This window comes from Sceloporus occidentalis, unplaced genomic scaffold (assembly GCF_023333645.1).
Source record: "Sceloporus occidentalis isolate IW3139 unplaced genomic scaffold, rSceOcc1.0.p SCAF_4, whole genome shotgun sequence".
NCBI lineage: Eukaryota > Metazoa > Chordata > Lepidosauria > Squamata > Phrynosomatidae > Sceloporus > Sceloporus occidentalis.
In genome coordinates, this window is record NW_028316984.1 from 58942457 (window position 1) to 59014545 (window position 72089).

The 72089-nt window shown below is 42.0% G+C and overlaps 1 protein-coding gene across 2 annotated transcripts; it reads right to left on the reverse strand.

The window, feature by feature from the left end:
• Positions 1-967: 967 nt before the first annotated feature.
• On the reverse strand, positions 968-44892 carry LOC149313896 (speckle-type POZ protein-like). Of its 2 annotated transcripts, none has more exons than XM_089520101.1 (11): positions 44577-44892; positions 19265-19402; positions 18727-18848; positions 16973-17124; positions 14443-14570; positions 9995-10172; positions 9858-9913; positions 7475-7597; positions 6485-6627; positions 6337-6390; positions 968-5050 (listed from the first exon to the last, which is right to left on the reverse strand). In XM_089520101.1, the coding sequence occupies exons 2-11, from the start codon at positions 19340-19342 to the stop codon at positions 4906-4908; spliced, it is 1179 nt and encodes a 392-aa protein (XP_089376227.1). In that variant the 5' UTR covers positions 19343-19402; positions 44577-44892; the 3' UTR covers positions 968-4905. The 2 variants fall into 2 exon arrangements, with proteins under 2 accessions (XP_089376227.1, XP_089376226.1); XM_089520100.1 differs by having other exon boundaries at positions 19247-19402.
• Between the last annotated feature and the right edge of the window lie 27197 nt (positions 44893-72089).

Sequence of the window (72089 nt, forward strand, 5' to 3'; positions counted from 1 at the left end):
ATCTGTACAGGGTGACGCCATTTTGATGTACAGAATATGTGCTAGGTTTGCAGGGTGTCTATTAGTGACACCCCGAGGCAACCCTAGCACGTCATCAAGACATGCCATGAGGCCCGTCTGTACCGGGCCACAGTTCCCTTTATCTAGGAAGGCCCTGTTGTGGCCCAGAGTTTTCAAGCATTTTGTTTGTGTCTTCGGCTGAAATTAATTAAACCTCATCCAAACAATCAGCAGAGCTCAATTTGGCTTCGTTTACCATGGCATTTTGTTGCTTCTTATGAACTTTTGATGCAATTTATCACAAACAACTAAATAATAGTTGAATATAATATATTAATACAATACAATAATTGCTGAAGAGCAGGGTATAGTCTAAATAAACAGAGAAATTAATAATAGTTTTAAATGGGATATCCGATGTATTTATCTGAACTCATTATGAATGGAAAAAAGGATATTTTGGGAAACAGATCTATTTTAAGCAGTTATTTCAGCTATAAGCACTTTTCTATTATGAAGCACTTTTCTATTATGAAGTCAAAGGCTTTCATGGCCGGCATCCATAGTTTTTTTGTGGGGTTTTTGGGCTATGAGACCATGTCCTAGAAGTGTCTATTACTAACATTTCGCCAGAAGCTGTGGCTGGCATCTTCAGAGAATGCTGGCATGGAAGAGAGAGGGGTATATATACTGTTGGATGGGAGGAGGAGATTTCCATGTTGATCTGTGCATTGTTCTGTTGTTGAATGGCAAGACCTACAGGGTGTCCATTTACTTAATGATCCATTGTCTGCTGGGAATCCCCCTCACCAAGAGCTTTCTATTAGCTCTTGGCAGAAATAAAATGGCAACACATATGCTGAAAAAAATGTTATGCATGTGTCAAGTTGTTATATCTCAAATGTAATGGAGCCTGCAGTAACAGTAATAAAGTTAATGTACAAAAGACAACAAGATACACAGAGAATTTCTGTATAAGTAACAACTTTATTGTAACTTGATGTCCTGAAATGCAAAAATATTTTCAGCAACAAGGTACAAAAAGTATTTCACCGTTAACATCAGGCAGATATAAAAGGCTGGATGGTTTTTGATGCAAGTGTTCTATCATGATAGGTAATGCAAGTAACTTTCAACTAAGACCAGGTTTAAGTTTTCCAATGTTTTGATTCTAAAACAGGACTCAAAAAAATAAAATAAACCTTCATTCTCACATATCAAAATCCAGATTTTAATTAAAGAATATGATTAACGCAAACCACAGCAAACACTGACACAAATAATGAGAATCCATTTCAAGGAAAGTCCATTTGCTGCAAGCAGAAAGCAAGTAAATCAATGCAGTTGTGTTGTACAACAGAACAACTGGTAGTTCATAGGAGGTCTTAAGAAAATTCAATCAACCCAGCCAATAAAAATTTAAACTGGGGGGGGGGGGGGGGGGAATGGCTTTAGGTAGTCACCTAACCTAATACCGAACATCTCCAACTGATAATCCTAATATTTTCTAAGGGAACTTCACAAGCATATTTTAAGCTTGAAAGGTCATCCTACTATAAAGGAGGGCAATGTTCAAACTATGCTTTGTATTTTTCTATCTGATGTAGTCGAGAGCACATTGCCATTCCACATTTAAAGAATTGAAACGGGGGAAATCCTACTAAAATAATCCTTATCCCTTAATAATCTAAATCCTTTAATCTGTCTCATCTTGAGTCCACAGGAATGCCTTCAATCATTCTGGAAAGAAATTCAAAAATATTTTGAAGTTTTAGCTTTTGAAGGTGGTCAGGCTGATGAACATATACTTATTGTCATCCATATTCACAACTTCCTTATGAATCAGTCCAGGGAATTTTCAGAATTAGCCATCTTTTTAGCTTGCATTTCAAAAAGGCACTATGCTTTCATACTTCAGCATGCAGTAAATGGACTGTCAAAATCGGGGTGGGTGACTGAAGTTTCCTTCACTGAAAAAACACTGTCACATAAGTCATTTAAGTGGAACCTCTGCCACTTTTAACAGCAAACTGAGTCCTATTTTTCAGAAAATAAATCTTTGTTAAAAACCACACATCATTACACAACACATGCAGGGCGCTCCCTTCAGGGGAAAAGTTTGATAGTGATGGCTGATGGGTGTTTAAGGGGCAGAATTGGCAAGCCAAACATGGCACTTTGATAATTGTGCTGAAAAATCCTGTTAAGTGAGCTGTCGCCTGCCCTCACAAAATGTCTAGCTTTCAGCTAGAAAATATTTATAAATAAACTTTTTCTTCTGAATTACTTTGAAATTCACCATCTATTTTTATGAAAACAGGGAAAATACACACAGTCTGCCATTACTAAGAGAAAGTTGTTGCCTGCTCTTTCTGGAAGAGTAAGACAATGCAAGTGGCTCACTGCAGAAAAGAAAAGGAATTATAGTGCACCCAATGCACAAAGCATTTATTTTATTCTGTTTATGTCCTTTTTAAATAGCCAATGGATAATATAGTAAATAAACTGTCATAATTGGCTATTAATGTCATGTATGGTATGCATTTGCTAATTTTGATAACTGGATTTTTATAAAGAAGTAGATATTCTTACAGCAATGTTTTGGCCATGTTTTTGGTATAATGTGTGCTATTAAGGTTCTTTAAAACTTTAAATAAAATGCTTAAGATGTTCCATTTGTTTTCTGTATCTAAAAACAAGCTGAAATTGACAATTACAGTATTAAATATTCAAGTCACTTTGCATGTTATAGCTGCAAGTTTCAAGATGCAAGGTTTCTCATAATGATTATGTGTTACACTGCAGCACAAGTTTCTCTGACACAAAGTGGCACACATTCTTACATTTCATCTCCGCTAAGAACAGTATAAGAATGTAATTTAGATAAAGGGAAACTTCCAATAAATGTTAAAGCCTAGGATGCCTCCCTGGATAAAACATCTCTGTACCCCTTCGGTTCACTGAACAATGATTAAGCACACTGAAACCACAAGGAGTGGACCTAAAATGGCCTTTCTAACAGTGCCTTAAGATGGCACTTTACAATTTACATTGATTTCACTTGGAAGAACAAGTTCAGCCAAAATATGGATATTCTGGATTGGGAGCACTCCTCTTATCCCCAATTACTCTTTAAGAATGGTTTACACAAAACAACAGTGCAGAATAAACATGCTCCAGAGCTTTCAGGCTATCAGTACTTCTGTACTGAAAACAGAAAAGTGACACCTTTTGATAAGATAAAGAAATTTATGGACTAAGTATATGAAACAGATGGGGCAAACAAAATTGTTCATTGTAAAATTCAGAGGAATTCCCTTTTCTGACAGATAAATGCAACTCATCCCACACAACAGATATAGCACATCACCATTTTAAAAGTAAAATTCAATGTAATAGGTCAAGAGACATTTACATGTGCACTGCTGCAGACAAATCCTCCCAATTGTAAACAATGCTAGTAAATATACTGGAAGTGGTGGCATTAAAGCTAAGGTTTGTATAATATGAAACTGGCCCATTACAAGCAGTTTACAGGTTGTTATATCCTTTTCACATTATGCAGAATTTCAATACCATCCACAATGCTAGTACAATAACAAATGCTAAAAACAGCAAGTCAGTGCTTACAAATACTGACATTTCAGACTTCTATTCTTCCTCCTAAGTGTGTGTCTGTGCAACTTCCACTAGTGTGAACAGGCTTGTGCGTACACACACTAAAGGAACATAGGTAAGCCTGTCCTATGTGTGAAAATAGAATGGATTCTAACATGAACACTTGAGATATTCACTTTGAATCAACATCTCTAAAGTCATGCTTTCCTTGTTTGCAGTAACAAAACTAAATCCCATGTGGCTGTGGGCATCTTAATGTATTTCAAAAGTTAGGCCACAATTACTGTACCATATTTATCAAAACCAAAATATATATGTACCACACAACATACAAAAGTTACACGTTAAAAGTGCATACTAAGAATCCATAATTTGGCCCATTTCTGAAATTTACATTTGGTCATTCTTATGCATCCTTGACCTTCCACCTATTCCACTTGAGAAACAACTATTTATTCTCAGCACATTTCACTTATCCTCTGCCCATACTAGCTTTCACTCTGGTTCAGTCCAACATAAAACACCAATGCATCATAAAATAACACAGGCCAAAAAGGGTTACTGTGTGTTCCTTTTAATACTTGATGGACACACTCACACAGTAAGCATTTGCAAATGCTCCCAAAAATACATTTTTGGGCCAAGACATTGCATATATCCCTCACTCACCTGAACCAATGAAAAATAAATTATATTCAAAGTAGTATATTGCCACAGCATGCCTGGCAGCACCCTTTGAAGGTAGACAGAGGCACTCTAAACACAATACTTGGACTGGAGTGCTTGCTGGCCTTCTGTTCAAGTGCTTTAATGAGAGGCTAGTTGAAACCTTCCAGTTACCACAAGACCAAATGATAATCTTCGTTTTGGGATGGGGGGGGGAATGATGAAAAAGGAAGGAAGGAAGGAAGGAAGGAAGGAAGGAAGGAAGGAAGGAAGGAAAAGGAGGAAAATCCCTTTCAAGAGCAGTCTTCATTTATCAGCATTACTGCATTATGGAGCTAGTGCAATCCTACACAGCCGAGTCAAAAAGACAAGGCACAATTTACAAAACAAAACAAGGAAATCACAAATGAACTAGAGCAGTTGACGTTAAGGCCTTTCAGTGAACTGGAGAGTTATCAGTCTAATTTAAAGCTGATTATTAAACCATATATTATCCATTCTCAAAAGCTTTCAGGTTCTGTTCAGTGGACAGGGGTAGCAAATTCTGACAGATGTTTTGTTTAAAAAACCCCTCTGGACATGGACGAGGAGTCATTAATTTTCTATAGTTCATGGAAGATTTCATGACTGTTTTAGTCGTTTGCGTGGAATGCCAAACTGTGGACACTGTGCAGATGCTAGTGCACGGAAGGCCTCAGCTACTAAGTGGGGATGGGAGTGAATCATCGATTTCCAGCCTGCTGTTTCCATTATGTCTGTTGCTTGGCTGTAAAACAGAACAGTTTTATAAAAATCAGTTTATTATTTAGGTATGAATGCAACCATTTCTATGTCCATGCTGATCCTATTGATGACAGATATTCCCAGGGTATAAACCATGTATAATGAAAGGTGTCTGAAACTACCTGAGGCCGTAATCCAATCAACACTTATCTGTGAGTAAGACCCATGGAACTCAATGAAGCTTCTGAGTAAATATGCTTAGAACTGTATTGTTTAGGTCAATTTTCCATCTGTTTCACAAGCAAGATGAGTCACTATAAAGAAGGACAATCTAATTGCTACAGTTCTCTGGATACAGTTTATAATCTTCCTCTCCCTGCCCCATTGAAACTAATGGTGACTTAAAAGGATTTTAAGAACAGAATTAGATGTTTAAATACAGCTGCTCTAATGCAAGCTGCTTCTGATGTCACATAAATTAAGTCTGATCATGACTACAAAAGCTATCTTTCAGACCTTGGTTTAAGGTTTCAGCAAGTGCTCTACTGTTTTGGGTGGATATTATATGACTATCCCATGAGACCTGACTTAATATATAACATTTGTTCATAGGAAAATGGAACACATTTCCTGTCAATGTAAGTGATCTATGTATTAGGAAATAACTGTCTCAGTTTATGCACAGTTTCCTTTATTTATGTTAAAATCTACAAAAAATGAATAAAAGGAGAGAAACCAATAACAGAAAGTTTTTTCAACTTCTTAGCAGGAGAAACATGAGAGACAAATATATGACTACCATGGGGGTAGATTGTTCTAATCACTGGAATAATTTCTTCCGCCCCAATACAACTTAATTGCCAGGTTCACATAACATGATCAGCAATGGGTTGGTTAACCATGCTTTATTAATTAAACTATGAATTGCACAACAGATGACAAAACTAACTGGGTTGAAGTCAAAGGCTTTCATGGCCGGCATCCATCGTTTTTTGTGGGTTTTTCTAGAACATGGCCACATAGCCTGAAAGACCTCAAAAAACTATAACTGGGTTGAGTTATTTCCTTTCCACCTCTTCTGTCAGCCCCTCCTTCAGTTCATTTAGAGAAGCCACAGTTTGGAACAAAACAACACAGCATATAATCAGATGGTGGTTTGTTGCTGGTTAACAAGTCATGGCTTGTTAGCAGAGATGGTTAAAAATAACAACAGGCCAATTTTCAGCAAACCATACCAACACTTGTTGAGTCATATGAATGTGTACAATGTCAAGACAATGAACACCTGGTTGATTGCAGACAATACTGAAGTGAGAATTGTGTACGTACTTGCTGTTCCAGTTTTTCCCATCTTTACAACCAAGTTGCCGAAGAACACTGCACCTGCAGCATGAGAGAGTATTAAGATATTAATTAATATGTTTCAGACTTTCCTTTAAAGGACAAGGAATTTGTTTAAAACAAGTTAATTGCATGCCTGTTAATAAAGTCTATTGCTTGTGCTTTCAACTGTTCTGCACTGTGCAAATCTGCGAGAATCAGGATCTCTGCAACATTTTCTACTGAGAGGTTACTACACAGAGCTTCTTCACACATGATCTTCAGCCGCTCCAGTGCATACTAACAAGAGAGAGGGGAAAAAAATGCTCAGTTTTTATATTTATTCTTTCCTATTATGCTCTGAAAAACAGACATTTCTAATGCTTAACAGGAATTCTGAAATGCCTGGCCTCTCACAAAGACACGTCATCTGTTTTAAACAGAAAGCACTCTCTCGCCCACACATTCAGTGAATGGTCAAACAGGGGTTGTTTTGTAGTGGCCACATATTAGGTATGTATTTAATGGTACTTTCCCCATTTTTAGAGACAAAAATAAGCAGTTCCTGACCCAAGCTTCAAACAACAAGTATTAAGGATTCAATCTAAATGCCTCTGTATGTTTCCTATAGTGCTGAAGACTGACCAGAACTTCTTGGAATTATTCCTTCTTTGTTAATATTCTAAGAAATTCATAGTGCAGAACATAAGGTGGCTGTTCATCATGTTCCCTGTACATACACCCAGAACTTTTGCAGCTATATAGCCAATTGCCTAAACCATAGATGGAAGATATTGGGCAGGTGGGTAGGTCAGGGCCCCCCATTTCCCCAGCCCACTCCATCTGCCAAGGGCACAGATCTGCACTGTGTCTCCAACATTTCATAGAAATTTGCTTCCAAGAATGCAAGTTGGTTTCTAAATAAGCAGAGCATCCCAATACACCTTATTTTAATACAGTTGGAGCTATGTATGGCCCATGGGCTCCAAGCACCTGCATTAAGCAATTTCAGTACAATTCCTAGCTCTGATATTTTCTTATACATTTCTAGGCTCTTTTCAAACTACTGAACTATTTTTGAAATTTTGTTCAAACAATGTATAAAGTCCTTGTATGGTATTACATAAATAATAAATAAATTACTTACTTTGTCTGCTGCAGCCAACAAACTGTCAGCCATTTTATCAAGGTTAGGAGCTTTCCCCGTATAAATGAATCTCATCATCTCTTTAAAAACTTCAGGGTCTACATCATTTATTTCTACACGATTCTGTTACACAGAACAGAACAGGGGGAAAAGGTCTTGTTATGATCCACTTATGTTACATAATTTCTATGATACCTTAACTATAACATTGGCCGGTTACAGACCGGCACTTTAGTGCGTGACGAGCACGCACTAGGGTTACAAAAGGGCGGTGCTTCCGCACCGCCCTAACCCTAGTGCGTGCTCGTCACGCACTAAATGGCGGCGGCCCTTCCATACAGCCACCGCTGTGAGGACGTCATGGCCGCGCCGCCTCTAGACGGGGCAGCACAGACATCATGTCCTTGCTCCATGCCAGGGCGCTTAGTGCGCCCTGAACACGGAGCAGGAAGGAGCTCCGTTTCGGAGCTCCTTCCTGGTTTAGTCCGCTGGGTGCAGCCTTCAGACGGTTGCGCCCAGCGGACTAAAAGAGAAAGGGGCCAAGTGGCCCCTTTCTCTTCTCCCCGCCGCCGCGTTTTGCTGCTTCCCCGCAGCCTGAAAAGCGGCGGATCGGGGCCTCAGCGGCTGCCGTTCTGGCCACTGAGGCCCCGATACTCTGGGGAAAGGGGCGGGTCCAGACCGCCCCAAATGGGCGGTCTATAACCCGCCATTATAATTACTAACTATCCATAAACAAAAACCAAGGTTGGTGTATTAAAAATCTATTTGAATGTTATGCAACTGAGGACCCAGTTTTGACTCTTTAATATGTAGTGGTTTAGATCCATAAATCTGCATGAACATTACATACAAGCTTCTAGTAGAGAACAGAGAATAATATCACCTATGGCTGTGGTCCCCAAACTATGCTATGTCTGTTTGTGATCTTAATTTAAAGCAGATATACATGAGAGCCATGACCTTTTATACAGTAGTGTCAAGACGCTAAAATGTCCTATCATGAGATAGTCAACAGGTTAGATCACTTGGGAAGCAATTAGATTTTATTTTCAAGAAAGAGGGCTTTCTTTTGATCAAGCATATTGTTTTATATGTGTTTATTTTGATTATTGCTAATTTTCTGTGCTGCTAAGTTTCCTTTTAGTTATATTATTTTGTCAGCCATCTTGAGTCTTTTAAGAAAGGTATCACAGAAATTCTGAGAGGTGTTATACAGTGGAAGATCGGAACATGTATGCTTAAATAGGCCTGTTACAGACTGCCAAAATAAAGCTGCTTCGGGTCTCTTTGGAGGTATGCTGTTTAAATGATGCATGGGTCCTAAGAGTCCAGAGGTCGCGCCAAAGCCACACTCCATTCCTAAGCACTGGAGTGCAGCTTTGGTGCAGCTTCCGGATTCTTAGGATGCATGCATCATTTAAACAGCATACCTCCAAAGAGACCCGAAGCAGCTTTATTTTGGCAATCTGTAACAGCTCTCCATCTACTTTTATGCATATGGCTTCTCAATCAATTTCCTGTTTAACACACTGTGACATTTGCCATGACATGTAACTCAAAAGACTCCAACAAATTCTGATACTGAGTTTGCCATTTTGCTGACAAGAGGGAAGATAGTGAGCCTCCACTTCATTTCCAATTCACTTCTATTAAAAGGTTAAAAGATCATCTTAATAAATCCACTAAGCACTCTATTATCAAAAAAATATCTTGAACTATGGCTGTCACTGAATTACAACATGATTGTCATACAACAGTAGGTTAGACAGGCATATTTACTTACTTATATTACTAATACTTTAAAGTTATCCTTCACAAACGGTTCTTGTGCAATTTTAGCAATAAAACATACAAAACAATTTGAAGAAAGGATGCCTCTGCTGAAAACTCTCTAGATTTTACATAGATTAATAATTTAAATTTGCATGCCTTAGCATATCAATAAAAACAATTCTGAATAGCGCTCCCTAATTTATGCATGCACAGAGCATGCAGCAGGTGCCATTTTAGAACAGGGGTTCCCTCCTGTGCAGGAGAGAGTAGAAATACTGAAATTTATGGCACAGAAACAGGTAGGCCAGATTGTGCCACATATCAATCTTGTTGTAAATGCAGGCATTCCTGTAAGTGCAGGAAGACAAACTGCTTCTCCTAATCTGGCACCCTATATAGCTCCAGTTGTTGTATTATAAATAACATTTTTGAAAACTGCCTGCTGTGCAGCAAAAATTGGGGAGATTTTATTAGTCCTGTGGTTTTTCATCATTTAACCTAGACGATTAATTGACTAGGTGCTGCAACAGTCTTAATCTATGCAAAACCATAAGGTTTTATATGAACAACTCAGGAATTGATTATAAGTCAGATAACAACAGGCACTTACCTTTTTGCTTTCCTCCATTTCATGTTCAAACATTGCATTAAAAACAGGAGAACGAGCTGTAGTAAGGGATATAAGCATTAATATTGTACCAATACTGCAGTAACTGGATTTAAAACATTATATAATACAGAAGGTACCTGCAAGAATAGATTTATGAGCTTTGAATTCTTGTCCTCCTACATAAAAACTGCAATCTGTAAATCTTGTTGTTTCCCAGAGATTTCCTAAATCTTCAGCTAGTCGACATTCAGGTACTTTTAATGTATTTGTACTGGACTGTCCTGATATGTTCACTGAATCTTGGACCACACTCACCTAGAAAAAGAGAACAAGGTCATATGCTAATAATCATAACATTATAGCTCCTACAGTTACCGATCTGCACTGATCAGTCCACAAGCAAATGAAAAATTAGGTATTTCAGACACAATATACAAGACTATCCTGGAAGAAAGTAATTAATTATACAAAGTGACATTCATCCATTTGAACAACACATGTTAAGCAGTCTCTAGTATACTGAACATAGTGCAAAAAAGTCAGGGACAGACCTTTCTTTGAAATTTACCTCCAATGAAACACAACAGCAACATGCAATATTGCTATTGTCTTTCACATCAGTTTTTTGCCCTCAGTGGTCCTTATCCTTGTTAGTATATTCAAAACCCAGTAAATGTGAAAAGATATAGTTATAAACCTAAACTATGTTAAAAAATGTATAGAAGGCGTGTTTTTATTGGTAATCCAGGAAAGGTTCTGATAGCTAATTTATTGTACTTCTGTGTGCGGGTAAAGTAAACTTTTTTAAATAAAATAAAATAAACCAAGAAAAAAAAATTAAGTAGCTTAACCAAGTTCAAAAAGAAATGGCTTTGGTAATGACAAAGTATAAGACAAGAATGAGTCCCACAGTTATCAGAGGTATTCAACAAGGTAACTTGGCTCTCTCTTCTGAAGCCCACATTGTATAACTATTGCATCTTAAATAGTAGAGAACTTTGCTTTTTACCCAGATATCCCTTGTATCCCTTGAGATCTATGGTTGAGAACTACAGAGCTACAGGTTGATTCCCCCTTATCCAAAATGCTTGGAACAAGATGTGTTTTGGATTTCTGTTTTTTTTTCAGATTTTGGAATATTTGCATATACATAATAGAATTATCTTAGAGATGGGATGCAAGTCTAAACATTAAATTCATTTATGCTTTGTATACAGCTTGTACACATAGCCTAAAGGAAATTTTATATGTAATATTTTTAATAATTTTGCGTGTGAAACAAAATTTGTCTAGACTGAATCATCAGAAAGCAACGGTATCACGTATCACTGGATTTCTGGGTATTCAGAATAAGAGATACTCAGCCTGTACTACCAGTGTGTGTGTTTTGCTTTGTTTCTTCTGGGTGTCAACATTATGTTCCCATGGTAACTGTCTTGGCCACCATGTTTCCCAAATGTATGCAGTAGTATTGTCAAAAGCTAAGATGTCCAAAGCTAATCTCTTAGATATATTATATATTTATATCAAAGTATTTTTGGATACTGATAAATTCTGAAGGGGGCTAGGCTAATTTTCCTAAGTCAAATAATCTAACCACTGCAATGCAAAACATTTCACATGCACTCCTAACTTCCATCCTCATTAAGTATTCCCTCATAAAATTAGTCTGAATTATAACACAAACTATTTGAATCAGGAATATTTTACAGAATAGGAATTCTTCCAGTTCTAGACATGTGATGCATCCACTTACCAACTGAATAACTGCATTCATAACAAATTCATCACACAGTTAATTTAGCCTGTCTATCTAACTAAAATAAGATGCAGTATATTTGCACCATTTAGTCTCAGGGGCCACATTTCAATTATTCTCCCTACACAGCATAATGACACATAATTAAGTTGTAATCTTGCCAAGAAAATTTTGTACACATTTCTTGTAAATACAAAGATCAAAGTAAACTTATTAGCACTTAGAGCATATATCATCCCCCTAAGCCACTAATCAGTCTGTGGCAGCAGTGATAACCTGCCAATGTATATTTAACACTCACAGCACTGGGATCGTAACCTTCTTGACTGGATTCCATTTTTAAGCATTATAAGCAGTCTTACTGGATTTGACTAAGATCGTTTAGGTTACTGCCATAATTTATAGCAATTTACATATATTTTTCTCAAAGGCTAAAGAACTACTCCACCAAAGAATCTACATTCATTGGATTTTCCAGTTAATTTAAGTAACTCACACTCATTCAATCTCTTGTGAATAGTAAGGGTTACCACTATTTTGTGACGTATGTTTAAAAGTTGAATTGTGCCATAATGATTAATTTGTAAATATTAAATGTTATCAAGGGAGAGTTGCTACAGAGACCTTACTAATATATGGAAAGTTGTTGTGGCCTTGTAATTATGTCCACACCACTGCAATTTTGCTAACACTAGTTTTCAGCACTATATGCACTAACCAAGGACATAATAATTTAGTTCTCCAGTTGCTACTGGGGAGTTTAGAAACCAAGCTGGGTAAAGAAAGCTCAGTTTCTGTCACAGCAGGAGTTATTTTCTCATATGTACACTGCACTGTATGGCCAAGATCCAACATTGTTGTTCTGCTCACAAAAGCAATTGTGTCAGCAGATGTAGGAGGGAGTTTTGGATGGTTCAGGAGGTGAAGAAAGGAGAAAGAATGCTCTTCAAGCAGAAGCATGTTATACAATGTTAAATTTAATCTTTTATTTCCTTTGCTACCTAGCATCCCTACAGTCCAGTTCTCTAATATGATCACCACAGAGTAAGAACCTAAGAACTAACTAGTAGTCTAGGGTCAGTTCTGGTTAGTACTCAGCTGGGAAACTGCTAATGAATACCAGGTGCTGTAGGCTATATTTCAGAGAAAGGAACTGGCAGAACCACCTCTGAGTATTCCTTGTCTATGAAAACCCTATAAAATTCATGGGGTTGCCCTGAGTCAACAGGAGATTTGAAGGCATACATGCACACCTGTCTTAAAAATACTTTACATCCATTTTTCTTATCAATCACACCAAGTGAACTCTCTTCAGAGCACTGACTCTATGAAAAGCCTCAAAACCTAAAAGTCAACAGTTGTGCATAATGCAATTATGTCCTCTAAAGGAGCAATTCTGTTTAGGTGAGCTCCAGATAGGATTCAGGGTAACTAGTGCCAACAGAAGATAGCAATAATTGAACATATTAAGAAAGGTAGGTCTTCACATGCTCCTTTTCTGCTAGCCAAAAATTGGCCTGAATCTAATGGGTTAGTCCCAACTAGAGTAGATCCACTGAATCAACTGGTAAATGGTCAGTCAATTCAACTGATTCAACAGGTCTATTTTAGTTAGGTCTACTAAAAGGATTCCACCCATTATGAGCAGAATCCTATCCGGTGTAGTATGCTAGAATAAACATTATTACTTATTGGCTATGCTCTTTCAGATGTTACAGTGTAGTTCCTAGTGCAGCCAATCCTTCTGCAAGCACACATACATTCCTCTCTCAGACTTGGGATTTGATGGGTGGGGAGTTAATTGACCATTCTGCAATAAGTGAACTCAAGACCACTGTGCCCATTACACAATTGACTCCACAACTCTAGGATTTGGCATAACTATACTGGCATATAATTACACTGAGATAAAACTGCATATGATCTTGGCAAAGGTTTAAGGGATCTTGCAACTATGAACACTATTGCCAATCATGAGGGGCAGGAATTGTTGCAGCCCTCCTGATGCTGTCAGGCTTCAAGTCCCAGAATCCCTAGCCATGATAACTGATGGAGAAGTGCATGACTCCTATCATGACACACACAATACTGGTATAGGTGAACTGATGGTCTCAATCAACCTATAATACTCTAAAATAGGTTTTTGTATCTTTATATATTTATTTCTAAGCTATGTCTGATAGAAGTCTATATATGACAAAAAATTAAAATTCCAAAATACGGATTCCTGAGGGTACAGTTTGGCACATCCTGTGCTCCAATACTCCAAACTGTTTTGAAATAGCCAAACTAGCATAATTATTAAATCCAAAGTAGCTTTAAAGCCATCTGAGTGGAACTCTTTTTGACAGGGAGTGGAGAAACCCTCTCTTCTACACTCTGCTAAAGATAACAAGGTTCACACCAAAGGAGGTGGACAGCAAGAATCATTCAAGCACTCTAGAAACCTTTGGGCAACAAACACATGCCCAAGAAGTAACAAGCAAATGGAAATTCATTTTCCAGACATAAAAAAAAAAAAAAGTTACTTCCTTTCAATCAGCAGCTTCACTACATTCCCACAAGATGAATACCATTTTTAGCCCAGGACCGTTCCTTAAACTCTCCTTTCACTTCACACTAGGTAGCTATACTCCTGGATCAGTGACTTATTTATAGAAAATTGATCTTATATCATATACATAACAAAACCATTAAGCTCAAAGCTTTGATCACAACATTTTGTTAACAGAAAGGATAAACAAAACATTTAAAACATTCCTCATTTCTCATTCATAGCCATGGAAACCAATATTCTCTTTTAAAAAGCACTGGTTGATTACCTACCTCACAAAATAATGTAAGCTTATCATCTGGTAAAAGACCATTAGCTTCATCAAGTAAAAAGTCTCTTCGAATGAATTTTTTAAAACCCCAGTCTTTGCCTTGAACAAATCGATATGCTCTTTGGCTTTCTATAAATAAATAAATATAAATAAAATAGCAAAGGTTCAATTAAAACAGTCTTAGAGTTTTTAAATAATTACACATATGCACTGAAATACAAGAGGCAAATATAACCAAATCAATCAATTGCTATCACTGATGTAGGTTTGCAAGTATTGTTTGTTTTAAAGTACAGTGGGCCTTCCCTTACGCAGGGGATCCATTCCAGATCCCCCCACATAAGGGGAAATCTGCGTATGCTCGCATATGGGGAAATCCGCGTATGCTTGCACTGCATAGGAAACAATTAGGGCATGTATTTGTGGCGGCAGCGCACATGTCACGGGCACACGCGACATTGATTTTACTATCGCATGGCTTCCGTGTAAGCTGGAAGCCGCGTATAACGTGCCCACGTATGGCATGGGCGCACTGTAATATCCCAAACAATATTTATCCAAATGAACTAAATTTAGGAATTGCATAGGTGAAAAAAATTGTAATTACTTTGTTTACAGTTTTGTAGGAAGACACAAAATATGTCATGTTTCACTGCTTTTAGGCATTAATACAAATTTTAAAAATTCACTTTTTATTCTGCAGGTTTTTTTGGGGGGGCTTTTTTTTTTACATGTGTCATGATCAGAGTGGGTGGGTGGGCTAACTGGAAGGTGGGACTAGTATGGCAAGACGGATGTGTGTCACCATTTTATTTTTAAATATTCAAGGCATAGTAACCAAAGGCTAGCAGGACTTCTGAAATGGAAGTTAGTATTTTATAAACTTTATTTACATGCAGTCATTCCTCTGTATTTGTTGCAGTTGGGGCGCCTGGCCACATGTGCGCTCCCTCACTCATTGGCTTGTTCACTCACTTAAGTGAGGGGAGGAGGGAGGGGTAGCCCAATCTACTGTTAGCTCTGATACACCATGGGGACTAAAGCTGCCCAATTTCTTTGCTGCAATGGAACACTTTACCCTGGTTGCTGTTGCCCTAGCCCAGCTGAGCCATGAAATCAATGGTGAGGGGGTAGATCAGAGTAACCCCTCACCATTGCTTGATTTTGGAGCAGCTTTGTTACTGAGAAGTTACTGGGAAGAGGACAGCAGTGACCGGACTGAAGCACTCCAATGCCTGTAATCGCAGCAAGGGAGATGGGCAGATTCCATTCTCTTTCTGTGTGTATATGTGTTGTGCACCTGGAGGGATTAAAAGCAATTTTTTTAAAAAATAAATCAACAGGTAATGGTGGGGAGAGTAGACAATTAGACGTCCCACCCTTACTCATCTTCATTCACTGGGACACAAAGTGGGAAGAGGACTGGAAGGGGAGGCAACCCATTAGACTATAAGCTGTCAAGACTGAAAGGTGAAAAATACGCTACATATGCAGGCGCACCATACACGGCTTCCACTTTATGCGGAAGCCGCGTTGCAATCCCATTTAATCTGTGAGTAAGGTTAGGAACATGCACCAGTTAGTGGCATCAGGATTTCGGAGTTATTTTCCTGGTTTGGCTCAAATGATTTTGCTTTGTAACTTGCAACTTTGTATCTTTGCCTGTAGGACAAATTGGTCCTGCATGTTGTGATATCCTTTTGCTCTAGAACTCCCTTTAGTCAGAATAAAGCTTTTCTTTAAAGTACTCTGTCTCTTTACATTCTTTTTCACAAGCCTTAGCCTGGCTAGTTCTTCGCTGGGTTTGCAAATACCAGGGGAATCCCCCAGCAACATCCCAATGTGTTGCTAAGGTTATAAATGTTATACGTTAATCATTTGGTGGTGGTAGCAAGTTTGTTTTTAGATACAAGGTGGTCTCAGGGGTCCCATCCAGCTCAGCATGAGTGTAAGGGGACACTGCCACATATATACACAGTAAAAGAATTGAGGCCAAAGCCAGGTCTGATTCACAGTCTTGTATTGTATATTTCTACTCACTAACATCTTTAGGCTTACACAAACACATTTTATGCTTGGAGAAAAATTCAAACTGCACTTTAAGATAGAGCAGAAAAAGATGGAAAGGATACTCAGAAATGTAAACTTTCTTGAAATTTTAAAGCCATGGGAGATCCCATGGGGGAAACACCAGGAATTGTAGTGATCTGATACTGTATATTGTCTTACATAGAAATCTTTTTCTTATATAGTTTTGAAAATGATTATTCTATTCTTATTCTATCAAATCAAATTGTGAAAGAAAAATGCATATGGCATACACTATGCATAAAAATGAAATCATAAAAGTCACAATTCAAAACTTTTAACTAAAGGTCTGATTTAAATTATATGGGATTCTTCTAAAACAGTAGAAATGTGGAAACAAGTTCATATTATGAGTTATCCCTTGGCCAAGCTGAAGTGGACAAAGCCAATTTATCATTTAAATTCAAAACTATTTACTTTGAACTATTTCCAGATGTACTTACCCATTGCTTTTGTTTCTTCTCTTTTTGCATTCAAGAGAGAAAATTTAAATTTAGCTCTCACTTCACTTTTTGGACAACTAACTAGTAGTAAATACAATGAAAGGTAATCCTTGCTTTCATCATCTAACCCCTTAGGGTTTACTCTCAGGCACCTATAATGAAAATGTAAGAAGCAAGTCTTAGAAAAATTGATTATGCATCCATGATATATGAATTCCTATCTTGCTAAAAGACAATTATAAGCAGGCTTAATGGTCTCATGTGTTTGTACACATGTAGGGTATGATTAACCAAGCAAATCCAGTAAGGATAACACTGGCTTAGATCCAGACCATTTGAGAAACCATATCTCCCCATATGAACCTATAAGAGTCCTAAGATCTTCAGGGGAAGGCTCTCTCAGTCCAGCCACCATCACAGGCTTGATGAGGACATGAGAGAGAGGCTTCTCAGTGGCTTCTCCCTCTGGAATGCACTTCCATGGGAGGCTAGGTTGGCCCCCTCCCTCTTTGCCTTTCACTGGCAAGTAAAAACATTTTTATTCAGGCAATCTTTTTAAAAATCATGGCAAGCTGGCTTATTTTTTGGGGGGTGGTGGTGTTATGTTTTTAACTTTTGTATGTTTTATGTTAATTTACACTGTTTTAAATAGATGATTTTAATTGTGTGTTTTTTTAAAACTTACTGTGAAGTTTTTGAGATGTTTTTATCTCATAAGCCACCTTGGAAGAAAGGCAGCATAGAAATGAAACAATAAATAAATAAATAAAGGTTTGAATGAGTTGAATTAACAGTGTCTCCCATGTTTCTCTGGGTCTCCTGATGACAGAAAGCAAGCACATATTTTTCTCTTTAAACCAGTAGTTCCCAAATTTGAGCTACCAGATGTTGAGCTACCAGTCCACTCTCGGTATGCTGCCACACCACCATTAGAGACATCCCCCACTGTCCCCTGTGGCGGTACATGCATGTGGCCATGCCACCATTAGGGACAAAGGGATTTAATGGCAGCATGGCTGCACTCACGTGCTGCCATAGGACAATGGGTGCTGCCCCTAATAACAGTGTGGTCACATGCATGTTTTGCCACTGGGGACAGCGCAGGCTTGCCATCTGCAGATGCTTGAATACACGGATGGCAAGTTCACAGATACTGAGGGCCGACTGTAAGTTCCAGAATGCCTGACTTCTGTCCATGCTTGTTGAATTTCAAAGATCTGGATTCCAAGAGTATATGTGGTCTGAAGTTTGGAAACCACTAGACAATAACCACTAATATTGTTAAGAATGTTAAGAAATTCAAGATGAATGTGTATGTCATTCTATTTTAGGGTGACTATGGCCCGAAACAGATGAGCCAAAAGAAGAAAATCTGTCTGCAGTTCACCAAATCTTCTGAAATAAAAGCCAAGGACAAGGGTTGGGTGGGATAAAGACAAATCCCATGAGACAGGCCACTCCATACATTTAAGGGCCAAATCATGATTTGTACCTAGGTATCTTGGGCTGAAGTCCAACAATCCTATGCGTCACACAATACTGTTCTATTATATCACAAAACTATATTTCTGATACGCAGCATACAGTGGGCGATAATCCCTGGCAATTTTTGCTGGCTCCAATAGCAAAAACTGTTTCAGTACTGAAGAAAATGTACAATATCATAAATGTGATTTGATCCATGAGGTATTCATATAACTTCAAGAACTTATGCTTAAAGGGAGGAGGGAATGGAATGACTAATACCATCTTACCATTTCATTTTGTCATTTGGCCCTGATGAAAAAGTAGAACTCTTTAAAACTTCACCCATTTCTTCTCGGCAGAAACTGAAGTTATTAATGGTCCACATATAAGAAAATTTTACAACTTTAACCTGAATAAGAGATGCAGACAATCACATAAATTCACCAGGTTCACTTTTCTTCAGCTTAATTTTTTTTTAAAAAAAGTTACTGAAGAAGTAGGCTCAACTGTACAATTTAAGCTGCTTAAATAAAAACCCTGTCTTATAGAATTAAGAAGTCACTAAAAACTATACTGGAAAAAATTGTATGACAATTAATGTTTCAGAATGAGGTTCTATTAGTTCAGCCTTCTCCTCAGCTATATGCTGAGGGGAATGGGATTGGTTCCTCCTTTCTTTGGATGACTTTTCATGCTAAGAGCTACATTTCCTGCATAGAGGTGTCTCTAGAAGATTCCTATTCTACAAGACTAATATGAAGAAATAAATTAAGCAACAGTAACAGTAACAAGAACTCCAACACTTACGCAAGATATGTAGTTTACCTGCGTATAACACCAGCTTTCAGCTATAGGACCACTGGACATCTCTCCAGGTGGTGGTGGAGTGGCAGCTCTTGACATCCCCACTTTATTGCAGATTTTTACAGTGTAAAGGCAGAAATTCCCCCATCAGTATTCTTCCTATACATAAAAAGGTGAAAGCAAGCAAAATATCAGCATTATTTCAAGATATTTAACCATTAATATGTTTTTATTGCATATAAAAAGATCCTTAAATTACATTGAGTATGCAGTTCTTGAGTTACATTATATGGGGAACAACAGTATACATATATTTCTAATAAATTTCAAACAATTTAAAGTAAAATTTAGATTAAATATTGAAGAACAACAAAACTAATCCCAAAACATTTAAACACTTTATGTGGGGAGTAAAGGATAATAAAGGGCTTATCTGACACTTCTAGTGATGACATGCCTTGTACTTAGCACCAGCAACTGGTAGTGAATTAGTTGCCTCATCGTCAGATTCCCTTCCTCCCATGCTCAGGACCTAAGCTCCAATTAACTGTAGGCTTCTATTTAGGGGAGGGGGGAATTAAGCAAATTCGCAGCAGTACATGGAGATACTACCAATTTGCATAATTTGTCCTGGAAACATACATTTGAAAAACAAAAGCCTTGTGTGGGTGTAAGGCCTTCTTATGTCCACAAGAGAAGGCTTCTGAGATCCAAAAAAGTATTTAAATGTTAAGGCAAACATATGCAACAAGACGTGGCATATATATGACCGCACTGAATGACAAAAGGGGCTTTTGCCACAAAGAAAATCCTTTACAACAGGCTGCATTTGCCTTAACAATCTGATATTTATAATAAAAACTTTTCAGTCATACAAGGTAACTGCAACAGTTGGATACTGGAGAGCGGAGTGTCCGCATGCTCCTGAGCCCTACTGCGTTGTCCAGGCACCATCATGGCTCGCCCCCATCCACACGGGTCCCGCCATGATGATGTACGTACAGTGCAGCGTCTAAATGGCATTGCGTGTACGTCATCAGTGTGCACAAGGGCAGTAATGGCACCCCGCATGCAGCACAAAAAGAACCTCAGACATCAGAAGGGCTGCCAGCCCAGAAAAACCCAGAGGAGTGAAGACAAACAGCCACCAACATGGAAGGTATTTTTACGATACATCAAAGGAGTCACAGACAGAATAGGCAAAGTAGTGAGGAAGCACAGCCTGCAAATGGTTTACAAACCGATGAAGAAAATCCAGCAAATGCTTCGCTCAGCCAAGGACCACAGAGAACCTCTCACAGCCGCAGGAGTTTACCGCATACCATGCAGCTGCGGACAAGTCTACATAGGGACCACCAAACTCAGTGTGCAAACAAGAATCCAGGAACACGAGAGGCACTGCAGACTGGGCCAGCCAGAAAAATCAGCAGTAGCAGAACATGCCACAAACCATCCTGGGCATAAAATACTGTTTGAAAACACTGAAGTTCTGGACCATGCCAACCACTACCATGTCAGGATGCACAGGGAAGCCATTGAAATCCTGGACAATTTCAACAGGAAGGAGGAAACCCTTAAAAAAAACAAGGTTTGGCTACCAGTCCTGAAAAATACCAAGATCAAGACTCAACAAATGCGAATGAGAAATCTCCCAGGGTCAGGGGTTTCCCAGCAGACAATGAGCACCAATCATGCAGACACTAATCCTCCTTTGCAGACCCTCCCATCCTGAGGCCTGCCATTAGCAATACAATCACTCCAGCCTTTCCAGATCTACAAGCTGTCAGGACAATCATTCCAGATGGAGCCACAGCAGACCTCTCCACTAAAGTATGCCACTTTGTTCCCACACACAACTACTTTCCTTTTAGTAAAGTATACCTTCAAGTCAACTGTACTGCCATGGGTGCACACATGGCACCACAACATGCCAACATTTTCTTGGCTGACCTAGGACAATGCTTCTTTGACTTCTGCACCCAGAAAACCCTCCTCTATCTGAGGTACATTTGATGACAGCTTCATAATTTGAACTCATGGAAAGAACTCTCTCAAGACATTCCACCAGAATTTCCACAACTTCCACTCTTCCATCAATCCCAGGCTTGATATAGAGAACAAGCCCACTTTTGGACACCACCGCACAGCTGCACAATGAGCATCTGAGCACCACCCAATATTACAAACCTACTAACTGCTACAATACAACCGCATCTTCTGAGACCCACAGTTCATGGATGCCAAAGTCATGGAATTACAACAAAAATTCCTCAACCTATAGTGCCCACCACATGAAGTAAAGAAACAAATAAACAAGGCAAGACTTGTCTCCAGGACCAATCTAATACAAAACAGACTGAAAACAGGAAATTACAGTACCCTACTCGTGGTCACATACAGCTCCCAACTGAGACACTCAGACACAACACCACTGAACTACAACCTATCTGAACAACAACACTGCCCTCTCAAAGGCTCTTGGTGGCAGGCCTTTACTTGCCTACAGACAGTCTTCCAATCTCAAACAGTTACAGTACTTACAAGAGGATGCACATTACAGATGGGGAGATGGGTACAAAACTTTACCACAAACCCAGGTGTCAACTCTGCCCACACATTTGCCTCAGGAAATAACATCACAGGACCTAGTCACAATGTTAGCGGCACTTTCACTTGCCAATCCTCTAATGTGATACTGTATATGCCATCCTCTCTCAACAATACCCTTCAGCACACTACACTGGGCAAACAAGCCAGTCTCTCCAACAGAGGATAAATGGTCATAAATCAGATATTAGGCATAGGAATACACAAGAATGAGTTACAGAACACTTCAATCTTCCTCTGGCCTTAGATCAGCAGTCCTTGAACAAAAGAAAGGACCTGAACAGACAGGCCAATGGGAAACTCATCTTAAAAGGTCAGAAGCTGGACCAAAGCTGTGGTCTAGTCCTTAGGAGTGGTGCATGGCTTTGGCGCGGCTTCCAGCCTCTTAGGACACATGCAGCATTTCCAAAGTGACCTGAAGCAGCTTTATTTTGGCCTATCTGTTCAGGCCCAAAACCAACAAACAAAAAAACTACAAAGGAAGTCTGGAAAAAGAAACAGCTGAATTATAATATACCCTTAAACTCCAATCCATCAACAGCAGGTTAACAGAGACAAAGGCTTTCTAGCACACTATTATAACGCTGGTTAACATCCCAGCCTCATAAGGACACTCTTAGCCAGTTTATCGTATCTCCTTTCTGGTTCCCAGTTTGCACTCACCATATTCCAAAACTCCCTGCACCACTCATATGGTCTTCCACACACCTTGTGCTTCGGCAGTATATTTCCTCCTGCCTTTTCCCCTCAGTGACCACAGTTAAAACTAAATGTGTCACTTCCTCACTATACCCTCAAATGTTGCATTTATATGGCTATTCACATAGTCTGATTTTACAGGTGCCTCCTGGGCAATTGTTCACTCCATGTACTAGAGGAAATAGACTAGGGAGTTTATTGCCTTGCTTTTCCTCCCACAATAGATGCAGGATGTAACTTGAAGAAAGCAGATCTTATCGCATTTTCCCATCGCTGGGCAGCATGCAGCCTGTATGCAACCCAGGCCTCTCTGGGCTTCTCCTGCATCTTTTCAAGAACGGGATTTTCTCATTCTTGAAAAGCTGCGGCAGAAGCCCGGGTTGCATATGGGCTGCGTACTGCCCGGCACCGGGGAAATGCAGTAAGATCCACCTTGTTAAAATTACACCCCGAGTCTATCACGAGAGCAAAGGCAATGTGATAAACTCCCAAGTCTACCAAAGCTTATGCTACAACTTCTTTCACACTTTTAGTCTCAGATGTGCTGTAAAATCCCGTTGCAAACTGTATTAGACAGTATTAAACCTCACAGAACACCTAGAAAATGACATACAATTTTCCAGAATTAAGGCAGGAAGAAACAACTAGGAAGTGTGAGAAAATAGTGTACAGCAAGCCCCATGTTTATACCAATGCAATATTTGCTCCTTTAAAAATTGAAAGAAACATCTACAGCCCCTAAAAGGCCAGAATCTTTTTGAAACAAATATTCTTTTAAAAGGGAAGCAAGATTACTTATAACAAACCAGTTATTATAAATCTATATTTATCTTCTCATTACTCAATACAATGAATATTCAACCTGAATTATCTGAGTTCGCTAGTCTTAATATACTAGCAACTGAGGATTGGTAAAACATGTTAGACTTACATGCCCATACAGACAGGCCAAAATACAGCTGCTTCGGGTCACTTTGGAGGTATGCTGATTAAATGACACATGCATCTTAAGAGGCCAGAAGCCATGTCAAAGCTGCACTGCAGTCCTTAGCAGCTTTATTTTGGCCTGTCTGTATGGGCCTTTATGTTACATGTTAGTTTAGTATTTTCATCCTGGGCAGAATTATTTCAACATTTAAAACAAAAGTCACTGTACTCTTGTCTATGAAGAAAAATGGAGTGGTTACTGGTAATATTCAGCTAGCATGAACTACATCTCAAGCTGCTTTTAAAACTTCTGTAATCAAACTTACAATGAATACAAGCAATACACAGGTCTCACTGATATTTATAGGAAATTTAAATGGATGTTCAAATGGTCTGGAATAACCAATATATCTTTAACGTTGGTTGGATTTTACCTAGTGTGCATTATGATAGATGAATTAGCTATAAATGTCAAATACTAAAGGTTTTAATGAAAGCTCTGACAATATGCATCTGAACATATGAAGTCACTTAAAATTCAGTGGATACCTTGTGTCCACTTGCAGCATGTATCAACTTGTTAAGATTGTGCAACCATGGAAATGCAAAAAAATATCCTCAGTATGGGTTACTACTTCTTCAGAAAACTATCATCTTCTGTTTGTGGCAAATAACTCAAAGCCTCAAGGACCTGAATTGGTCTCAAGTGGTCTCTTTTCTTAATTCTTAAAATTTATGCTAGCATTATTAATGCTTAGCAATCCCATTGTGATATAAATTGTACAAGACGGATGTTTCTCCCCTGAAGATCAAAGACAACATGCACCAGAAGCTCAGAAAAGCACAAGGTAACAGTGAGATTAAGATGAATAACTGTCAAAGTACTTCACAATTGCCTGCTACTGTCAGGTTTTCTTTCATGGTTCATAGGACAGCACAGGGAGGTTTTTAAAGATGGATCTGATCTGAGGAGGTGCGCAACAGCTGCTTTTCTGATGTTTGCTGTGAACTACTTCAATGAATCTAGTGCCCTGGGAACAAGAAGCTTGTGAAGTTTGATCAAATGGGCATCTCTAGAAGAGCACAGGTTTAAACATCTCAATGTTCATGATGAAACAGATGGAAAGAAGCAGATATACAGTAATGAGCAAAAATCTTTACTGTGGCATTAGGACAACAGCCAGAACAAGTTAGTATTTCCCATATTTTGTTAAATAACAATATAAAATATTGTTTTCCTAACTACAATACAGTTAGTGCTAAAAGAATATCTAATGGGGGGGGGGGCGGGGAGGCTATTAAAATCCTCAGCATCATAATTTAAGATTCCAGTTCTAAGGAGTTCCAGCCCTCCTAGCAATCTAAGACAAGGTTGAGAATTACATGGACAATCTAGAGGTTGCTCAATGGCAACTCCTACCATGTCTCACCATTGGTTATGTTGGTTAGGGCTGATGGAAGAACCACAGAATCCTCAGCTCTGATCTGTGGCACAATCCTAAACTAGATCTGCCATTAAAAGCCATTTTAGAGGAGAAAATCCTTGCTTATAAAATTCACATACACATTTTTGTCATTTGTTTCTCAATCCTAGGGACAGATCAACCAACTACTAGCAATTAGGGATTGCAGATTTATAGATTAGTAGATTTACATTTCTACAGCATGAAGAAAAGCACTGGAGGCCAATACCTGTGCAAAACACCATGCCTTGCCCAGGGTCTGCAGCAACTCTGGGGGAAGCCACCTTACTTTTCCTAAAGAGATGTAACAGAACATTTCCCAGTGCTATGTTTCCACATGGAAAATGTATGGATGCTTAGCCATAGTTGCCTGGGCTGTTGTACTGCAATCAATCAAATGTGTCTTAGGAAGCAGACTTAAGTATAGTAAAGCTTATGCTGTTAATTTCTTTCTTTCAGTTAGTCTCAAAGGTGCTACAAGATCTCTCTACATACTGACTCTACAGACTAACACAGCTATATCTTTGAATTCTGCAATCGTTCATTTTAGATGTGCTAAATACAGACTATAACATCCTAGTTATTCTTCTAAGGAAACAAACCTTAGTGCTGAAGAGCAGACTAACAAATGAACATACCATTACATCACTTTTAAAAAATCTCTTGCTTCTCGATAAGCAGCAAGTACTAGTAGTCAAGACAAATGTGATGAGATGTCTGTGCCCTGTATCCTTTAGTGAAATAAAATGTTCAACTAGTTGTTCTGAATCAGTTTTTTTCTCTACTTGAACTGTGACTGATTTGCTTCTAATCAAGCCAAGCCCAATCAGAAAGCCAGACTTCCTGGAGCAGTCAAAGTTAAGTACCACAAGCAGCTGAAGGCCACACCGCTTCATGATATGATGGGGTAAAGAAAGAAAGCACAAAAGGCATGAGTGCCTCCATTCAGCTAAATCAAATACTTTTAAATTCTTGGACTATGATAAAACTAATCTATAGACTCCTGAAAAGAGAAGTTAGCCCATCCCGCTTATTAACTTTTGCTTCTAACTGTGACTTAAAAGAGCTGTAATATATAGGCTGTGAATGCATCTACTTTAATTTACTCTACAGAAAATGATTAATGCCAAGAGTGTTCTTTGAAGAACTTGAGAAATAAAAGGGGGAAAATCAGTTTCTGCAGTTTAAAATACTTGCACTAGGATAGTGTAATAAGATGTTGTCCCTTTAACATGCATAGAAATAATATAATCAGTTGCTCCTTGCCTTAAGAATCAATGCAATAAAATTATTGGACTAGTTAAGGAGTAGAGAAAAGAGAGCAAGCTGAATTAGTTATGACATCTCTTCAATTAATGAAATGGGTTTATGTGAGAAAGTGAAAAGTAAAGGGAAAGCTAAGAAACTAATCAATATAGGTTGAGCTATGCAGTTTTGAGACTGTGATTAGAGTAAACACATGCATGTCTGCTTTTGATAGAATAGTCTAGATTATCATCTGGATGAGTAAACGTAAAGATAATCAGACTTTATGTGTCAACATCAGTTCAGAGAAAGGAGGCAAAAATAATAAAATAACAAGTGTGGTCATTCAAGATCAAGGGTGGGTAACTGCCATGTATTAGGGACCCTATCTCCTCCCTTGTGAAGCCCAAATCAACTCAATTTTAGCCCAACATTTTATAGGTATTTATAGCTCAAGATTTTTCTAAGGCACCTCGTATGGTATGCATATTTCTAATACTTTCATCTTAACCATGCTGGTGAAACTGAACATCAGAAGCAGTAACTGGTTCAAGGTCATATGAGGAACTTCATGACTAACTGGGAATCCCAGTCTTGGCCTAATGATTACACCATAAATCTGCTGATCTCATTAAGAACAGAAATAGTTGGCTATTAACTTTCAGGGAGAAATTTAAGAAGAATATACACTCCGTATGTATAAAGGTTCATTATATGATAATAATAATGTCAACAGTAATGAAAACAGAACGAGCTTTTCATATATTATAAGGCTGTTGGGAAATTTCAAATTTTTTTGAAAATCCACCAAGTAATTAATTGTGACCCTGAAGACACTGGAAGAACTGGAAGTAAAGATAGATGGAATGCGTGTCATTGGTAAGAACTAATGTTTCGCCCAGGACACATCACTGATCACAATTACACTTTGCTTTAAAAGTTTCTTTTGACAACCAAATTTACATGGGAAGAAAATTATGAAGAAATGCCCAGACTCTGTGAGCAGATCTTCAACATTTGATAACCAAATGTTATTGGCAGGAGCATAGAAATTAATTACATGTAGAATTTATTAGAATTAATAGAAATTAAGGTTATTCCTTCATTAAATCTTATACAATTCATTACACATTATCCTATTTATCCTTAAATAACTTGCCTATTAATCCTTGATTAACTATTTATATTTCCATATAAACGAATCCTGAATATACTTTAATATCATTTGTTATCTGCCAGCCAGTCAGCTTTGACTTGTGAGCCTATGAATGAAATGCCTCCCAAGATCCCCAGTCATCAACAGCCCTGCTCAGAACTTCCAAACTTATGGCTATGGCTTCCTTTATTGGTTGTGGTTTTCCACTTTTTTTAGTGCCTTTCACTGTACCAGGTGTTATAATCTTTGCACTGAGTTATGTTGTCTCGTGATATGTCCAAATTACAACAGCCTCAGTTTTATCACTGTGTCATCAAGAGAGAGAGAAAGAGAGTTCAAGTGTGACTGGAGTTTGAAGCCATACAGTGGGCACTTCTTATATGTGGATTTGCCATGCACGGATTTGAGCATCTGTGGATGGCGAATCCATATTGTCCCCAATGACAGTGTGGGTGCACGCACACCGCCATTGGAGACAAAAGTCCCTCTCCTCCTCTCCTCTCCTCTCCTCTCCTCTCCTCTCCTCTCCTCCCTCCTTCCCTTCCTTCCCTGCCTCTCTCCCTCCCTGCTTACCTCCTTGTTGCTGCTGCCTCCGCCTCAGCCTCCTCGTTGCCGCTGTTGCGAGAAAGGCCAGGTGGTGGTGATGGAAGCCAAGAGGCCTCCAGGCCGCCACCCGGCCCTTCTGCAGCGGTGGCAGTGGCAAAGAGGAAAAGGCTTGGCCTCCAGCACAGCCTCCCAAGCCTCCTCGCAGCTGCAGCTTCTGCACCACCGCCATCGTGGAAGGGCCAGGTAGTGGCCTGGAGGCCTCTTGGCCTCCAACACCACCACCTGGCCTTTTCCGTGGCAGCGGCAGTGGCGAGGAGGCTGAGGCAGCGAGGAGGCTGGGAGGCTGTGCTGGAGGCCTTGAAGGGCTCTGGGCTGCTGCTCTACCTCCTCTCTGCTGCCTCCGCCATCACGAAAAGGCCGGGTGGTGCTGCTGAAAGCCAAGAGGCCTCTGGGCCTCCACCCGTCCCTTTCGTGGTGTTGGCGGCAGTGAGGAGGCTGAAGCTTGGCCTCAGCCTCCACTGCCTCGTTCTGCTCGCCACCGCCATTGTCGCCGCCACCGCAGAAAGGCCGGGCGGCGGTGCTGGAGGCCTCTTGGCCTCCAGCAACACCACCTGGCCTTACCTGCAGCAGTGGCAGCAGCAAGCAGGCCGAGGCGGCGGGAGCCAAGGGGCGAGGAGGCCAGTTGGCACTGGTGGAGGCATTGAAGGCCTCTGGCGCTGCTGCTCTGCTTCCTCACCATCGTGGAAGGGCCAGGTAGCGAGGAGGCAAAGCAGCAGCAGCAGCCAAGAGGCCTTGGCCTCCTCACCACCACCGCCACCACGGGAAAGGCCGGGTGGTGGTGTTGGAGGCCAAGAGGTTTCCATGCCGCCACCCAGCCCTTCCGCGGTGGTGGCGGCATGGAAGCTGTGGCTGTGAGGAGGCCGTGCTGGAGGCCAAGCCTCATCCTCCTCGCCACTGCTGTGGAAGGGCCGGGTAGCGGCCTGGAGGCCTCCAACACCACCACCTGGCCTTTCCTGCGGCAGAGGCGATGAGGAGGTAAGCAGGGAGGGAGAGAGGGAGGCAGGGAAGGAAGGAAAGAAGAGGGGGGTGGAGAGAAGGAGAGGGACTTTTGTCCCCAATGGTGACGCGCATGCATGCATGCCGTCATTGGGGACAATGGGACTTGAGCATACGCGGATTTTGGTATGCGTGGGGGGGGGTCCAGAAGGCATCCCCGTGTATACCAAGGACCCACTTGGCAATCCATGATATCCATAGAATTCTCCTAGGGGCAAAAAGGGAGTCAGCTTTACTGTAGATCTGATCCTAGCCAACAGGGATGACCTGGTTAATGGGGTGCAAGTGGTGAGATCCTTAGGCAGGAGTGACCATGTTCTCCTGGAATTTGTTATACAGTGGAAAGGAGAAGACAGGCATAGTCAGACACACATTTTAGACTTTAGGAAAGCTGAATTCAATAAACTCAGGGAAATACTAGTATTCTGTGGTCAGGAATACTAAAAGAGAAGGAAGTTCAGGATGGATGGGAGTTTCTCAAAAGGGAAATACTGAAGGCACAAGTTAAAACAGTTCTAATCAGGAGGAAAAATGGGAGGTGTTTCAAGAAATCAGGACGGATGACTAAAAAACTTTCAACAGAGCTAAATTTTAAACGGGCCATGTATAAGAAATGGAAAAGGGAGGAAATCACCAAAGATGAATTCAAACAGATAATGAGCATGTGTAGATGTAAAGTCAGAAAAGCTAAAGCACAGAATAAACAATCCAGCTTTCATAATCAAACATACAAATTGAAAATAGTATGGCATGATGATTATGACTTTGGTGTTTAATTATATATCCTCATATTTGAAGCTCTTGCCCTTGAGGATCTTACCCACTTCCTTCATACCTGTTTTTCCAAGTCTTGGTGTTTTGATTTCTTGAAGGTTGTTTCCATTTTGGTCTGAGCCCTTTTCTCAAAGACAACCCAACACAGAGAGTGTTACAGTAATCCCAATGTGATTACTGTAATTAAAGAAATTTTCACTGTGGCCAAATCAGATGTTTCTAGAAATGAAAGCCCCTGATCCAGGCCTCGGAGGTAGAGAAGAACTATTGGCCCGCATCCCCTTCCCCTTCTCCTTTTGTGTCGTGTCTTTTTAGATTGTAAGCCTTAGGGCAGGGAACCATCCAATTAAAAAGATTGTATGTACAGCGCTGTGTAAATTTACAGAGCTTTATAAATAAAGGTTAATAATAATAATAATAATAATAATAATAATGAACTAGTTTTAATTGTGCAAATGCATTTACTAGCCACTGCTGAGACATGGACACTGGAGATCTGGACTCAATCTAGGAGTACACCCAAACTGTGAGCCTGTGACTTCAAGGGAAGTGTAACCTCTTCAAGCAACAGGCTTAATCCCTATTCCCTGTTCTGCATTTCAGCTGACCAGGAACACCTTTGTCTTATCTGGAATAAGCTCAATTTGTTTGCTTTTATCCAGTCCATTACTGTCAACAGTCACTGGTTTAGAACCAAAAAAGCTTCCTTGGACTGAGGTGGAAAGGAGAGATAGTTAGGTGTCATCAGCCCAAACTCTGAAAAAACTTTCCCAGCAATTTTATGTATATGTTAAACAGCATGGTCAACAAAACAGAAACCCTGGGGCACCACAAGCCAAGAGTCAAGGAGTTGAACAGCAATCTCTGAGCACCAGCACCAGTTACTGGCATAGCAACCAGAGCTATTTCCATTCCACAACCAGGCCTGAAGCCACACTGAAATGCATCTAGATCAGTGGTCCCAAAACTTTTTAAGGCTATTTTTCTCTTGGGTGACAAGCCTAGCACCCCCCATGCCTATTTCTTGGTAATAAGTCCACTGTTCTACTGGGGGGGGGGGGGGGCGGAGAGAAAGTATCTTAAGCAAGGGAAGTGGCTGCTTTTGGGTAATTTTGCGAATGAAGTAAATGAAATCCTGTTTGCCATGTAACCCTGGGCAAGTCACACTCTCCCAGCCATAGGGGAAGGCAATGGCAAACCCCTTCTGAAGAAAATGTTTCAAGAAAACTCCATGATAGGTTGTCCTTAGGGTCACCATGAGTCAAAACAACGCGAAGGCACACAAACAACAATTGCTGCTAGCGAGCCCATGTTCCAAAGTGAACCTAGAGCCTCATAAGTTTGTATTTGGAGGAAGGAAGGTGAGGCTGGGGAGTGGCTTGGGAGAGTGAAAGAGGGAGGAACGTTTTCCGAATGGGGTGCCTGGCCAAGAGGGTGGGCAGGCAGGCAAGCTCAGCAGGATTTCCACCTGAGGAAGGAAGGGCTGTGTGGCTGAGTGGGTAGCCCATGCCAAGAAATGTCTCTGCAGATGCCTTCCTCCATCACCTTCTCCAGGCTACTCCTGGCAAAAGGGACGAAGAAGGGAATAAAAGCTGGGGGGAGGAACAGGAAACCCCAGGAGTCGCCAGAGCATTGATAATATCCAACTCAATGGGGAACAAAGGATAAGCCTGCCCTCTTTCCTTCCACCTTGGCTAGCTGGCTTCAGCTAGCTTGCCAAGGCAAAAGGGAAAGAAGAGCACATGCCTACCCCCTCCCTTCACCAGCCGGTGTCTTTCTTACCCAAAGACGTTTTCTTCCTTGGGCTCCTTGCAGGGGGAAGCTGAACAGTTTCTGGGAAAAGGTGGGCATGGCAAGTATTTTGGTGTCCAAAGGGGGGAGGGAGCAAGGGAAGGACAGGGTCCATTTGCTCTGCTCCAAGGTAAGGCAAAGTGGAGGAACCATTCTAGGTCTCTTGTCTCTCGGCCTGGACCAACACGGCTTGTTTCCCACAGCTCTCCATTCAGCCTCCCTCTGTCCTGTCCCAGAATGGTGTACAAAAGAAGATTTTTGCTACTAGGGTTGCCATAATTCTCTTCTATAAAATATCTTACCCCAAAACTGAATGCTAGAGATTGGCTAGTAATTATCCAATAGAGTGGGATCCATGGAGGACCTTTTCTAAACAAGTATCTTACAATGGCCTACTTTATGAATGTTGGACTCCTGCTTTGCTGGAGGGAAGCATTAATCTCTCCCTTCACCCAGCCAGCCAGGCCGCCTCTTGCCTTTTTAATAAGCCAGGAAGGGCAAGGAACTAGACACACATGCTAAGATTAGTTAAGGGACCATTTCCTGAATGCTTTCTACACTGGGTCATTAAAGTATCTTTAGTGCATGTATTATCATCACACAGCAAGCTAAACATATATTTCTTAATTACAGAAGTCCTGTAATGCTCTGTGGAGAGCTATGTATATATTTCAGCTTTCTCCTCTTGACTTCAGCTTAATTTAAGTTCATATCTTTTTGCCTTGTAGAAACTTAGGGCAGAAAAATGAAATGCACAGATATAGGATGGGGGACACCTGGCTGAATGAGACGACATGTGAAAGGGATCTAGGAGTCCAAGTAGACCACAAGTTGAACATGAGTCAACAGTGTGATGCGGCAGCTAACAAGGCCAATGCGATTTTAGGCTGCATCAATAGAAGTATAGTGTCTAGATCAAGAGAAGTAATAGTGCCACTCTATTCTGCTTTGGTCATGCCTCACTCTGGAATATTGTGTCCAGTTCTGGGCACCACAATTCAAAAAGGATATTGAGAAACTGGGGCATGCACAGAAGAGGGCAACTAAAATGGTGAAGGGTCTGGAAACCATGCCCTATGAGGAACAACTTAGGGAGCTGGGGATTTTTGGCCTGGAGAAGAGAATGTTAAGAGGTGATATGATAGCCCTGTTTAAATATTTGAAGGGATGTCATATTGAGGAGGGCGCTAACTTGTTTTCTGCTGCTCCAGAGAACAGAACCTGGAACAAGCTCCAGGAAAAGAGATTCAACCTCAACATTAGGAGGAACTTCCTGACAGTAAGGGCTGTCCAACAGTGGAACAAACTCCCTTGGAGTGTAATGGAGTCGCCCTCCTTGGAGGTCTTTAAGCAGAGGCTGGATGGCCATCTGTCAGGGATGCTTTTATTGAGATTTCCTACATGGCAGGGGGTTGGACTGGATGGCCCTTGTGGTCTCTTCCAACTCTATTATTCTATGATTTTATGAACTGTAATTTGCTTTCCTAGGCTTCCCTTCTTTCTAGGTAGACAGGGTATACATAACTATATTCTTCACTTTCAATAACACTCTGTGGCCAGGCTAGTTAATCTGCTCCTCCTGCCACTTTCCCATATTTTAATCTTCTTTAACAAGAGCTTTAAAGATGCCCTCCTAATGAACTTAGATTCATCCAAAGATCCTGGTACTCAAGTGGCCTGACACTCTGTTCTGCACTTTCACTTATAAAAATTAATAAAATGGATCTCAAACAAGTTTTTTGAATTTTCTATCTAACTGCTTGTGAAGCTGCAGTCAAACACAGAGTTTTTAGAAAAGTCCAGGGGGAATTTGTACAGTAATACAAACGCAATTTAACTAAGACAGAAATATCTCTCTGAGTAAAGTCCCCATCCAGACTGTTAATGAAGCTTCCTCTCTCCTCTGCTTTTTAAAAAGGATGAGCATTTTTAATCTGAAACAGGTTTTAGAACTAGTGGCATCTGAGGTCACCAAAACCTGACCTCAAATTCATCAGGCTATGCTGGATTTTAATTTGACAAGTACCCACAAGAAAAAGTTGAGGAACTCTATTTAACTCTACACATACTTAGCACTATTGTGTCAAGTCTGTATCAATCTGGGCTCATTTAAATCAGTGGGTCAAAACTGTGATTTCAATCAGCCAAAGAACATGCAAAAACCAAAAAGTTGATGTGTATCGTTGTTTTAAATCATGTCTTATTGACAAAATATTGACAAAACACTGATATTTCATCTATTTCCAAAACAACAGTGCAAATCTGAACCACATTAACCCAACAACTAAATACAACAGTAGCATCATTCTATTCATACGAACAGGACATTGCATTTCTTTTTTACACTGCGTATGTTCACATGCGTGCGTGCTCATACTTTATGTCATGTCCTTTTCTATCTCCAGAGAGAGCATCTTTAAAAAAAACTCTCATAAAGATTTCTTTAATGACCAGTAGCAATGACTGACATGGGATACAGTAAAATATGAACTTTGTGTATCTGACATTTTTGTCACCTTTATTCTAAAATAGCTTATTTCTGCTTCAGTCTGTTCTGATCGAGTCCCAATCTCATGAAAAAAGAAAGCAAACTAAAAAATGTTTGGTCCATGAGTAGTGGGTAAATGCATCATCTGATAATTACAGGGCAGGGCAGAGCAATTAATTTTTCTGGAGGTGAAAGTGAAATGTTTATAGAGTGAAAATACTCATATTTGACAAATTAGTTCTGAAACACAGAAACATTCCTTTGGCTCAATGTATCTGGTAAAGGACCACATGCAGTTTAGACATCATATGTCAGAATAATATGCTTCTACATAGATTATTTAATATTAGCCAAGTTACTCTTGAAAGGAAATTATGCATGTCACCTGCCAGTTCTCTTAAACTCAGCATCACAGTAAAGATGATTCAGCCAGACTGTAATATAAACAAGAGAGCTAGAATTCTGCTTCAATGACTCTGATTCTGGACTACATAGAATTTGGGTTTTTTTTTTATAACAGAAGATGTGGATACATATATTTTGTTTATATACTTGCCCATTTATTGTGAAAACCCAATATTTCTATAATATGAAATCTTCAAGCTTCATCAGGAAGTACTGCAGTACTGAGAATATTTCTCAATTAAACAAGTATTATGATGACTCCAAACTCATTCTGGCATATGACTCCTACATCCAATAAACCTTAGTCTAGTGAGCTTTGAAGCTGAATTATCTACATTTAACTAAGGGAGATGAGCAGACACCTCAAGAGTAAGATTAGAATATAATTCAATACAAGGAACAACAACAAAGGTAATCATGCTACCATCCCAACCTCCCCAAATACAGAATATAGTCAAAACAATAACTTTTTGTCAAATCCCACCCATTTGACATTGTATTCTAAATACTGGTTATTAAGCTTTACCTGCAGTCTTTTATGTGCAAAGTCAAGAAATATGAAAAAGCAGCTAATCATAAGAAGCAGAGTTCAAACGGATTAACTGCAAGTTTATACATGCAAACTGCAAACTAATTTAGTTTATTTTAATTGAAAGATGATAGGGTAATCCTCTGAACCTGGTATGCCTTCCCCACTTTAATAGGTCACTTTTTAGATACTGGCAAAAAGATCTAGCCAAGACAAGAAACCCAGTCTTATACATAATACTGTTAATGCCATGCTGACCACAGAGGAATTCCAACAGCCAGGCAGCTCACTTCCTTCAGCAGCTCACTTTATGCCCAGACCCTGAGAAAAGGCATTTTAGACATCTCAGAAAAAACTCATTTAATAAGCCCCCTTTCCCAAAGTTTATTTCAATCCGGCCCAAAGCCCGTTTTTGAAAAGTATGGACAACAGGTGTATTAACTACACCCAAGGCCTATAATTGCCTGATGACCTTTCTGAAGTCAAAAAGGACCGTATCTTACATTTTGGCTAGTGAGGATATGAGCTTCCAATTGAATCTGATATTTTGGGAACAATCCTGTTCTGCAATCTGTGAAGCCAGCTTCTACCAGGAGCATTTTTTTATATAATACCTTCTGGATAAGTACTGTCACGCTCAGTTCTTCCACATTTCTATACATATTGTAAATGCTTAGGCTACAGATAATTGTTAGTACAGTGCGCCCTTGGCTTACGGAGGGGATCCGTTCTGGACCCCTGCGTAAACCAAATACCCGCATGCAAGTGAATGGGGTTTGTGCATGCGGTGGCACGAGTGCGTCACAGGTGCGTACCCCATTCATCCAAATGGGACATGCCGCCACTTGCAGCCCACGCGCTCCTACGCGGCTTTGCGCATATGCTCAAAGCCGTGGATAGCATGCCCAAGTATAACACGGGCGCACTATATTGATCTTTCTTACAAACTCATTTAGTTTTCAGTTTCAGAAGTGTTATTTGTATGCTCTGCTAACTGACTGTAGAATTGAATTTTAGTGCTGTAGAATTACATTTTAGATCTTTAGGAGATCTCAAAATAGGGCCAAATCAGACTGGCAGCTTCAGCTGGCTTGGGTGTGTGGCGTTCACACGTCACATGCCCCGGAGCCAGTGAAAAGCAGGTTCCAGGGGGGCAGCTTTTTTCCATCCCAAATAGGAGTGGATTTTTTCCACTCCTATTTGGGGCAGACGCTGGCTGGATTGGGGCTATGCATCTGTTTGCTGCGGCCCCAATCTAGCCTTAAAAGGGGTGGTTCCGATCTGCCCCATCGGGGCCATCTGTTTTGCCCCATAGCCTGAGTATAACCATTAATAAAGCATCCAAGATAAGTAGCCTATAAGAGGTGGCAACTAGCAATTTCTTCATGATCAGAGAGCCGCTCCAGATGCACTAACCATTCTTAAAATTTGAGAGGAATACTTTTTTCACCCTGAACACCAAGCACTTCCCCTTTATGTTGGGAGGATATGCACTTTCTCCTCAAATTGTAGCACAAGGCAATGTAATTCAACATACTTGGCATGTATTAATAGTATTAATTATAAGTTAATTAATGACAACTAGAAATCCAGGCCTTCCTGCCAAAGAGGAGGAGACATATAATTTGGAGTAAACAGAATGATTCACTGACTACAGTATGATTCCAGTAGTATAAGCAGCAATAGCACTACATTAGCAATTCATTTCCTGTGTAGGACAGTAGGGTCATAGCCTAGTAATTTGGGCCAAACAGGCTAGTATACTGTTCCAAATAGGTCACAATGAGGTACAGGTTGACTATTTCTCATCCAGAATTCCAAAATCCAAAATACTCCAGAATCCAAAATTTTCCACATTGGTGGCTGAGATAGTGACATCTTTGTTCTGTATGGTTCAGTGTACACAACCTTTGTATAAAATTATCTTCAGGCTATGTTAATAAAGTGTATATGAAACATAAATTAATTTCATGTTTAGATTTGGGTCCCATCTCCAAGATCACATTATGTATATGCACATATTCCAAAATCTGGAAAAAATCCAAAATCCAAACACAAGTATTTTGAATATGGGAGTTTCAACCTGTACTGTACATGTATTGTGGGATCTTGGACTATTTGGAGGTCCATTCTGGACCCCTCTGCCGCCACGGATACCAAAATCGGCAGGACCTCAAGTCCCGCTGTCCCCAATGGCAGCACATGCACACAGCTGCACCACTGTTAGGGATAGCCTCAGGTGAAGTCTGCTGTCCTTAATGGTGGTGCAGTTGTGTGCACATGCCACCACTAGGGACAACTGGAGGCTTGCCATCCGCTGATGCTGAAATCAGCAGATGGCAAGTCTGCAGATAAGGAGACTCCACTGTAATATACTTTCCTGGGAAATTCATTTAGGACTAGGGGTGCCTGCTAGTAATTATTTGAAAATCAAACTTCTTAGCAATCTGTGGTCTAAGGACATCACACCTAATCTGAAATTCAATATATAACCAATCCTTATCCAACAGCTATTTCTCTTCCTGTTTCTCACAGACGTACACAGCAAGCACAATTACTAGCTTGGAAAAGAAAAGTATTCTAGAATGTTATTTATATACATCTTGTGGCTCAGGAATCTCCCACATGAATTTTGACCACTTCAGATTTGCACTACTATCAACATTCCCTAATAAAATTAGCCCTCTGTATCCACCAATTCTTTATCCATGGATTCAACCATCCATGGCTTGAAAATATTTTTAAAAAAAAAAAAATGAATTCCAAAAAGCAAACCTTGAGTTTGCCATTTTATATAGGGAATACTACACCACTGTATTTAATGGGACTTGAGTATCCACAGATTTTGGTATCCAGGGAGGTCCTGGAACGAAACTCCAGTGGATACCAAGTGCCTACTGTATGTAAACTCCAGATGAGCTGTACTACAACTCCTCCCATTGCTGTGCTCTAATTGTCCCAAGGAGAGCCAGCAAGAACCAGAGCTGAATGTGATCTCAGATCAAAAGGTTTACAATGTTAGGGTATTTCTGCTCACAGTCCACTGCTGAAACATAAATGATTAACAGTTTAAATGGCACTTAAAATGACATAAAGGACTCCTGTTTCTAATTCCAGATTTTTCAACAGCAACACATAGGAAAGTGTAAGAGTTTGAAAGTATGTAGGAAAGTATGACAGCCAGCATGAGTTAGTGGTTTCAGTGTTGGACTATAACTCTGGAGACCAGGGTCTGATTCCCTGATTGGTCACAGAAACCCACTGGATGACCTTGGACAAGTCACATACTCTAGGCCCCAGAAAACCTCATGAAAACCCCATTAACTTGCCTTAGGGTTGCCATAAATTAGAAACAACTTGAAAGCACATGACAGCAATAACAACATGACATGTATTAGGAGAGCCAGCTTGGTTTGAGTGGTGGATGCAAAGAGACCAGGGCTGAATCCTTACTCCACCAATGGCAAACCTCCACATACATTGTGCCAAAACACTCTATGATAGGGTTGCCTTAAAGGATGCCATGAACACGACAACATATACTGTATTGGCCAAAATCCAGCATGATCACTAATGAAGAACACATCTCTTTTGCTACTCTTCTCCTTCTGCACCTACATGCAACCTCGGGTGATGCCACCAAGACACAAAACCAATCAGTGACAGTACAGTATGACATCTTATATCTGAAGGACTGGTACCCATGGTTTCACTTACCCATGCCACCCAAAATAGCAATAGCAATTACATTTCTACACTGCTTATCTGTGAATTAGCACTTCTTAAGGGGTTTACAATGTGTATGCCAATTGCCTCCAACAAGCTGTGTAATCATTTTACCGATCTACAAAAGGGCGGAAGGCTGAGTGGACCATGAATTGAATTTACAATGTTGTGGTTGTAGGACAAACATTTAACCACTGAGCCACCAGAACTCCCTAAATTGTTCTCTCTAGGCATTTTCTACATCCTCAAGCATGATTCTACGGTATTCTTCCAGAAGAAGTTGAACAGAGAGTCAAGCTGGAGGACCCAAAAACATCTAGAGAGATGTACTCTTTAGAAATCTCTAGACCCTCCAGCATGACTCAATGGTTACCTTCTGCCAAAATTAAGTCATTTCATTAGGGTTTGCTATTATCTGTGGTTTCACATTTCCATGGTAAGTCCAAGAATGTATCCCGGGGTCATACTGTAAAATAATCCCAGGCATAATTCAGACATAATGTTGTTGTCAGATGAAAAAAAAGGACGCCCCCCTTCTGCACCTCCTGCCCTGATAAGCTGGAGTCAAAGAGGATGAGAAAGTTGCTTAAGGATTCCTCCAAAAGATGACAGGATTCTTTGGGCTTTTTGTAGTATTAGATTTACACAATAATATTAATGTAGAACATAGAGACACAACCTCAGTCTAGAGAACAAAATATTTTTAGTTTACTGACCTTCAGTTGCATCACAAGCCATCAGACTGAGAATCTGGCAAGCAATTCACAGCCAAACAATGGAGACGACATGGGACAGAATGATAATGTCAAGTATTAGGAAAATACTAATCTCAAGCTTCTTAAGTGCCCCTATTTTACAATAGTCATTAAAGAATTACTGAAGGGAGGATAAATGTGAATGCTTGTTGTACATGAATTGCAGTTTCAGGGAAAGGAAACAAAGTTGGTTCCCTGTTCTCCGAAATACACCTTGAACATGTTCGCTTGACAGCAGAAATATAGATGTAAGAGTAGTATATTTTGTCAGTCAGAAATAAAGGAAGCAACAGATGGACAATATGTGCACAAGGTTCACACAAAGGCAACTTCTCAATCAAAGAATGAAGAGTGTTTTGTTGCCATGGCAGGAAGGCAGGGACTCTCCTGCCAGAAGCACCATTAACGTCCAATGTAATTCATTTGCAAAACCTGTTGTCACAGAACTAAAACTGTTGTTATATGTGAACTGGGCATAAATATTCAGTTCTGGAAGATGCTGAAATCATAGGCACTGATCATGACTGGTAGAAATAAGAACTGTACTTCTCTGTGCTTAACTTAACATAATCACTAACTATACACTTTTAATACAATGCTGAACAATGTTGGCTCATGTGCATTGGCATTGGATTTACCAGGTCATGAAAAATGAAATTTAAGACTAATTTCTTTCATAAGCTCAATGTAAACAACTAAACCTACAGACCAGACAAATTGTGGCCTGTCATTCCAGCCCCAGCAGCCATCCTTCTACTCCCACAAGCCTTTGGACTGTTCCCAAGCCTCTGATTTCACTTCCAGGAAAGACCCACTTGGGCCTTAGGATCATCATTCCAGGCTCAAGGTTTGTCACTGCTAGTCCTCATATTTTGTACTTGTCAATATAGTTAATAACTATATAATCTTTAATACCAACAACAATATTCTGAACAGAAAAACAGGGAAACAAAACAAAGCATTTCTAACCTTACAAGAAGAGTTTTTCAAAGTATTTAAAAAAACCAAGCTAACATTAAAATTTCTGTGGCTCACTCCATTTTCTTCCAGGACCCATTTTATATTTTATTTGTAATTTGCACTGATTTCAATGAAAGTCATTTCAACAGTCATTCTTAAGTCTCATTACTATCTGTGATAATTTTCAAAGAAGTATGCAGTGGTTTGAGCGTCGGACTATGACTCTGAAGATCAGGGTTTAGTTTCCCACTCAAGCATACAAACATACTGGTTGTCCTTGAGCAAGTCGCACTCTCTCAGCCTCAGAGGATGGCAATGGCAAACCCGCTCTGAAGAAACCTGCCAAGAAAACCCTATGAAAGGTCTGCCTTAGGGTTGCCATATGTCAAAGATATCTTAGAGACACATAACAACAGCAACAGCTGTTAATACCATTGGAACATCCTGGCAACTACTACTGTTTCTAATGGAAACTCTTGTTCAGAGCGAGGGAGAGCAAGCATAGAAACTTAAGACAGCATCACACTACACTGTTAAAGCATTACTATTGCTATGACTGCCTCCTGTGGAATCCCGGGATTTGTAGTTTAGAGGGGGGCATTTAGCATTTTCAGCTAGAGCTCTTAGACCTCATTAAACTACAAACTCCAGAATTCAACAGGTGGCACCACAACAGTAAACGTGGAATAAAAGCACTGTAACAGTGTAGTACAATACACTGGGGTTTGCTGGGGTTAGGGGTGAAGGACCTCCATGAGTATGGGAAAACCGCAAATAAAAAACCACTATTCTTTTTACCTCTCTAGGAATCTCCAGGTCCTCCAATGCAACTCTGCGGTCAATATCTGCCAGAAGTTGATCATAGAATCAAGCTGGAGGACCTACAAAAGCCTAGGGAAGTGTTTTCTCTAGGAACTTCTAGGTCCTCCAGCACAACTCTATGGTCAATTTCTGGCAGAGTTGCACTGGAAGACGTAGAGATTCCTAGAGAGGACATATTACTCAAAATGGCAAATAATCAAATCCGCAAATGTGGAGGGCCAACTGTATCGTCCTTAGAAACCCCTCATCCAGTGAGTTACATTCCAGAGTGATTTCCAGTATCCTGCATTATTGCTTGTTTTGTTTTTTTAAAAAAGAAATTAGAAACAAAATATCCATCTCCATATAATTTCATTCTAATAGACCATTTTTAAAAAGAGAGGAAGACGAGAATACAAAAAGGGAAGCGATACAAAAGGCACCATTTCACTGTAATGAACAAATATAGAAAAAAGAGGAAGAAAGAAGAAACAGTAAAAAGATAAGAGATGCAAAGGCATCAGCCATTTCCTCAGAACAGGTAGCCAAGGAAAAGAGTAAGTCTAAAAACATCCCAGGCTGCCCTGGCCTTTTGGCTTATCTCTCCTGCCAAGGAAGGGCCTACTTGCTTGAAAATAAGGGGCTCTTATTCAGCTCCTGAAAATCAATGCCAGCCCTGCTCTTTCTTTGAGGGGGGAAACCATGGCTTAACTGCCAGTCTGTGGGTTTTTGGGAGAGAACAAGAAAGGGAAGCCAGTGAATGAAAGGCAAGAAAAGTAGCAGAGTGTGTCCTTTTCCATCCACCACCAAACAAACAAGAAAGAGATGAAGACAGAGAGGATGATGATGATGATGATATAGCATTATTTTATTTATTAAAATATATATTATCAATATAACCATCATCATCATCATCATCCTGTTTATTTATTAATAATTAATAAATATAATTAATTAATTAATTATATATATTATCCTCTCAATCTTTATTAAAAACATGAATATCATCATCATCCTCTTTATTAAAAACAAGCTATTATTATCCTCCTCACTGTTCATGTAAAATTATCATAATAATCTTCCCCTTTATTAAAATCCTCCTCTTATTAAAAATGATTATCATCATCATCCTCTTTATTTATTATTATCACTGCCATATACTGTTATCCATTAATATTATCTTTTATTATTTACTACTTTTGTTATCTATTATTTCCTATTATTATTCTTTTACTACTACTATTATTATTGTTGTTGTTATGGTATTATTTAGTACTATTACTCTTTACTATTATTTACTATTGTTATTCTTCACTATTATCATTTACTATTATTATCTATTATTATTTACTATCATTGCTACCTATTATTATTTTTTAATATTATAATTATCTTTTATTGTTTACTAACATTATTCTTCAATATTGTTATTTACAATGATCATCATCTATTATCATTTACTATTATTGTTCTTTAATATTACTCTTTACTATTATTATTACTATCTATTATTCTTTACTATTATAGAATAATAATTATTTATTATTATTATCCTTTACTACTACACTTGTCCCTCCGCATTCGCTGGGTCTAGGGACACAAGGCCCCCCTGAATGTGGGGAAACAGCAGATAACAAAGACGCCATGTTTTTACCTGAGAGGACCCTCTCTAGGACTCTGTAGGTCCTCCAGGGCAACTCTCTGGTCAACATCTGCCACAGATTTGCTCTGGAGGAGCTACAGATGCCCAGGGGAGCCTTCTCTCTAGGGACCTCCAGCTCTTTTAGGGAGGCTTTTGGTTAAAGTGGAACAGAGAGTTGTATCTATTATTCTTTAGAATCACTGCATATAATTATTTACTATTATTCTTTGCTATTCCTCTTCTTTACTATTGCTACTACTATTATTATTATTTACAATTATTATTATTAATAATAATAATAGGATTTACAGTCGGCCCTTCTTATACTCGGATTTTTTATACACGGATTCAAGCATACACGGTTTGAAAATGTTCCAAAAAAGTATAAATTTACCTTGATTTTCCATTTTTTATAAGGGACACCATTTTGCTATGTCATTATATGTAATGGGACTTGAGCATACATGGATTTTGTTATACACGGGGGATCTTGGAACCAAACCCCAGCGTATAACAAGGCTCCACTGTATTTATATGCCGCCCAATCACTGGGAATCCGGGCAGCTTCCAACAGAGGGGATAATAGAGGGGTCCCTGCCCTCAGGCTTACAATCTATCATTTGCTAGTACAGTGGGCCCTCACCTTACGCGGGGATCCGTTCTGGATCCCGCTGCGTAAGGCGAATTCCGCCTATGCTCAAGCCCCATTATAAACAATGGGGCTCGTGCATGGCGGCATGACAGCGCGCGGGGCGCAATGGATGCGCGCGCCCATTCAATTGAATGGGACGCTCCACCCCTTCCGCCTCGCGTATGCTCAAGCCGCGTAAGGCGTGCCCGCGTATGACGCGGGCGCGCTATATTATTTTTTACTATAATTGCTATCTATTATTCCTTACTTATCATTGCATGTAATTATTTACTATTATTATCCTTTACTATTCCTTCTTTCTTTACTATTATTATTATTTAGCATTATTATTGTATCTATTATTCTTTACAACACTGCATATCATTATTTACTATTATTCTTTACTATTCCTCTTCTTTACTATTATTATTATTTACAATTGTTATTATCATTTGCTATTATTATTTTACTATTGTTATTGCCATCTGTTATTCCTTACTTATCATTGCATGTAATTATTTACTATTCTTCTTTACTATCCCTTCTTTACTATTATTATTATTATTTCCCATTATTTCTGCATCCATTATTCCTTACAATCACTGTATATAATTATTCACTATTATTATTTACTATCCCTCTTCTTTAGTACTACTACTTTTATCATTATTTACAATTGTTATTATTATCATTTGCTATTATTATTCTTCTTATTATTACTATTATCATTGCTATCTGTCATTCTTATACTTTTATCACTGGATTATTTAATATAAATATATTAATGTATAATAATAATAGTAATAAATGAAGCTTGTTTTGAACATTAATAATAATAATCTTCTTTAACCATAATTCTACTATTATAATTATTAATGATATCACTGTTTGCAATTATTATTATTATTATTATTATTATTATCATTACTATCCCTGTGCTAGCTATCACTATGCTGTGTTATCCTTAGGGGCTGCCATGCACTGCTCCTATGCTGCTGCTGCTGCTGAGGATGATGATGATCATGATGCTGCTGCTGCTGCTGCTGCTGCTGCTGCTGAGGATGATCATGATGCTCCCTGCCAGCAGCAGCAGCAGCGGCAGCCTCCATCCCAAACTGGGCGCGTCACGTACCAGAGCCGGGCATCGCATAGCGACGGGGTCAAGGGGAAGGGGCGCCGTTGCTGCGACGAAAAGGAGGAGGAGGGCAGTGGGGCCGCATCCCTTCCTCTTCCTCTTCCTCCTCCTCCTCCCCCTCCCCCTCCCCTCCGCTCCGCCAAGGATTCCAACGACTTTGCCTCCGAGGGGCCCCTCCCGGCTCCCGTAGTCAGCCAAGAGAAAGAAACAGCGGGGGCGGGGGGGGCAGAAAGAATATCCCCCCCGCAGCAGAGGCGACAGCCAAAGCTTCTTCTTGTTGCTGCTGCTGCTGCTTCCTCACTTCCGGGCGCTCTTCCCCGGCCCTCAGTGATGACGTAGGCGAGGGAGGGAGGGGGAAGAGGCGTTGTTGAGTCGCCTGAGCAGAGGAGTGCCAACAGAGAGGGAGGAGGAGGGGGGGGAGGAGGAGGGGGAGGCAGTGGCTGCAGGCAACGCAGCTACCTCTCCTCCGCCCCCTCCACAGTGTTTTTGTGTTACATACATCAGGAACGTAGCCATAATGCCACTCCTCCGCCACATGCCTATCTGAGGAAGTAGGCTGAAGTCTCATGCTGCCCATTTCTTTCAGTCAGTCTCAAAGTGGTGCTACAAGAACTCTCTCTCTCTCTCTCTCTCTCTCTCTCTATATATATATATATATATATAACCACCATACATAATCCATTGTGGTTTTGTGACACCACTGAGACTATGGGCCCAAACAGACAGGCCAAAATAAAGCTGCTTCAGGTCACTTTGGAGGAATGCTGTTTAAATGACACACACATCTTAAGAGGCCAGAAGCTGCACCAAAGCTGCGCCCCAGTCCTTAGGACAGGAGCATGGCTTTGGCGCGGCTTTTGGCTTCTTAGGACACATGTCATTTAAACAGCATTCCTCCAAAGTGACCCAAAGCAGCTTTATTTTGGCCTGTCTGTTCGGGGCCTAACTGAAAGAAAGAAAGAAAATGATTTGGGTTTTTAATTGTTGAATTTTACCCTTATACTATGTAATCCTTTTTTAAGGGGGGGGGGGGAGAGATTATGTATATATTGCGGCATTTTAATCTTTGTACACCACTTTGATTGTCTTGACAAAAAGCAGGGTAGAAATAAAATTATTATTATTATTATCTATGATATATGGGGGCTTAGCTTTCCTAAACGTGAGCCTGCTTCCTTAGATGCGGGTGGATGGTAGGGAGCCCATAGCATTTTGAATTTGTTTTAATTATCATATTAACTTAATTCTGTTTTAATATACTGTTTTTATATGTTTTTAACTGTATGGTATGTTTTGTTTTTTTTTTTTAATGTTGTAAGCCGCCCTGAGTCCTAGCCTGGGAGAAGGGCAGGAGATATATAAGTATAATAATAATAGCAACAACAACAACAACAGACAGGACTGGCTTTTCCTAGACCCGAGCGTGCTTCCTCACATGCATGGGGTAAAAGTGGAGACCCCAGAGAGAGACCTCAGCCTTCCTTGACTTGATCCTACATCTTTGGATGCACAGGGTACAGTGGAGAGTTGAGAGAGACATCTGAGCTTTCCTAGACTTGAACCTACTTCTTCAGATCCACTGGATAAAGTGGAGAGACCTGAGCTCTCCTTCACTTGGGCCTCCCTCCTCAGCTGCATGGGGCAGAGTGGAGAGAGGGACCTCAGCTTTCCTAGACTTCAGCCTATTTCCTCAGATGCAGCTTTTACAGTGAACAGACAAGAGAGAGACTGTTAACTTTCCTAGACTTGAGCCCACTTCCTCAGATGCATGCTGTAGAGTCCAGAGAGAGACCTGAGCTTTCCTTGACTTAAGCCTACTTCCTCAGATGCATGGGGTAGAGAGAGTAAAGAGCCCTCATCTTTCCTGCACTTGAACTTACTTCCTCAGATGCATGCAGTAGACTCCAGAGAGAGGCCTATGTCTTCCTAGACATGAGCCCATTTCCTCAGATGCATGGGGTAGCATGGAGGGTCCAGGGAAAGACCTCAGCTTTCCTAGACTTGAGCCTACTTCTCAAGATGCATGAGGCAGAGTGGAGAGTCCAGAGTGAGACCTCAGCTTTCCTAGACTTGCGCCTACTTCCTCAGATGGGGTGGCATGGAGAGTCCAACAAGAAACCTGAGCTTTCTTTGACTTCAGCCTACTTTCTCAGATGCATGTTTGCAGTAAAGCATCCAAAGACAGGCCTGAACTTTCCTAGACTTCAATTTATTTTCAAAGATGTATGGGTTAATTGAGAGTCCAGCGAGAGTTCAGCTTTCCTAGACCTGAGCCTACTTCTTCAGTTGTATGGAGTAGAATGGAAAATTCAGATAGCAATAGCAGCTTCATTTATATACTTCTTTATACTGCCTAGGCAGTCTCTAAGCGGTTTACAACTGTAAGCTAATTGCCCCAACAAGCTGGGTACTAATTTTAGCCACCTTGGAAGGATGCTAGGCTGAGTCGACCCTGAGCCCCTGGCTGGATTTGGCGTATGCTTAAAGCTGCAAATAGTGCAGGTGCACTGTATACAGTCGGCCCTTGGTATCCAGGGGGGAACCGTTCCAAATCCCCCTGTGGATACCAAATTCCACAGATGTCTGTCCCATTGTCTTCAATGGTACCGCAACCCTATGGTTTCACCACCATTGGGGACAATGGGATTTGCCACCCCAGCCATCAGAAGCCTGCCTGCCTGCTCTCACTGTAGCTGGTAGCAGGAGGCTGCCTCTTCCTCCTCCTCTGCCTCTTCCCACAGCCGCTTTTCCCTCTGCCATCTGTTCCTATTCCTCTATCCTCCTCTTCCTCCTGCCACCGCTGCCTCCTTCCTCCACTTCTTCCTGCCACTGCCTCTTTCTCCTCCCTCCTCCTCTTCTTCCTTCCCTGCCTCTTCATCCTTTGCTGCCCCCCCCCCCCCCCATGCAGGCTTGCCATCCACAGATGCTGGGATCTGCGGGTGGCAAGTGTGCGGATACCGAGGGCCTACTGTAGTTGCCAAGCAAATGTCTCTTGGAAGCAAGAGATTGGACTTGAGGGCCCACACGGCCCCTTCCAACTCCATGGTTCTATAAAGGGTGAATTTCCTACCAATTGTCTCTTTTGTTATACCCATCATGACTAGTAGCCACTGACAGCCCTGTCCTACATGCATTTGTCAAATCCCCATTTAATGCTGTACAAGTTGGCATCCATTGTTTCCACTTCCACAGATTAGCTATATGATGTGTGAAAAAATACTTTATCTGTCCTGAATATCCCATCATTTAGTTTTAGGTGATGACTCAAGTGTACCAGTACTATGGGTGTGTCTCCCTGTTCACTTTTACTTTGTTACTTTGTTGCAGACCATATGCATTAAATACCTTCAAGAGATCCTATTAATAACAGCCCTTCATAATCAGTGGTGTGACTTCCTTGAACCCTTCTATTCTACTCACCTGTAATGTCATTTTCCTCATTTCCTACTGCCTTCAACTTTACTCAGCATTATCACCTTTTCCAATGACTCATGTTATCCTATGATATGTGCAAAGTACAATAGCCTTAGTTTAGTCTTTTTAGCTTCCAATGGGAGTTCGTACATGATTTGTTCTTGGACTGATTGCCATTTTGACAGTCCTTGTTATCCCTAGATTCTTCTCAATGACCACATTTCAAATTACTGTAATTTATTTTCCTGCCAGCTTTATTCACTGTTCAGCTTTCACATCCATACAAAGCAATTGGAAATACTATGGCATGGATGAACCTGACTGCTATTCAGTGATATATCTTTACTCTCAAGGATCTTATCCAGTTCTTTTACTTTTGCCCTCCTAGGTCTTAGTTTGCTTCTGGTTTCCTGACTGAAGTCTCCACTTTGAATAATGATTGGGTCAAGGTATAGATAATCTTTTCAATAAATTTTTCAGTATATTCATCAGCCACTTAAAAGTTATGTAAACCTTCTGTGGCCATTGCTTTGTTTTCTTAATACTCAGCTGTAACCCTGCTTTGGCACTTTCTTTCTTAACTTTCACCAGTTGTCAATCCAACTGGACTTGGAGGAAGGATGTGTGAAAACTAAATGGGAGAATATCAACAATTTAAGATATGCAAATCACACCACATTACTTGCTGAAAATAGCATATCTTAAATTGTTGGTATTCTTCCATTTAGTTTTCACATATCCTTCAAATCCAGTCCCACTGTCCATATGTGTTCTGTATATACAGTTATCTCTCCATATTTGCAGCTTTGGTATTTGCGGATTTGATTATTCACGGATTTGATTAATATGTTCTCTCTAGGAATATCTAGGTCCTCCAATGCAACTCTATGGGCAACTTTAACTAAAAGTTGCACTGAAGGACCTCTACTAGGCCTTTGTAGCTCCTCCAGCACCGTTCTATGGTCAGTGTAGGTTGGACAGTGACCACAGAGTTGCACTGGAAGACCTAGAGAGTCCTAGAGAGGTATCCTCTCAGGTAAAAACATGGTGTTTTTGTTATTTGCGGTTTTTCCATATTCACAGGGGTCTTGTGCCCCTAACCCTAGCGAATATGGAGGGATAACTGTAATTTAAACCAGAGGATGGCAATGGCAAACCCCCGCTGAACAAATTTTGCCAAGAAAACTCTGTGATAGGTTCGCCTTAGGGTCACAATAATGGGAAACAATGTGAAGGCACATAGTAACAACAAACATATAGACAGGCGCAGGTAATAAAATGCACCCTGATCTGATCCCCTTGTCAACTGGAAAGCATTCTGTTTCTTCACAATCTATTCTGATAGTGGCCTGTTGCCTACAGTATAGATTGCACATCAGTACATTTAATTTTTTCCTGTTTCTTTTAGAGTGATTCATAGTTTTTCATGATCTGTACTACCCAATGCTTTGCTGTTATCTATAAAAGATAGACTCATTTTCTTGTGAAATGTTTCGTGTGCTCCATTTTCCAGTGTATGTTTGCAATAGGATAGTTAGTGCCTCTTCCTTTTCAGAGTCCAATTTGGATGTCTGGCATTTTTGCAACACTTTGCATGGAAAACTGAAGCAATGGTCTGATTTTACTGCAATTCCTGGTGCCTCCTTTCTTAGGGATTTGAATATGATTAAGCAATTCAAGTCTATGAACTGTTTCCCATATTGTTTGGCAGATTTTTGTTAAAATTTGAGTGGAATCTAATCATGTAGCTTAAAACAACTCTATAGATCTAATTCCAGTGCAGCGTTGGGGGGGGGGGGGGGGGGGAAGGTTCACAACTAGCCTAAAATAGTCAGTAGTGACAGTGGTGAAAGTAGAATGGCCCGTGAAATGCATTTTAGTGCATTTCTTTTGAACATTTTTGTTTTCAAAGTTGTTGGTGGAGAAGGCACAGTCCCTTAAACCCGAACAATTGCCCATTCCTGAAACTGAGTTAGAAGCCCACTTTTCACTGTGGGTGAATTTTAAGGACCAAAGTGAGAGGCAAAAGAAACTCATAGGCTGTGGCTATGCTCCATTATTGTTCTATTTACATACATATAGCTAGGTTCTGTTTTGCTTTGTGTGACTCAAGAAGGCCACGGCGGGTTACAGACCGCCCATTTGGGGCAGGCTGTACTTGCACCTTTTCCCGGTGTATCGGGGCCTCAGCTGCCAGAACGGCAGCCACTGAGGCCCCGATCCGCCGCTTTTCAGGCTGCGGGGAAGCGGCAAAACGCCGCTTCCCCGCAGCCTGAAAAGGGGTATCCTTGGGCCTTCTAGTCCCAAGGACACCCCGCGGCGGCGGGAAGGAGGAGAAAGGGGCCGCTTGGCCCCTTTCTGCCTTGCTTCGCTGGGCGCAGCCGTCTGAAGGCTGCGCCCAGCGACGCAAAGCGGTGCCGCAAACCAGGAAGGAGCTCCGAAATGGAGCTCCTTCCTGGTCCACGCTAAGGGCGCACTAGGCGCCCTGGCGCGGAGCGAGGACGTTACGTCCGCGCCGCCCCGTATAGAGGCGGCGCGGCCATGACGTCCTCATGGCGGTGACCATCTGGAATGGCCGCCGCCATCTGGAATGGCCGCCGTGCGTACTTTAATGGCGGTGTGTAACCTGCCCAAATCAGTAATTTACTGTTTTCTTTGATATAGCTTTCAAAGAAGTACAGTGGTACCCCGGGATACGAATTGACCGCGTTACGAAATTTCCGGGTTACGAAAAAGTTAGATTTAAAAAAACTGTTCCGGGTTACGAAAGATTTTTCGGGTTACGAAATTAATTTCGGCGCGAAATTTAAATCGGAAGCGCGGCTAGCGGCTTTCCAGCGCCTTTTCGGGTTGCGAAATGTATCGGGTTACGAACGGCGCCGCGGAACGAATTAATTTCGTAACCCGAGGTAGCACTGTAGCTGTGTTAGTCTCTCAGCATAAAAAGGAGGAAAGGAGTGGGGTAGAAAGTATGGGATTCAGAACATAATGTAAATCATGCCCCTTGCCCTAAATTTTCAAAGGGTAGTACAAGGTGCTACAGATCTTTCAGATTTTTGAAGTATTCAATTAGTGTCGATGTGGGAAAACAATAAAACTGCTTATCAATTGAATTGAGAAGCTGAATCAATTCAACTGAGTTGATTTATATTATACTGAATTATAATTCACAAATTCCAATCCATTAGCAGAGGTATGCACAACCACAATGGCTTCATAGTGCACTACATATATTAGTAGAAGAGTCCTTTTTGCTGCACAAATGACAAAAGAAATCTTAGAGAGTTTTGAACCCAGAGAAGCTGACTTTTGGTAAGCAGATTTGTTGCTTTCACACATCAACACTAACTGACCATTGTAAATATCTGAAAGACCTATATCATCTCACCCAACTCTTTCAAAATTTGGGGTGAAGGATATTATTTGCATCTCTCCGGATCCTATTACATTTGATCCCAACCTCCAACACCCCCCCCCCCCACACACACACACACTGTATATGCTTTATAGTCTGTGGCTTTAATATCATTCTGTACATCTGAAGAAGTGGGTTTATACCCAGAAAAACTCAAGCTAAAATAAAAACCAGTTAGTCTTAAAGGAGCTGCCACATTTCTTTTTTTCAACCCCCTCTCCCTTTTTAATGTCTTTTGGGATTTTCTTTCTGCCTGACAAATGTGGGAGAACTGAGTGTGCTTTAGTGGCAAAGAAAGAAGGAAGCAGAGACCACAAGGAGTTGCCAGGAGGAGAGAAAGTTATTCCCTTTATACTAAGTTACTTGCTCTTTCTTTTAAGTGAAAATAGGTGGCAGTAGCAGGGCAACCCTCTACTTTATTAAGAAATTGTCCTAGCAGAACTGAACGAAATTTTGCTAGGAACAGTTCCTGGGTATTAAAGAGCTTAGACAGACTGCAAAACTCCAGAAGGTTCTTTTTGTCGGAGATGCAGAAATCAGGGACCATTTAACATTAACTACAGCTTCCAGGAAACAAGAGGCAGGGATCTGCTGTGTTTCTTCACTGTAATGTCTACTTTATTGCTTCCTCATCTATTGACGGATATTTCCTCCCTCAAATATGTTGCTCTAATAAACCTTCTTTTCACTAAAGATAGTCTTGCCAGTGATTCCAAACACCAGTTTCCACGTAGGCTGCCAGTTTTAATCCAAGTCATAAATTGTCCAGTGTCCCCTTGCTTCTTCCTACCTGGCTTTATACAGTGGGCCCTTGGTATCCACTAGGGTTTGGTTCCAGGACCCCCGCCTCCCAGGAAACCAAAATCCATGAATGTTCACATCTCATTATATATACCAGCATAGTAACATGGGGGCTCGACAAATGGGGAGAAAGGGGTAGCAAGACACTGCCCCTTTCTGCCCCCGACGGAGGCTGCAGCAACTAAATGCCATGGCCTCCGGGAGCCCTAAAAAGAGCCCCCTCCTTTTAGGTTCTTTTTAGGGTGTGCGCAAGCTGCCATTGGCATGCTCACGCATGCTGATAACATCCACGCAGTGTGGTGCTGTTTGGATGCTGTGCCGCACTTGCGTCATCATGGTGGCCCCTGTGTGGATGGGGGTGAGCCATGATGATGCCTGGACAGGCTCGTGAGTGTGCGGACACTCCGCTCTCCAGAGCTCTAAAATAGGTCCCAGGCCGGTGCAAAGCTCCAGTCTGTACTGGGCCATGGTGTCACTTATATACAGTGGCAAAATCTAGGCTTGATTTTTGGATTTTTTTACCGGGGGCGGGAATATTTTCCAGCCATTGATGGTTGAATTCATTGATACAGAGGGCCAACTGTACTTATTTATTTTTTATTTATTTAGGTATTTATATCCCTCCCTTCAGCCCTAATGGCTCTCAGGGCGGCTTACAATTATTTTTAATCAGACAGTTCCCTGCCCTCAGGCTTACAATCTAAAAACTGTACTTCCATCCCTTTCCTTCTCAATGTGAATTCCATCTCTGTTTGTTGCTTAGCCTCTAGTAGGTAGAGTCTATTAGAATCATAGAGTTGGAAGAGACCACAAGGGCTATCTGGTCCAACCCCTGGCCCCTGCTATACAGGAACTCACAATCAAAGCACCCCTGGCATTTGGTTTTCTAACCCACTGCTTACAGCACTTATCCCCCAACACTAATAATCCTTAGGATGTAGCTTTCTCTTTCTCTCTCTGAGGCAATAGATTCTCAGAACTTAATAGTTCTGAGCATCTTAGAAATGCATGCTATACTCAGGAAAATATATTACCAAAGACAGTGAAAACCCAAAGCAAACCTCCTCATTCCTTTCCTTCCCTTTCATCTCCAGAAAAAAAAGGCACTTTATAGAAACATCTAAAATATTATTTTCTTGAAAAGAACATCTAAATGTGTTTTTTGGAGATATCCTCCCAGAGTTGTGAATAAGCTTGCCACTTTTCTAATTGAATGCTCCGTCTGATCTCTGAAGGGGTGGAGGAGTGCAGAAAATTTCTCATCATGTTCTCTCCTTTGTGGTCATTCAAAATGATAGGATGTAGGACTTGAAAGCTCCCAAGACTTATACATTGCCACATTCTCATGTGAATGTGAAAAATTTAACATGCTTGTGTAGCTTAATGATATCCCCTCGATCCCAGTTGATTTTTTTTTTATAAGTTTAAGGGTATTGGTTTGTAAGAAGCATAAAAACCTAGGAGAGTAGTGGAAGTACATATTTTGCTGAACGGGAACATATTTTATCCAAACAAAACAGCAGTGAGCAAATTATATTGGAGTTCCCAATTGTGTATATATAAAGCAAGAAAAACAAGATTGCTTAGGCCTGGTCTACACATGCAGTGGAGTGACCAGGGAATAAAATGTACTGTAGAACTATAGACCCAGATCACTGGACTCACTTCTAAATGCTCAAATATGTGAAAAAGGTATACCTTCCAACTGTCTAGATTTGGCAGGAATGGTGCTGATTAATAATCCTCTGACGCCCCATGTTTTCAGCTGCTTTTAAAATGTCTCATTCTTTCTGCCATTTCCCCCCTTTGCTGTAAACTAAGTTCAAATGCAGTAGTTGTTTGCATTCAGGTAACTCAGCCGTGGAGAAAGAACAGCAATCTTGACTTTCTCTGTAGACTCAGGGAAAAGCAAACTGCTGCAGACTCTGCTGAATTGTGTGTTCTTGCTCATTAATAATAATTTTGACCACACTCTGATGTTGCTTGGCCAGATGGGTCCCCATTTTCATTTGTGAAATTGTTGGAGAGTATGAAAATTCCCTGCAGTTAGTGAACCAAAACAACAGAAAAAGAGAGCTAGCTTTAGGAATTTTCACTGCTCGTACATTGGGGCAAAATAAATAAAAATAAAAGTAGTTGTGTGGAAGTAGAAACAAACAGCAGTGTTGTATAATTCCTTTATAAGGATCACTAAAATATCAGAAATGTGATGAGCTGTTTGTTTCAGAATTTGATCAATTTCTAGAGCATTCTAGAGCATTTAAATGCCTAACTCATTCTTGAGAGTTTTCTCTTTAGTTCCTTTTATGCAGAAATCTTGAATAACTGATATCAAGCAGCAGTGATGGCAACCTCTACTTCTTTTTTAAAATGAGCACTTTGGTTTAGCACTGTTATTTGCAATTGGAAGTCCACCCGAGATTCCTGTAATTGCATTCTAGATCAGTGCTTCTTAACATTTTCTTTACCAGGGACCCTCTTTAAATATATTTTGTCCTCCTGTCCAACTTTGTTGTTGTATGTCTTCAAGTTGTTTCCAACTTATGGCAACCCTAAGACAACCCTAACTCAATATTTTTAATAATAATAATAATAATAATAAAATTTTATTTATATACTGCCTTTCCAGAGATCAAGGCGGTTTCACAACACAACACATATAACAATAAAAACCATTAAAAACATCATAAAAACAAATCATACAGTAAACAATCTCACGCTAGCTCAACAATGCTGCTGAGAGGATTATTTTTAATAATAATAATAATAATAATAATAATAATAATAATAGACCACTGAACTATTAACAATTACACTGAACTTTCCTGCAGAGGTGCCTGAAGGGGAGGGAAGACTTTTTTTCCTGATTCTTCCTTCCAGTGCCTGTATCTGGAGCTTATTAAATATCAATGCCTAGGCCCAGCCAGCTAGCCAGCCAACCTTTGCCTTGGCTCCTGTCACCTGGCCTTTCTGCTCCAGGGAAGAGGTAGGCTGACTGACATGTTGCAGGAGCCAAGGCAAAGGTTGGCTGGCTGGCTGGGCCTGCAAGTTGCTGTTCAATCTACTCTGAGTCTGGGGCAGATTGAACTCTGCTCCCCATAAGTGGGAGGATCAGGAAACACTGTCCAAAATGGGAATTGGGCCCATGGAAGTCAATAACTGCTCCCCTGAAGCTCCCCTCAAGCATCAATCACAAAGAAGTGGGGGATCAGGAAGCACTATCCCAAATGGGGCATGGGCACAAGGAAGTGAATAACTCTGCTCCCTCTGTAGCCCTTTCCAGCGCTAGGATTTTGTGAAGGGGGTTGAAGTGTTTTTGATAGGAGACCAGTGTTGCCAGTTTCCGGGGAATTCCCCGATTTCCGGGTAATAAAAAGCCTTTCTGGGGAATTTTTGGATATTAAAATTTGGGGGGGAATTTCCGGAGAATTAAACCTTTCGGTTGGGGAATTCAAAGCCTTTCCGTTTATAGGGAATTATTTCACTTCCCGCGCCCCCAAAATGGTTGAAAATGCCTTTCCCACTCCAAAAATGGCTGACCCAGAAGTCCCCACCCCCTTTTGCCTTCCCATGGTTCTTTGTGGTCCCTTGACCTGGATGTCCCACCCCTGACCCAGATGCCCTGGGGAATTTGGGGGCGTTTCGGTAATTTTCAGAGGGATTTTCTTCAAGGGTGATTGGCAACACTGCAGGAGACTGCACTGCTCCTAGCTGGAAGGAAGGGGAGGAAGAGAAGAGAGAGAGGTCCGAAACACACTGCAGAAATAATACAGCTTGAGACCGCTTTGACTGCCCTGGCTCCATGCTAGGGAATTCTGGGAACTGTAGTTTTGTGAAACATTTAGCCTTCTCTTTCAGAGAGCTCTGGTGATATAATAAACTAAAATTCTCAGGATTCCCTAGCACTGAGCCAGGGCAGTTAAAGGAGTCTCAAACGGGATTATTTCTGCAGTGTGTTTTGGACCAGAGAAAGATAGCTAGCTGGCTGTCAGTTTTGCTGTCATTCAGCTACTCAGCCTGCCTCCTTTCTGAAGCAGAATGGGCAGATCCAGCCAGCCAACCTTTGCCTTGGCTCCTGTCATGGGGCCGCTCTTCTGTGGGGCAGAGATGGGCTGAGCAGCCTTCAAGCCTTTGCAGGCTCCCTGTGAGGACACTCTGGGCCCCTGGGGGTCCACAGACCACAGGTGAAGCCGCACTGTTCTAGACTGTACCTCCACCACCTATAACAGATATTCTAAAGATTTCAGCAGCTCTATCAGTTTTCAGGTACTTACCAATATCATGTTATGCCAGTTTCTTAAACTTTGGTCTTATTCTTTAGAGAAGCTGTTGAATTCCCTTCCGTCTATTGCATTAAGGGCTGCCCAAAAATGTTCATCTAGTTGAAGTAAAAGATACTTACAGTGGGAGACTGTAAGGAGTGCATTTGGGCCTTTTGAGGTTCTTGGAGGGCCACATGCCTTGCAATCTCCCCAATCCCACCTGAAAAAATATTTCAGTTATTTCACCCCCCAAAAGCCTGACAAGTCATGGTAGCAACTTTGTAAAGGGGGAAAAAATGACCAGGAGAAGCTTTTGTTAAAACAGGAATTGAACATACCTATTTTCTTTCTGTTTTAACAGGCTTGAAATGGCCAAGCAAGAAACAAAAATGTGCAAAAATTGCCCTCATGTCCACTCATGAATAGTTGGGGTCCCTTTAAAAAAAAAAGTTCACAAATGTTTTAGATCAGGTTGTGAGGCCTTGGGGATCTCAAAAGGATCCTTGGGATTTGGTGATGTTGGTAGACATGTAACTCTTGGATTGCCATTTCCTCACCCCTGTCTGCTATATAATAAAGGTGGCTCAATAGGTAGCTGAATCTGAACTTCATTGCAGGTTGTTTCCACCTCACCTGTGGACAACAGGCTATCTTAAAGGAAACAAGGCAGTCTTTTAGTGTACATGAGCTTGACCTGTCTTCTGTCCAGCCAACACCTTGCTACAATTGCATCACTAAACACCCAACTGCACCTCTAAACACCTGCTACCTGATGTGGTTGTTTGATTTATTAGTAGAGTCTACTCTGACTACAGTAACCCACCAAAGGAGTACATTAATCCTGGACTCTGCCACCAGTGTTGAAATACAGTTCATAAACATGTGGCTTCTGAAAATTCATGATTTGCTATTTATGGTGGCAATTATAGTCCAAAGAGGTACCTTTCAAAGCATATGGATCATCAATGAGTCCTCGTACTACTGGTATTTAGAGTTTCAACTCCTTTAGCCCTAGAAGTGCCAGAGACAAGCTATGCAAACTGGTTGCATGGGATTTTGTTTAACATTCTTTCATGCGAACTGTGGCATCAGCACTGGCTTACAATTTCCCGAGTTGGCCACACCAACTGGATTAGCTCAGTTTTCTTTTGGCAAGGAAGAAAGGCAGCAAACTATATTTCAACAGACAGACTCTGTCCAGTACATAAATCAGGAATGCCTAAAGTGTGAATCAGGGGCTATGTGCCACTGAGGGCTGTTTTTTCAGCCTTTTCTCCCTCCAGATATCATATACTGCCCCCTTTCTGGCAACAACAGCAACAATGATTGGATTGGATTGCATCTCCTGGAAGCTTTCAGGAGAGGAAATTTATTTTCTAAATAAAACAGGTTACAATAGCCCATCTTCCACCTTTGACTTAAAGCACACGAATTTTAAAACAGAAGTGGAATTCTGTCTGTTCAGGTTTTTTGTTTTTGTCTTTTGGCATTTTTGGCATGTGGCTTCCAGTGGGTCCCAAGAGCAGATATGTGAAATTGGCTCCTCTGCAGTTGCACATCCCTGTGTTAGACAGCTGCTTACACGAGGGTCATCATGCTTTCTAGCAGGACAGATAAAATAATCCCTGTCCCAAATTGTAAAGATCAGGTGGTATAGACTGAATAAGAGAGGGGGAAGGGAAGGAGTTTTCAGTTGTCTCAGCATCAAATTAGATGAAGATTGTATTTTTGAGATTCTAGTTATTTTCCTTATTTCTTTTTCAGCTTTGTTACCAAGCCTGGACACCTGTTATCTTAATTAGGAAGGAAAATTTTATATACCAAGCAATCCATCTTGCAATTCTCCATTAATGTCAACTACATTTTCATCACAGGAATAAAAAGTAAGAATCCAATGTCTCTAAAGCAAGGGTAGGCAACCTTTTTGAGCCGGGGCAGGGTTGCTGTCCCTCAGACAACTGGGGGGCCAAAGCCGGGGGGGGAGCTTCCACCCTCCGAGGGTGGGGCCACGTGCCGGGGGTGGAGCTTCCACCCTCCGGGGGAGGAGCTGCGTGCCGGGGGCGGAGCTTTTGGCCGAAGGGAGGGCTTGGGCACCCGTCCCAGGCCCTTCCCTTCACCCGAAAGGGCTCCCAGGGGCCCTTTGAGCTGAAGGGAAGGGCTTGGGCACCCATCCCAGGCCCTTCTCTTCAGCTCTTCCCTTTGGCCGAAAGGGCTCCAAGGGGCCCTTTCGGCTGAAGGGGAGGGAGGTCGAAGGGAAGGGCTTGGGCACCCATGCCAGGCCCTTCCCTTCGGCCGAAAGGGCTCCAAGGGGCCTTTTCGGCTGAAGGGGAGGGAGGCCGAAGGGAAGGGCTTGGGCAAGCCGCCTCCTGGGCTCCTCCACGGCCCTTGAGGCCCCAGGCCTCTCTCTCCGGAGGGAGGCCTGGGGCCGCTTGGGCCAAGAAGGAGCCCGTAAGCGGCAGCGGCCTTGGCGGCGGTGGTGGCAGCAGCAGGACCGGGCTCGGGCCGGGGGTTGCCGACCCCTGCTCTAAAGTTTTGTGAGCACTGTTGATGTGGAGGAAGGAAAGACATCTGTAGTGATACAGCACTAAATCTTCTGGACTACATTCTGGAATTATTTCTTCAGTTCCAGTACTTTAGGAGAAATAAATCCATCCACATCCCTTTCAATTGTGTTTATTATTTAAACACCTATTGGTTAATTATTATTTATTATTTATTTATTACCTCACCTTTCCTTCCAAAAGATGGGTATGAATTTGCCTTGACAGAGTTATGGTATCAAAACATTTCCCATTCACTTTAACTCCCGTCTTCAGTGATCTCAGCTGTGGGTATGCCACAGTTAACAAAGTAAATGTGTTCCTGGGCATTTCTTCTGGAATAGAAAATTTGATATCAAAGGCAGAAATAATATGGAAAGAATAAGGATAGGTTTCTGCACCACACCTAAACACAAAAAGAACAATTCAACTTGTTTGAGGAAACTTTTTATTCAAACCTAACAATGTGCTCATGTGAAACAAAACAACCAGGTCAGATAAACCTTACATAATTGAACAAAAAACATTTGAACTTTCTATACATCTCTTTAAAGTTTTTTCCAAAATGCAAAGAGCCTGCATCCCCCCCGCCCAGCTTTATCACATATCATTTCACAGTACAATCTAAATGAGTACTGTTCTCTGTGTAGATTACTCCACTACTCTCTTAGAACGCTGCTATTCCACTTTTACTGCTCTGGCTGCCACCTATTGCATTCTGGGATTTGCCGTTTAGGGAGGGGCATTTAGAATTCTGAGCCAGTGAACTCTTAGGCCTCATTGAACTACAAACTCCAGAATGCAACAGGAGGCAGCCAGAGCAGTAAAAGTGGAATAGCAGCACTATAAGAGTGTAGTGTGGTAATCTATTGAGACTTCTGTGGAAGGACTCCACTGCATCCCTGAAACCTGGAGACAAAAATTTAATCTTTATTTTCCTTTGGATATCCATGAGTGAGAGAGTGTGACTTACCCAATGTCACCCTGTGGATTTACATGGCTGAGCTGGGATCAGGACTCTAGCCTCCCAGTTCACCCTGGAAATTCACTTGCTCTCAGCTTCAACTCCAACTCCTAGGTATTCCTTCATGGTAGAAGGGGAGGGGTTGGATGACCTATTGGAATCCCTTCGAATGCTAGGTTTTATCCTTCATGGCAGAATTCCTGCCATTGCACCCCACCCTGCCCCTTCTTCTCTTTTGTGAGGGTCACACTCTCTCAGCCTCAGAGGCATCCCATGGCAAAACTCCTCTTTATGCCAAGAAAACCCTCGGTTTGTCCCATCTTCCAGTGCCATCCTGATGTTGAACAGGGGTCAGACTACATGTCCTCTAGGATCCCATGTATTCCTATGTATTACTTCATAGCGGAAGTGGATTGGATGGTCCTTGAGGGCCCCCCAACTCTAGCATTTCTTGTTGTTTATTTGTTGAGATTTTTTTTTCTTTTGTGTGTGTGTGTGCGCCTTCTGGTTTTTTCAGAAGAGGAATGTTCTTTAAACATCTGCCAAACTTCCCTTTGTCAGCCCCACCTCCTTCTTCTCTTTTGTGAGAATTTTAATGGCAGAGCATAATGTAAAGAGGAGTCCTTTAGTTCTGTTTTGTTTTTCAAAGCAAAGCTGTGAGTGAGAAAAGATGGGGGGAATCACCCTAACAAAGGAAATAGCCCCTGGTAAAAGCCAGTATGAATGGTAGCTTTTCTTACGCAAAATACCCAAATCCTGGAGGTCGAATTGTCAGCTCAGTCTTGTCTCTTTACTTCATTTCGAAATTATTAAAAATAAAAATTCTTACTCATTGATCGAGAAGTGCTCAGAATTTCTTCTCTCTAAAATGTTATCGAAATTGTCGAATTAGGCATATTTCTACTAATTTTCAAATTTTGGAGAATATTCTTTACATCCCTAATTACAGGAGACCAATCCCGTCTCCATCCTAGCAACTCTATTCTAGATTTCTGTTCTATTCTACAAGAGTTCTTGCCTTGTTGCTCTCCTAAAAGGAATAATGTGTCAACAACAAACAGTGGTTTGTGATTCTGGAAGGCAAAAGGCTGAAAAAACACACCAGAAATCATAGTTCATATGATTAATTTAGTTGCTCTCGCAAGTGTGCATATGTAAGAATCTGTGTTCATCCATACACGACACATAAACATTTTTCTGAATTTCTAACTTTTCATTCAAATTACAGTGGCCAGACAGTGTGCATGAAAAGATCTAAGAATGGCAGAATGTTCAAGTCTGTGTCTCCTAAGAGAGGAGTTTCACCACTGCATTGCTTTAAGGAAGAGTGGAATATGGAGGAAGATCTGTGAGAGGCAACTCTTTTCCCTCCCTTAGAGACAAGGCTGATTTCATTCATCCTGGTACTTAATTACTGTTTCTAGCCTATTTGATAAAGATGACAATTTTCTTATCAGGTAGACAGGCAAACTACACAATATTGTAAACCACTATCACTTCTCTTTCTATAATGTCTGCCTGTGACCCTGTCTCTTTTATGGACATTTCAAGACTGTGATAAAATAGGTCTAACAAACTGGATAGAGAAGAAGTGTTTCATCAAACAAAACTTTGATGTTAGCTGTTTAGTACAGGGACTATCAAAATTTAGTAGCAGAGCCTCTCATGGATCACATAATATTGATCACAGTTTCTAGTGAAACTTTGATAAATACAGTCTAAAGGCAACTTGCAGCCCTCCAGATATTGTTGGACTGCTGGAATGAAAAGTGTTTATGTGAGAGAAATACTGTAGGCTTGTTTGTACACACATGTATCACTGTTTTCTAATATTTGTAGTATTATTTTTTGTAAACTATTCTGAGAATAGAGATTGGGCACTGAAGGCTAATGTATACTGTGTTCATTTCAGAAATAAATAGATGTGTTTTCTAGGAACCAAATGCTAATGGAAACCCTGCATAAATAACTTTCTGCAAGTTAATAGAACATGAACTACATCCACTAGACTTCTCCACTTTCTTCCTCCCTGGATATCAATAAACACTTTGGTTTGGATTACATTTCATGACTAGGCTTTTGAGGGGTACTTGGTAATTCACTTGTTGACTCAGTTTCATATGTGAAAATATGAAAATTGTACCTGTAAATCAATGTGCTTGGGTGATAACATAGCAGTGTAAACATTCAGGAAGGAAACATAACCAAACCACCAAGGAACAATAAAGCATGTGCAATGATATTGATTTGATGTTGTTGACAATATTGCACAAAACCTGGTCTCATGTACTGCATGGAGGAAGGGTGGGATCTTACTGGCTGGCTCCACTTGAGTCTCCATTTGCCTTGACGTGGAATTCCACTCATGTAACCAAAGTGATAGCAGGTTTAATGCACATACTGCAAATGCATAACCATCAGTAACTTGAAACGGGGAACCTTAGGTGTTTTTAATTTTAAGAAGTGGCAATGACTATTACAGAAATCCCTTCACTCGGGAAAGACAAGATAATTAATGTTAAAGTGTTTATAAATATCTCTGTAGTGAGAACCAGCCTGGCACAGAGTGTTGGACTACAACTCTGGAGACTAGGGTTCGATTCCCAGCTCAGCCATGAAACCCACTGGATGATTTGGGCAAGCTACATGCTCTCAGCCTCTGGGGAAGATAATGGCAAACCTTCTCTGAACAAATCTTGTCCAAAAACAAAACAAAACAAAACAAAAACCCATAATAGGGCCCCCTTACATGAAGGCACATAACACACAACACACACACACAGCTGGGTGAACATTACTGAAATTTATATTTTTCTGCCTTTTTTTTTCAAATTCTTCAGCAAGGCTACATGTTAATTGCTTTCAGAAACACAGACTGTTGTTATCAGAATGCATTCAAAGAAACAAGGAGGCAGCTTCTTGAATTAAAAGAGATTAAAAGGTGAAAAGACACTGTTTGCAGCTATGTGACAAAAGATGCAATTATAAGCAGCCAGTGTTGTCGGTCAGTTTTTCTTAAAAGCTCTGAAACCACTCAAGCAGTGGGCAATTTGAAAGCCCATTTCTATGACTTAATTTAGGAAATATTGTCCCAGAACCTTCAGCAGGTTCCCCCCGCCACAATTTGGTATTTAGCTGCTTGATTCCAGGTATGGTAGCCTTTCTGTGACATCAGAGCCAGTTGAACCTTGATCGTCAGTGACACATTTGCTTGCAGTGCCCTAGGCCTGTAGTGACAAAACAGCTCAAAAGCCAGTGACTGCTGAGTCTGTCTGTGAACTGCAAAAATGCTAAAGAATTACACATTTGACAGGAGCTATTTCACACAATGTGTTAAATACAGCTTTCTAGCAGCATAATGTAAATCATATCTAAGATATATGAAATAACTTCTCCCAGCTGTGAGATCTTTAACCCATTCTTGTGTATAAAATAAACTGATATGATGAGGACATTAAACATGGTGGAAGATTTGGCTAGCTATTTTACCCAACTAGCCGGAGAGCAGATATGACCAATCAGTTAATCATATGATAACTACAGTTATTCTTTGAGAAATGTGTTCTTTGCCTTTACTCTAGATATCAATGCCTCACTAAGAGAAAGGTTATGTAGAGTAACATTGTGATCAGTTATTGAATTGATTAAAAAAGCATTCAGAGTTGTGCCTTGCATTGCTGTTCTCTTATCACATAGCTTGCAGCTATGTGACCAAAGATGCAATTATAATTGTAGCTTGTAAAACAGTACAATTTTGCATCATGAATGTGGCCCTTTTATTAAAAAAACAGTGGAGGCATAAAATAAATCCTAATTAAATTATATTTTTTTATATGTGAAAAACATAAACTGGATTCTGAAATGAGCTTTTCAATACCTTTTCATTCTGTCAAAGGGAAAAAATGGATTTCAAGCTCTTCAAATGAAGCTTTGGAATGAATTGTATAGCTCCCAACAGACTAGTCCTCCACACAGCATTGGAAATGTCCATCTTAGGCACCCCAAAACCTCAGGTGGCCTAAAGAAACATCCCTTCCCCTATTTTCTAAATGGGATATTCAAATGGACAGGTTGCTTACCTGTAACAGTATTTCTTCGAGTGGTCATCTGTGAATACATACAAATGGGTTTCACTGCGCCTGCGCAGTGCTGTTCGGAAACTTCTGGAATCACTGGGCAAAGTTTACTTTGCAACATATAGAAACTTTTTGGCGGTAACTCCACCCACCCGTTATAAGGCCCCTGCCTTCTCGCTCTTTCCCCAGTTCCGCAATTTTTCCGTCAAGCAGGCGATGGAAAGAGCCAATAAGAGCAGGACACTGAGGGAATGGACGGGTGGGATTTGTATGTATTTGCAGATGACCACTCGAAGAAATACTGTTACAGGTAAGCAACCTGTCCTTCTTCTTCGTGGTCTCTGCGAATCATACAAATGGGTTTAGACTGACAAGCTTAGGTAAACGGCGGAGGGAGTATCCTGAAACCAAAGCTATGGTAACCAAGGTATATGATTGACACAATAAAAACCTTGAACCATAAAAGAGTCAGTGTATGTTTGTGCACAAACACCTCAACCCAGCAATAACATTGCAGAACCTGAGAAGGGAACGTAAGGTCATGCAAGACCAATCCCATGGCAATTTGTGCAAACCAACATTCAACAGGAATGTAAAACAGTGGCATAATTTACATAACCTTGTAAACAAACATCATCAGTAGTGCAACCAATGCAACCCTGAGAACAACACAGCCCTCCCGAAAGCTGCGTCTAGGATGGCCCTGGTGTCCAGCCTGTAATGCCTTATGAACAGTGCATAGTAGAGGTGGATGGTACCAGCCACCCATTGGAAAACCTCTGCGCGGACACAGGCAACCTCTTCATTGGTTCCAAGTAGCACAGAGAGGGTCTCTCGGACCGACTGGAGGCAGCAGTTATGTCCAAGTGAAAAACCAGCGCCCTCCTGGCATCAAGAGAGTGCAGACTTCGCTCTGCATCTAAAGTCGGGTTGGACGCCGGAGTAGGCAACACAATGTCCTGGCCCATGTGGGAAGCAGACAGTACTTTGGGCAAGAAAGTAATGTCTGACTGGAGGACTACCTACTCCTTGTGAACCTAAGGAAGGGCTGGTCCCTCCGCAAGGCACAGAGGTCGCCCGCACGGTGGGCGGAGGTGATGACCCCAAGGAAGGCAGTCTTCCAAGTCAACAATCTCAAGTCCGTCGTGGCCATCGGTTCAAAAGGCTTGGATTGAAGAGCGGACAGCACCGCCTCCAGGCTTCAAGCTGGTACCAGTACCGATCCAAGGGGGTGCAGGTTGGCACATCTCCTAAGGAACCTCTACAAGGAAGAGGCTAAGCCTCCTCCAGTTAATGGCATAGGACCGCTGGGTGGATGGTTTCTGCATAGGCAGGGTCACAGTCCTCACCGCATCAGGCAGTGAGGCTAGGGCTGGATTCTCCAGGCCACCAGCGGCAGGCTCTCGATGTCCGGGTGCAGAATCCGGTCGTCCTGGATCGACAGCAGGTCCGGTCGGAAGTCGAGGCGGAGAAGCATCTCTTGGAGAGGTGGAGAAGGGATGCGAACCAGGGCTGTCTCGGCCACCACGGCGTGATCAGGATCACATCCGAACGGTCCGTCGTCATCTTGGACGTGTTGATGTGGAAACGTTTGTCCCGGGCGGACCACTTGTCCTTGACAACGAGGTCGAGTAGGTGGGCACCCCAGCCTTCCAGGGAAACATCTGTTGTCAAAGTCATTTGAGGCTGGGGTTGATTGAAGGGCATTCTGATGGAGACGTTGAAGCAAGCCAACCACCATCTCAGAGAAGCGGCCACTGGCCTCAGTGCCATGAGATACCTGGTCGGGGAGTCCTCCATCAGTCTGAAGACTGAGGGGACCGAGAGGAAACAGGCCCGAAGGGGACGGAGGCGAAGGTTCGCCCACGGCGTCAGGAACGTTGTCAACGCCATGTGGCCTAGGGCTACCTGGACGTCTCTGGCCCTCACCTTTCTGTGGGAGATGCAAGGCTTTAGTGAAGCTGCCAATGCCTGAAAAGGGTCCGGAGGGAGAAAGGCGGAGCATCCTTCGGAGTCGGGGATGGCCCCGATGAACTTAGCCTGCCTGGCTGGTGTGCAGTGGCTTTTCCTCGCAGGCAATCAGGCCGAGGGGCGCCCAGGGTGCAAGGTGAATGAGACTGTCTCCTGGTGCTCCCGCTGTGAGTCGGCAGCAACAACAGTCGCCGAGGTATGAAAAGACTCTGTAACCCCTCTGATGGAGGTATACCACCACTGGAGCCATGCACTTCGGGAGGACCCTCGGGGCCGTGGCTAGGCCGAAGGGAAGTACGTTGCAGTGGTACGCAGTGGAGCCGACAGCAAAGGCGAGGGATCTCCGGTGGGACTCTCGACTTCCGATGTGGAAGTGGGCTTCCCCCAGGTCGAACATCGCGAACCACCGGCCCTGGTGGAGTAGAGGCCAAATAGAGGCCAAGGTTACCATCCGGAACCGGCGGTAGTGGGAAAGCCTCAAGATGTCCAAGAACCGGAGGGGAGAGACGAAGCGCGCAGGAACCCCTCGGGTTCTCTTCTTTCCCTGGTCGGTATCCTGACAGCGGGACTTCCGATACCGGGGGGGGGGGTGTTGCGACGGCCAGAGGAGGAGGAAGACTGAGAGGGGTAACGCCACCTCTGGAAGTCCTGCTGCTGAGACTGTCGGTCTTGCTGGAAAGACCATTGCGCCTGACCTTGGGGCTGCCACGGTCGCTGTCTCTTCCGGACGGGCGAGATGGAGGCCAACGACATCCCGTGGTTCTTGGCCGCCGCCTTCATCCTGAAATTGCGGTTCAGGCGCTCGTCGGTCTCGGCGTGACAGAGACCAGAGCCGTCAAGTGGCATGTCCTCAATAGCTGTCCTGACGTTGGTGTTCGGGTCAGATCAACGCAGCCATGCTTGCCGGCGCAGAGCCATCGATGCCACCATGGCCCGTCCAGCGCAGTCAGCCACATTTGTGGAGGCAGTGATGAGCTAGCTCCCGATGGAGTGGGCCTCATCTCTGATCTCCACCAGGCGCCTCTAGACATCATTCGGGACGTCAGGGATGAATGGCAAAATCCCCTCCATCGAGGTCTGGATGTAAACCCCCATGTAGGTGTTGCCGGAGGCGTCGTCTGTTTGGGGATGAAGGTCTGCTGTGTCCCTTCGACTATCGCCGAATTTTGTTTGGGGTGGCCGGTCAACCAGAAACCACTGGATGGAGAGATCTGGTACAGGGATTCGATCCTGCGGGACGATCTCACCAAGGAGGCCGGCACTCTCAGGGCCGCCTGACGAAGGTCTCCAGGGATGGCAGCAGTGGGATGGATGGCAGGGACGGTACACGGCCGTGCACCCTGTGTTTGACTGGGTCGTGAGCCTTCTCCTTGGGGAAGGGAAGCCCAATGTCCAGGGACCTTGGCTTCTTGATGATGTGCTTGTTGAAAGAGCGGCCATCATCGGTGGGAGAAGAAGGCTCGGGGTGGTGCAACCTCTGAGGAGAAGCCTGGATGGAGGCCTCATCGTCTGATGGGTCCTCCGAAGTTGACAAGACTTCTGGCTCAGAGGCGGTGTCTGATGCCAGTGGGAGATCCAGCACCCGGATTCGCATGGGGGACGCGTCGGAAGCTGAAAAGCTGACGATTCCACAGCGGGCCGCTACGACTCGGATGTTGAAACCCTCGCATGCGACACTGGGGGCTTGTCTCTCTCAGGGGCCATAAGATGGAGATTCAGCCTCGTGAATTTTCTGAAGGATCCTCATCAGACGGTTCATCCTCGCCTGAGTGAAGGGTCAGAGGGAAGGACTCCCTCCGCGGAGGTCTGGCCGTCTCCGCATTGACGCGGACAAATTTCACAGTCGAAGGCAGCGGGGTGTCGAGCGTGGAAACCGCATATGATGCCGACGACTCCTTCGGGCGAGAAGAAACCGGAATCGGACCCCTTTTGGATGGAGAGCGCGTTTTGTGTGAAGCGCGCTCCTCGCCCTTGGAGGACGCCACCGACTCACCTGGTACCGGGTGGATTTGGGCCTCTTGGGCGTGGAGTTGTCCAAAGCCCCCTCGGAGTGCCTCTTCTTAGAGGATCCCGGCATCTCGCCCCGCTCCTCGGGGGGGGGGGGAGGGATTGCCCGGCAGGTCTGACAGGACAATGCTCCCTGAAGGCTGAGGCTTGGTCGCCTTGCCCTCATCCTCCGGTGCGGCATTCATTGATGGCACCCAGGGTGCCCCCGTCTTGGGCGGCTTGGAGGCTTGACGGGACGCCTTCGACGACGCCTTGGAGGATGGGACCGGCACGGCCAGGGCCTCCGCATCTGCTCGTTCCTTCGAGCGCGAACCCTCCGGGGATGCCTTCCTCCCGGACTTGGCCTTGGGCTCGGAACCCTCAGTCCCCGACGTTATGTGGGGGCGCTTGGAGGGTCTGTTGGTGGCGCTGGGTTTGAATGAACCATGGGCCACATCCGTTCGATCCTTCGAGCGCGAGCCCTCCGGGGAAGCCTTCCTCCCAGACTCCGTCTTGGGCTCGGAACCCTCAGTCCCCGATGTTATGTGGGGGCGCTCGGAGGGTTTGTTGGTGGCACTGGGTCTGAATGAACCACTGGCCACATCGGCGGTGGTGGACGATTCAGCCACTGGTGGACAGACACCACGCTGGACACGCTGGCCCGGGAAGAAGAAGCAGGCGGTGTAGCCGAGGGAGCCGACGATGAAGGAAGGGCCCCCCGTCTTGCCCTGGTCGATGGCCGAAGTCAGACAGGACTCACAATTCTTCCGAGCCTGGGAAGAGAGGGGCTTGCAGGGTGGACAAGTCTTCGGATCGTGGTCCTTTCCCGGATGGGCACCTTGTCTCCGCAACGACACACTTTGAAAGGTCCTGGAGACCTTCTTCCGAAGAAACAAAAGCGGAAGGAAAGTCCAAAATCGAGATAAACAAGCCAAGAGTCCGAAGTTATCAGGGTCGGGAGACAACGAATGGTCAAAAACACAGTGATTCCGATCAAGCTAAAGAGCGAGCGAAGTTCCCTGAAGCAGCTAGCGCGGCGGAAAAAGGGAACTGGGGAAAGAGCGGGAAGGCAGGGGCCTTATAACGGGTGGGCGGAGTTACCACCAAAAAGTTTCTATATGTTGCAAAGTAAACTTTGCCCAGTGATTCCAGAAGTTTCCGAACAGCACTGCGCAGGCGCAGTGAAACCCATTTGTATGATTCGCAGAGACCACGAAGAAGAATGAACAGTTACCTGGAAATATTTGTTGTTGTTGTAGTTAACTGACTTCAAATCAATCCCAGCTCATGGCGACCCTGTGGATGACACATCTCCAAGATTCCCTATTCTCCACTGTTCTGCTTAGATCTTATAAATTCATACCTGTGACCTCCTTAATAGAGTACATCTGCCTAGCATATTGTCTTACAATCTTTCTACATCCCTCCACCTTTTCTGGCATTATTACAATTTCTAATGAGTCATGCCTTCTTATGATGTGGCCAAAATATTGCAACCTCAGCTTGATCACCTTGGCTTCCAGGGAGAGATTTCAGGTTTCATCTGTTCAAGGACCTTTTTTTTTTTTTTTTTTGTCCATCCATGGTTTCCTCAGCACTCTTCTCCAGCACCACATTTAAAATGAGTTCATTTTCTTCTTCATTGTCCAGCTCTTGCTACCATATATGGTAAGGGGGAATACAATGGCTTGGATGATTCTAACTTCAGTGCTCAGTTGTATATTATTACTCTTTAGGATCTTATCTAGTTCTTTCATAGGCCTAATTCCCACTATGGTTTAAATTGGATCGTAATTTGAAATGATCCAGTTTAAACCACCATGGTTCCCACTTAATTCGAATCACTGAAGCGGTTCAAAAAGGGGTCCCATAGTTTTGACCCATTTAACCTGTGTCAAAAAGACACAGGTTAAATGGGGTGTTTTGGGGGCTGAATCTATATATTTTGGAATAAATCGATTCAGCCCAAGTGGGAACCAGGCAGATTCAAATCTGCCCCCCCCCCCCCACAGTGCAAGTGGGAACAAGGAAGGGGGCATCCTGCCCTACTGCAAAGCAAGGAGGTGCAGGGAAGGGGCTTTCAGGGTGCACTGTGGCCTGGAAGAGAGCAGGGAGGTCGGGGCTACCCCTTCCCCTTCTTGTACTCGCCACTGCCCTCCCGCTGGACTCCTCAGGCCTGGACATGGCTCAGAGGAACCTTGGATGGGCAGCCCCGAATGGGGGATCCTACAGAGGGGGAGGGGGCAGGAGCGTGGGGTCTTGTGTGGAAAAGGGACCCTTGGGAAGGAAGGAAGGAAGGAAGGAAGGAAGGAAGGAAGGAAGGATGGATGGATGGACGGGCTTCAAGCCCTTCTTTCAGTCTTTGCTGGGGGATCTTCCAGCCAACTCCTGCCTGCTGGGAGTCCTGCCTTGACCTCCACCTCCACACAGCCCACCCACCCATCCCATTGTCCCAAATGGTGGTGCGGCCGCATACATCCTCCGCCACTGGAGACAACAGAACTTGGGCATCTGAGGATTTTGGTATCGACGGGGGAGTGTCCAAAACTCATCCTCCACAGATACCGAGGGCCAACTGTAGTATGGTGTCATGCACATAACAGGTTGTTTTTCCGCTGATCTTCACTCTTCCTTCTTCTGAGTCTAGACCTGCTCTTTGTATGGTTGTTTTTGTTTTTGTTTTTGTTTTTGTTTTTTTTGCATAAAGGTTGAACAGGTAGGATGAAAGGATGCAGGTTTGTCTGACCACTTTACCAACAGAGAACCTGTCTGTTCCTCCATATTCTGTTCTGATGGTAGCCACTTGTCCTGTGTACAGATTTCTCATCAAGACTATCCAATGTGGTGGCACTCCCATGTCTTTAAAGGTGTTCCATATCTTTTCATGATATATAGAATCATAGAGTTGGAAGAGATCACAAGGTCCATCCAGTCCAACTCCCTGCCACGCAGGAACTTTCAATCAACACATACCCAACAGATGGCCATCCAGCCTCAGTTTAAAGACCCCCAAGGAAAGAGACTCCATTACACTCCAAGGGAGTGTGTTCCTTTGTCAAACAGCCCTTACTATCAGGAAGTTCCTCCTAATGTTGAGGTGGAATCTCTTTTGCTGTTCCAGGTCTTGTTCTCTGGAGCAGCAGAAAACAAGCTTGCTCCCTCCTCAATATGACATCCCTTCAAATATTTAAACAGAGCTATCATATCACCTCTTAACCTTCTCTTCTTAAAGCTAAACATCCCCAACTCCCTAAGTTGTTCCTCATAGGGCATAGTTTCCAGACCCTTCACCATTTTAGTCACCCTCCTCTGGATATGCTCCAGTTTCTCAATGTCCTTTTTGAATTGTGGTGCCCAGAACTGGACACAATATTCCAGGTGGGGCCTGACCAGAGCAGAATGGAGTGGCACTATGACTTCTCTCGATCTAGACACTATGGACTTTATCACACCTGAGGAATGTCTCTTAATTTCGAATGAAAAGAAAGTCGGGCCAGAACGCATTCAAGTAAATTTGAATTGCATTTGAACTGACTTCCCATTGCCCAAAAATAGCATGCCATTGCCTGAATTTGCATGTGGTGGTCTATCACGCAATAACGTTAAACTCCATGATTGCATTCAGATTACCATTGGATTATACTTCCAATTTCCGTTGTCTGATGAACTCCTATATTTCTATTGATGCAGCCTAAAATTGCCTTGGCCATTTTTGCTGCCGCATCGCACTGTTGACTCATGTTCAGCTTGTGATCTACTAGGGCTCCTAGATCCCTTTCAAACATAACACATCGTTCAGAGGTGTCCCCCATCCTACATCTATGCGTTTCATTTTTTTGCCCATAGTTCAGTGCTTTACATTTCTCTGAGTTGAAATTCATTTTGTTAGCTTTGGCCCAGCTTTCTAATCTATTAAGGTCATTTTGAATTTTGATCCTGTCCTCTGGGGTATTAACTATTCCTCCAGTTTGGTGTCATCTGCAAATTTGATAAGCATGCCCCCAATTCTTTCATCATTGCCATTGATAAATATGTTGAATAGCACTGGGCCCAGGACAGAACCATGTGGCACCCCACTAGT

Coding starts and splice junctions, on each gene's coding strand:
- LOC149313896 (XM_089520100.1), bottom strand. CDS start 19,342: ATGTCAAGAGCTGCCACTCCACCACCACCTGGAGAGATGTCCAGTGGT. Junction 17,125..18,726: donor CCAAATGACAAAATGAAATG/GTAAGATGGTAT, acceptor TTTTCATTATAG/GTGCCTGAGAGTAAACCCTA. Junction 7,598..9,857: donor AAATGGAGGAAAGCAAAAAG/GTAAGTGCCTGT, acceptor TCTGTGTAACAG/AATCGTGTAGAAATAAATGA.